We start from the raw sequence: 68782 nt of genomic DNA, 5'->3' as shown, positions 1-68782 counted from the left end.
AGAATGCTGCTGTTGAAAGTAAACATTTTTTAAAAAAACTTTGTAGGGTTTTAGGGCAGTGTACAGTCATAACAAAAAATACAATGAAACACATACAACCAATAGAATCCATTTATATCTGTTTATATGTTGCTGTAAACAGATGTTTACCTTGTGCTTGGAATGACAGCAACACTGGCACAAGGTAGCCTGCTCTGAGGAAGATGTTTCAAATTTAACAAGCCAACAGTGAAAATGATGCTTTTTAAGTACTATATATCTAAGAAAAGGAAGTACATGATGGAGAGCTTTAGTAGAAAAATAGAAGTACAAATGCTACTAAGACTTGAGATGTACATGGAAGAAATGTGGCTGACTTGATGAGCTCTAGTGCATCCCAAAACAGGATAGCACTTTCTATATTACTGTAGCTGTAACTGGATGAAAATGAAAAATGGGTCTGTTACCATCCATTGACTTGCCTGGCAATCAGAAAAAAAACATAGTTAATATAAAACAAGATGGCTAAGTAGGAAACTGGTCTTGGCAAACAATTTATATGGGAAGGTATTTTTGAAGGAAATAATAGGCTACTGTTCCCCATATATTGTACAAATACAAATTTGAGATCAACTACATTTTTTATTCTGCCTACTTTACTTAAATTTATTAAAGCATTTTTACCCTACACAGTGTTTCCATGTGCTGCTATGGTTCGCCAGAAGTGGCTTTGTCATGCTGGCCACATGACCTGGAAGCTGTATGCCGGCTCCCTTGGCCAATAACGCAAGATGAGCACCGCAACCCCAGAGTCGGTCACGACTGGATCTAATGGTCAGGGGTCCCTTTACCTTTACCCTACACCAGGGGTCCCCAGACTTAGCGGGCTTTGGGCCGGTGCCCACCGCGCCGACCGCGCGGCGGGCCAGAGGGAAGGGGAGTGCGCGCGCAGCGGGCCGGAGGGCGGGGGAGTGTGCGCCCGTGCGCATGCGCACACGCACACGGTCGGAAAAAATGTAGCTGTGCGCATGCGTATGGGCCTCCCCCGACCCAGAAGTGCATCGGAAATGACCTCTTCTGGGTCGGGAGAGTCCCACACGCATGCGCACAAAGGATTTTCGGCAATTTTTTGCCGATTTTGAAGATCGCCGCCGCGCCGTGCGCTGTAAGAGCGGGCGGTGGCAGCGGGCGGCGGGGGTCGTCGCGGGCCGGATTGGGAGGCCAATTGGGCCGCACCCGGCCCGGGGGCCGTAGTCTGGGGACCCCTGCCCTACACCTTAACTAAACACACTCCTAGATCAATTTTTTAAAAAGTCACTCTTTGGCCCCAGTTTAGCAATTCAAAAGATATACTGTATCACAAAATAAATTGCAAGGAAGAGAAGACTTGGTTCCTATGAACTGATTCCCTTGCCGCAGAGCACCTGGGTGGGAGATCTTGGGGAAAGGGACAACAAACACTGCTTAAATATTTCTGGTTCCATGTGGGAAGTATGTAATTTCTGTTCCAGTATTTGAGAACCTTTTGTAAGCTTCTTTGAGAGCTTCCTGGGACTATAAAGTGGATTATAAATTCTACAAATAGGTTCAGGAGCGAGGAGGACCCAGTAGAGATGTGGTTTATCAACATTGGATGACTTTGATGGCTCAATGTTCAGACTGAGGCAATAAGCATTGGAATATCAAGAGTCCCGTATAAATGCGGGCTGTTGTGTGTACAGTGGTACCTCAGATAATAATCTCTTCCGGTTGCCAGTCACTGTTTCGCTTTTATTAAAGCATGCTTTAATGTATTCCTCTCTAACATCCTTTTTCACAGATTTACCAAGGGTCGAGTCTTGGTTTTATGTTCATGTGACAATCGCTCGATTGAATCCCTTCAGCACATAGTGCTCATATGTCCCTTATATAGTGCTGCTCGGAAAACTATTGACTCCATTACTCCAAAAATCGTCTGGGTTCCCGACAGAGTTGCAGCTTGCCTTCCTATTGCAAGACTCAGATTCATGTATAACATTACAATTGGCAAAAAAAGTAACCTCCGTTTTGTCTTATAAGAGACGTAACGGATTGTTGTATACAATTTGAAATTGCTTTTATTCATTATATTTTTTTATTCCTAACTCATTCCTAAACCTGTATACCCTTTATGTTTTGTATTTTTTACCAATTGTTACTATTCCCGAGCATCTTGCTCGTTTTGTATGTTGTCGTATGTTTATGTTTTGTACTTTTATGAGCTTAAAGCTGAAATAAATTTGATTGCTTGTACCTCAGGTTAAGTACACAATTTGAACCGGAAGTCCGTACTTAACCTGAAGCTTACTTAACCTGAAGCGAGCTTTCCCATTGAAAGTAATGGAAAGTGGATTAATCCGTTCCAGATGATGAAAAACACCCCCTAAAACAGCAATTTAACACAAATTTTACTGTCTAACGAGACCACTGATCCATAAAATGAAGGCAATAATCTACGTACTGTACTATAAAATAAATAAGACAGTATTGTAGATTTTAAAAAATCTAATAATTACAGTGGTACCTCGGGTTAAGTAGTACTTAATTCACACCCTGAAAAGTACTTAATGCGAGCGGGAAGCACTGGCAGAGCGCTTCTGCGCGTGCGCGCGTGGCAGAATCCGGAAGTAAACACTTCTGGGTCCGCGGAGTACTTAACCTGAAAGTACTCAACCTGAAGCGTACTTAACCCGAGGTATGACTGCATTATCCCTTTACTCTGCATGTGGGCTTTCCTATGAAGTAAATATAGGGGAGCTTTCCCTCTTCGAATGTTGCTAGGCTACAACTCCCCATCCTCATCAACACTGATCGAACCATCTCAAGGTGATTGACGTATAACCTAATTAAAAAACACAAAACAACAACAACAAATACCTTTGGAACAATACCTCAAGCCCTAACAGGACAAGTCGTAACCCTGGCGAAGTCAACCCCGACCACTAAACTAGACTTGGTGGGGTTTGGTCTCCAACAATACCTGGAGGGCCACACCTTCCGTATATACGTTGATCGAAGGAAGGGCAGCTTTTTAATCCCTCGGTCTCGCTGCCCATCGTTGGAAACGGAATCCTGCACCAGACTCTCGTTGCGCAGCAAAAGCGAGGCTGCTACCTGTGGCATTCCCACCCCTTTCCCCGCCCCGCTTTTGTCGCAGGAAGGAGGAAGAGGCGGTCGCCGGGAAGAGCTTGAGGCCTCCTGGCCTGCAGGGGGCAGTAAGGCAATCTCCCCGGAGGCGGCTCCGAGGAGGTGGCGGCGCTCGCAAGAGGCCTTTGTCGGTGGAGCTCCGCACCCCCGGTCGCCGACTGATGACGTAGAGGCAAGAGGCCCTGTGGAAGAGCGCCTTCATCCCGGAGCCCTCATGGCTTCTTGCGGCGACGGCGAGGCGGTGCTGTTCAGACGCGGGGCCGGGCAGGTACTGGGGTAGGCCGGGCTTTTCATGGCCCTTCATAGGGTTTCGCTTTCCCTCCGTGGGGGCCGCTGTCGGCTGAGCGGGCGAGGCGAGGCCGCTACTCCCGCGTGAGGCGCTGCTCAGGAGGGACTCTTAGCTTCGCAGTTCAGCGGAGCGGATTCTGAGGGGAAAGGAGCTGCTTTTTTATTTTTTACTTTTACGAAGTAATAATGATAAATAAATAAGAATAAAATTGTACACCCCACCACCGAGACCATTCCATTGTAACTATCCAACCTCCCAAAACCTCTTGCGATGGTTTGACCCCTTTCCGTTTTAACAGTACAAATTCTACAAACGCCTTCCATATCTCCTCAAAATCATTTCTCCTGCATGTCCCCCGTCTTAACTTAATGGCACAGGTTAGAAAGTAACTGCTTAAGTAGGGTGAGCAAGAAGGTCGACCTGCTTCCAAAACGGAAGCAAGCAGTGGTATAGTAAGGTGAGTGGATTTAGTGGTCTCATTGGGGGTCTCTTCTTTAGATTGCACTGTGGACTAGGTTTCAGTCCACTTACCTGGTACTGTTGGGTTACATTGGGGGGAGGGCTCCTGTTCATTCTGCTGAGCGGGGTCTTGAATTTCTGCGCCAAAGGCTTGCCCTAGCAACTTCAACAAAAGCATGAGCTATGCACAAAGTATTGTAAAGCTGTCTCGGAATGCAACAAGTTTCACAACTAAGTTCTACATGCACAAGGGGATGCTTCTATTTGCACATGGCAACCAGTTATTGTAACCAGGGGAAAGCCACTTATGATGTGGCATGGCAATCAGTTATTCAAAGATGATTTAAGGAAAGGAAAGGAACCATGTGGCAGCTGCCTTTAAAATAAAAAGGAAACCTACAATTCTGTTTTGTCTCTACAGAGTGATGATTCTGATATATGGGATGATACAGCGCTCATAAAAGCATATGATAAAGCCGTTGCATCCTTCAAGGTAAAACATACTCTAGTTAATGACCCACCTGCTATGCAACATGTGAACTGCAAAACCTCAAGCTTGTATGGTGGCCACTCATTCTGATCCTGCACTGTCACCCCAAAGATAGGTGGATTGGAAGAAAGGGACAGAAGAAGATTGTTGCATTTTTCTTCTCTCAATATCCTTGTGGTTTTTAATAGCTGGGCTGAAAGCAGATAGCCCATAGGAACAGTTCTATGTTTATATGCTTGATATGTTTTGATTAATCAAATTTGGTGCAGTACATCATCATATCAAGTGATCTAGATGAAATATATGAATATTCAAGTAATAATTATTATATTACCGTGTTTCTCCAAAAATAAGACACCCTCTTTATTTTTCCTAAAAAAAAACACTATAGCTTATTTTCAGGGGATGTCTTATTTTTTTCCTCCTCCTGCTGCTGCAGCCGACATTGCTGCTGCGCCTATCACTATTATATTCGGGGTATGGCTTATATTCCTTGAATGCTTAAAAATCCTGCTACGGCTTATTTTATGGCTACGTCTTATTTTAGGAGAAACAGGGTAATACTAGTAAAAAAATAAAATACCAACAGCTGTGACATAGTTTAAGGAGTGAAGGGAGTTGGAAACCTGCAAAATAATTATTTTGTATCTTCTTTCCATCAGAATGCTTTGAAGAATGGTGACTGTTCAGAGCCTTTGGATAAAACAGAACAAAACGCTGGGACAAAAAGAAAAAATAATAAAAAGAACAAGAGTAGGAAGAAAAGTAATGCTGGACCACAGAAACAGGTGTTTTTGGGGGGAGGGGAACTGTGACAGGAGATAGTACTAAGAATGTTTTTAAAATCATGGAATTATGATCCTGTTTTTTCAAACATAAATACATGCTCCCATATACAAAAACCTAAAGTTTTTTCTTGTTGCACTTGAATTTTTACAGGGGAATAGTCTGGTTTTTGCAATGGCCTGTATTTTGCCTTTAGTTCAATTCAGGTGTTCCAGTTCTTAAAATGGGGAAATACTTTTTATTTAAGCAATAATAATGTATTTGCAATATTATGCTGCTGGAAAGTATTTTTAGGTAGTGCATCTGCAAAACTATTTAAAACAGAGGTGATAAAGGATGAAGTATAGTAGAGTGAGGAATAAATTCATAACACCACCAACTTAACTTTTTGTCCCCTTTCAATGCAGTGGAGAGTTAGTGATGCATGCAGTGCAGTTTGGTCTGAAGATGGCAACGTGTACCAAGCAACTATTAGCTCAATTAACTGGAAGAAAGGGACGTGTGTAGTTGTCTATACTGGATATGGAAATAAGGAAGAGCAAAATCTGTCAGATCTGCTACCACCAACGGATACTGAGGGAACAAATGAGAAAAGTGCTGCTGAGGTGAGGCCAAGTAGAAAATTTACACTTGACTGAAATGGGACAATTTATCATTGCTACATGTCTTTCCCCCTTCATGGATCACTGCCTTGTCGTGGCGAAGGGGCTTAAATAACTTAGAGAAGTTATGTTTTGACCAAACGTCAAAACATAGCCTGGCGTGCTATGGTCCATGGGGTCACGAAGAGTCGGACACGACTAAACGACTAAACAACAACAACAACAACACATGTCTTTCACAGCTCAGCAAAGTACAGTGTGTGAGGATTAAAGCTAAAGCAAATGAAATACAGGAATTTACCTTTTTCTGTGGGAGCTGAATTTAGTCCTGGGCCTCCTGCACATGATTTATTTCAGGGGTGGACAGCCAAGCCACATGAAACCCTCATAGCAAGTCTTTCTGCCTGTTTGCATAGCAATTTCTGATTGGGAGAAAATCTGCTGCCTGCTTTTTATAGAGCTTCTCTAAAGAGCACACAGAAAAATATTTGTAGTAAACAAACAACACAAAGGTTGGAGATGAAACTTGCTTGCAATTTCAGAATAAAAGGCAGCATTTCCACCCACCCACATTTCAGTGCTATCTCCATAGTTCTTGAGCCCAGCTGTATATTGGTCTAGTAGTAGCTTTAATCCCATTTACTTGAGCAACTGTTGTATATCCATAATACCACATGGCAAGCAGCTCAAATAGTGAGGTAAAACAAAAATTCTACTGGCTCCCTTTGCAAAAGATCGAAAGCATTTTGCTGTGTTTTCACCTTCTTGTGCTGCTTGTGGCAGGCTACTTCTGTTGCAACCAGGGAGTGGATGTGATTGTGCATATTTGAAGCATGTTAAAATGCTTCTAAGTAACGTCCAGTATTCATTTATTTTAATCCAAGCAGAGGACATAAGCAATAATCATTAAAAGGGCAGGCACGGATGAGAATATGTCAAAACGTAAGTAGAAATAGGGGAAAGATGAAAGTAGAGTTCCCAAAGGGCAGGTTCATAAAACCTTTTAACAGTTTGCATTCAAGAGGGTGTCTTTTGGAATGTCACAAAATCAGAACAGAAGAAAATGTTGTTTTTTGAGGTTTCATTAGTTATAGCTACGTATGGCTTGCAAATACTGGTTGCAAATTCCTAATTACTATTATTTTTCTAGAATGAAAATGAGACTCAGTATTCAACAGATGAAAGTGACATCTCATTCCGGTCACCTGGAAACAAATACAATCGTACTAAATCAGCACAGTGGAATTCTCACTTTCCTCCACCACCACCAGTACCAGGCCTTGGAAGGGTAGGCATAGTAGTAAATCTGAAAGACGTCCAATTACTATATGGTAGTGTTCCAGCTATTTAAAAGAGTAGTATTTTTACCTTTACAAGCAGAATTACAGGTGCCATTCTAGTCATGGATGCTTTTGTGAGATTTGGGGGTTGCTGTATCTTGCATGCTTAATTTTGCAAGCATTGGTATAATGAAGACCCTTTATTGTATTTTAAATTTCTCTTGTGTAGACTGGAATGAAATTCAGTGGACCTCCACCCTTTTTATCAGGCTGGCCTCCACCATTTCCATCAGGACCACCGGTGAGTGATGGGTAAAATGTGTGACAGTAAAGGGATACTCTTGTCACAAAAGGGAAAGTTAATAACCCAGACGCTGAATGGTACCACTTGAGCTGGGGATTTAAATAATGGAATGTCCCCCTACAATTATTATTTCCCTAGTTCAATTAAATTTGCATTAAGAATTGTTCTAAATGTTAGTAATGAACAATTGTTTCTTGTTCAATGTATTTAGAAGAAAAGGTAGTTAATCCAGTTGAGAAGTCTTTCATTTATCTTCTTAGTTGATACCACCTCCACCACCTTTCAGTCCAGATTCTCCTGATGACGACGAAGCTTTGGGAAGTATGTTAATCGCCTGGTATATGAGTGGCTATCACACTGGTTACTATCTGGTAAGAAACATACATCTTTTTCTGTACTAAAATGCAAGCAACTTGCCCAAGTCACCAATTAAGGCACTAACACTGCTTAAATAGGTTAATCTTTTGATTTGTGGCTGGTCAAAACCTGACAGATTACATAAAATAAATATTTCTGGAGCTCATTAAAGAGACATGGAACATTGTGGCTGACAGACTTGCACACATTTAATCTAGGAACAATTCTGCTGTGTGTTATCTTCCGATTATAGGGAGTGCCAGCTGATGCGCCTTCTCTTAACCAAAGACCTACTGAACTGCTTTTACCACTGTTATTAAGAATATTTAGATCATGGGTACCCTGTTTCTCATATTTTAAGACATACCCATAAAATAAGCCATAGCAGGATTTTTAAGCATTCAAGGAATGTAAGCCATACCCCGAAAATAAGACATAGTGATAGGCGCAGCAGCAATGCCGGCCGCGGCAGGAGGAGGAGGAAAAAAATAAGACATCCCTTGAAAATAAGCCATAGTGTGTTTTTTTGAGGAAAAAATAAATATAAGACGTGTCTTATAATATGAGAAACACGGTAGACAAACTAAGGCCCAGGGGCCAGATCCGGCCCAATCACCTGAATCCGGCCCGCGGACGGTCCGGGAATCAGCGTGTTTTTACATGCGTAAAATGTGTCCTTTTATTTAAAATGCATCTCTGGGTTATTTGTGGGGCATAGGAATTCGTTCTTTCCCCAAAAAAAACTATAGTCCGGTTCCCCACAAGGTCCCCTGCTCAAAAAGTTTGCTGACCCAATTTAGATAATCAGGTTGAGTGCAATATGATTTCCATCGCCAGTAATTTATAGGGCGGCAATATGAACAGGTCCTCTGTAACAACCCATTCTGTCTCCTGTATTGCACAGGGTTTAAAGCAGAGCCGCATGGAAGCTGCCTTGGGGAGACATGCCCACTCTAAGTAGCTGTTGTAAGTACTGCATTTTGTTTTAACTTTAACTTGCAATGGAGGGCAAGCTGAACTTAGTTTCATTTTGAAGGCACAAGATCAGCTTTGGGCTGGTGACTTTTTTTGCTTGTTGGGGAGATGGGGAAAGCACACCTTATGGTGTTTCTTTGGGAGCCCACAGAAAATAGGCTCCTGTAGCTAAATCAGTCCAGGGTTGCTGCAAAGGGGGGGGGGTCAAATACTAGAATGTGGCTTGTATGTGTATTTTCTCTGTAAAAGAGTGCATGTGTATGAGGGATGGATGGCTATCAGCATCAGATTTTTAAGTTTCCTCTATTTCTGATACATAGATCAGCTTTGATAGAACATAACCTTAGCATTGGCATGATATCTTCTAAAATGAATTTACTACCCCCCATGGTCTTTTTAAAACTAGGTTTAAAAAAATCCCCCATGAAGGAGGACATCCCAACTCTGTATTGGTCAGCAAAGAAGCTTTCAATGGTACCAGGATTACTGACTGGATAACTCAGAGAGGAATCTGACAGCAATGTTTTCATCATCATTAGCAAGATTTCTGAATGAATAGCCCTGTTTTTTTTTGCAAGGTGCCCGTATCTTGTTAATAATCAGGTACCTGTTCTGGACTAAGTGAACTGTTCTTCAAGTGAATCTGATTATTGGGACTTGCTTTGATTTGTAAAGCAATCTTTCAATTTGTAGAATATCTTCATTTCTAACTCTTCAGTGATGCCAAGTTGACTACACATTTAAACCTTAAACAAGGTCATCAGTTACACCATTCAACTGGTTTGTATTAGTGATCAATAAAATTATTTTTTCTCAACTTGCATTTGTATAATATGTCAATGGGTGGTGTTTATATTTAGAAAGCTTCTAGGTAATTTGTAAGTTACCAAACATCTTTTTACATTTTGTTGTGGGTGAAGATTACATCTCTGAGGGAATTGAACTTGAATTTTTATGCAATGATGTCTTTAGGTTGTTCAGCACACACCCATCTAGGTTAAAGATTTTGTTAGCAGGAAAACATAGCACTAATTTCAAAGCCAGAATGTAATAGTATTGCTAAATAAAATACCATACAAGATTATACTATTTAGGAAATACAACTACCCTTCATATCCTTAACCCTAGCTTATGAAAGTCTAGGTTACATATGGCAGTAGCTTCCCTCTCTCCTCTCCCTTGGGTCTTGAGTCTTTCAAATTTCAGTGGCACCCTGTGCAAGGCCAAAATTTGCTTTCCTCCCACCTCTCAGCTTCCATTGTGCTCAATTCACTTCGTCATTGTTGTGATCCTTTGCAGTACACCCTAGGCTTGGAGCCCATTGTGGAAGAACTGGTCATGTTGCCCTAAATCCACCTCTACAGGTAAAACTGAGAGAGATCCTTGTTGCAACCCTGGAGAGATGCTGCCAGTCAGTGCAGACAATACTGTCCTAGATGGTCTGACTCAGTGTAAGGCAACTTCTGTGAGCCTCCTGTTTTAGTTTCTGTTATTTTAAAGGGAGATTCTTATTGTTATTTTAAATTACAAATATTCGTATTTCAGAATTTGTGTACTTTGTAAACCACTTTGAAACTTACTTTTGACAATTAAACATTAATTCATTAATAACGTTTAGCTGGTAAATGTGTCCTTGTACAAGGAGGTGTGGCCTTCCTCTTTGAAGGATACAGTAGTGCAGCCACCCCTAGGGAAATAACCTAAACCCAGTGGCATTTAATAACTACCACCCAATCACAAATGCCTTCCTTTGGGACAAGGTCATGGCAGTGCAGCTGCAGTCATTCTTTAGGTAAACTGATTATCTACATCAATTCCAATTACGGTTCAGGACTTGATCAGCCTCGGTTACCCTGATGGATTACTTTGATTGGGAGAAGGGTGAGATCAATTTTGCTGTTCCTGCTCAATCTCTCATCAGCTTTTGATGCCATTGACAATGCAATCCTCCTGGACCATCCTACAGGAGATGGGTAACGGGCACCATTCTGCAATGGTTCTAGTCTTATCTCAAGACGGTTCAAGAGCATTGGGTGTTTCTCAGCCTTCTGGCTGAACTACAGGTTGTTGCAAGATGCCATACTGTCTCCTGTGCTATCTAACACCTATGTGAAGCAGCTGGGAGTGGTAATGAGATTTGGAGTGAGGTGTCACTAGTACACTGATGATAAGCAACTTGGTTTCTATGTAACCTCAGAATTGGGAATGCTTGAGAAGGTCCTGGACTGGTGTCTAGATGTAGTGGTAGGCTCAATGTAAACTTATAAGCTGAGTCTGAAACCTGGCAAGATGAGAGCTCTCTGGGAGAACGTCACAAAGCTGCCTGCTCTAAATGGGGTTGCACTTTCCCTGTAGTAGCAGGTTCAGTCTGGTGTGGCCTCTGAGATGCAGCTCTGCCACTGGAGTTGCAGGTTGTTACAAGGGGTATGGCTGAAGCCACAGGCATGTCCACTGCATATGTGAACCCAACATATACGGTACCCTGAGAGGAATGGAAACTTGAGCGGGGTCAGAACATGAGTTTATTAAAGAGGCATGTATACATGTATGTCTAATAAAGGGCCTGCCACAACATAGAAGTAAAAATGATTGGTCTATTATTCAGAAATGAAAGATGAGCAGTACAAGTGGGAAGCTTTAGAGAACAATGTTACAACTATGCAGGCAGCAAATACAATTTAATATGGTTACCCACCTTAGTTTTGAAGAGTAAAAGAGTCCCTAACTACCCAGAGCTTAGAGAGTGAGAGCAGCAGTTTGCCAGACACATACTGAAAAGAAAGGAGTATACCTAATGGAGCAAGTGGAACGCAAAAGTCAGGGATCTGACATATGAGAAAGTTAAGTTCTCCCCTTCAAAATCCCATGGCAGCAAGACAAAAGAGGTGTCAGCCATTCCTTTGGTCCATGGTCATGTGCCTGATTTCTTCTTAAAGGATGCATCTAAGATAATTTTTTAAAAATTCATTTCATAGTCCTACTGATTTAGATCAGTGTTTCTCAACCTTTTTTGGGCCACGGCACACTTGTTCCATGAAAAAAATCACGAGGCACACCACCATGAAAAAAGTTTTAAAAAATTAACTCTGTGCCGCCCTATATTGACTATATAATTATGACTGTAATTTATTCTGTATCTCTTCCTCTCCCCGCTTTTTAAATACCAGTAAATGAAGCCAAAAGAGAGACAACAGTGCTTAAATGCACAGATGTTTAAATGCACTTACTTGCAGGCATGCTAAGGTAGATTTTATTCGGAGGGAGGGGAGGAGAGGTGGAGAGAGGGAGAAGGGGAGGGAGCGCAGCCCAGAGCCGGCTCCACTCACACTCTATTGTTCCAGGCACCGAGGCGAGTGGGGGTGGGGAGAGAAAGAAAGAAGCTGCAGGGAAATAAAGCGGCAGTTGCTTACACGCACGTAAACGGGTGCCGCTTTATTTCCCTGCACGGAGGGAGGAGGGAGGCAAGCTGGAAAGCTCCGCGAGGGAGGAGGGAAGAAAGCTCCGTGAGGGAGAAAAGCCCCGTGCATCCCCTCTTCCTGCATGGAAAGCAAGCGGCAGCCGCTTACATGCGAGTACGCTGCTCCTGTTTTCTTTCCCTGCAGGGAGGAATGCCCTGTGAAAGATTGGCGGCCGCCAGGCGTCGCGGCACACCAGCCAGCGTCGGGCGGCACAGTACTGTGCCGCGGAACAGCGGTTGAGAAACGCTGATTTAGATCATAGCACTTCCCTCTACCATCTTTTCAGGTGCTTTATAGGTGCTTTATAGATGTCTTCTACTAAAGAGTGCACCCCGTAGTCGCCTTTGACTGGACTTAACTGTCCTTTACCTTTTTCTTCTTTTTTTTAACTTTGTGTGTTCTATCTCTTGCCTGCAGAAGCTGAAGTGCAATTGAACTTAAAACGACTCTTCCATCTGTAATCATTATTATAGTAAAAACAAAAGACGCAGCACACTAACACTGTTTATTGAAACGGAGATTGCCTGAAATCACTCTCAACCTTTGCCAACACAGAGAAGCAGCTCTTATGATGAGATGGTCCAGAGTGACCATCACACTAGGGATTTTGCATCCTAGATTTTAAGTCCTAATGACTTACATTAAACTTGCTTCTCCATGACTGTGCTTTGTGGCTTGTAGCCTATTGTGCTGATTATTATTTAAAATGAACGCAAGAGCCATTAATTTAGGACACATATCCATTTCAAGTTTCAGAGGTACAAACGTGCACACTATTCAGATTAGTTCAGAAGAAGAAAAAGTTTCAATAACTAGTTCCACATACAAATAGCTGTACACACATGTATATTCAAACTCGGTGTGAAAATAGTAATACAGTATTTACATAAGCATTTAGTAAGCTGCTCTTCCTCATCTTAAGCTATTTTGCTGAAGAGTCAAGTTGAATTTTTTACTCACAGAAAAGCAACCAACATTGTTGATCATTAGGTAGCATCACACACGGGGAGGGGCAGGATGCTTGTGAATGCAACCCGGACAGCAGTGCAGAGTATCATGAGCAAAAATATCACATTCTACACAAAACGCACACTGGCAGACTTTACATATATAGACCTACAAAAAAGAAAGATTTGAAATTTAAAAGGTTACATTGCAGCATATATTATTAGCATTCTTTTTTTCAACTATTGCCTCATGTACTGAACACTTAACATGGATTTATCAGCTATGATCATAATGCATATTATTTTATTTTAAGCTGCCCTTCTGTTTGTTTGTGTTTTTGTTTGTTTGGTTAGCTACTCAGAGCTTTCAGGCACGAAATAAAACACACTAAAATGTTTTATTTCATTTAATAATATGGACTACATATTGCAGCATATTGCAGCACATGCTGATGCTGGGTAGCAGGGAGAGGTGCTTCACCAACAAAATCCCTGCTTTATCCCTGCCCAAACACCAGGAACAAACCCTCAAACCCAGTTTCCAGCTTGATTGGTTTGCTGGAGAGAGCCACAGACAAACAGTTGGACAGACAGGTGTGTGATGCACAAAGGAACCCTTTCACCAATCTATGTTGGACAAAGTTGGGTCAGGTCTGGCCTGCCCAGCTTGCTCACACAGGCCTTGGAAATATATACCAGGTCAGCCACCTCAGCTATGATTAGGTCACAGATGAGGGTTGTTTTATTGAGAACTGACCTGGCGTTCATGAAAAGGAACACATGGTAGGAAGGTTTTATAGCCTTCAAAGAGGCAATCCTAAACATTATTAAATATTTCTGCTCTCTCTAATGTAAAAGTTGTGACCTTTGTTTACATTGTATGAAGTTAATTTGGGGGGGGGGGGAGAGAAGGATGTGGACAAAAAACATTACTTGCATGGAGAGCAAGCAAATATAATGTAATTTATAGGTTGAAGGCTGAAGACTTACATGCTGATCTGTAATTTCTCCTTGGCATCCTTGGCAATAGCTGTTTAAAAAGAATATTTATGAAGAGATTTTAGAGAAACTAATTAATACATACTTCATGTTAAACCTCTACTTCTCATGCCTTAACTTATGGGTGGAGAACATTTTGGGCCTCTTAGGCCATATCTTTATCTCCCCCCTACCCACCAACTTTGACAAGTGGGCAGGGACCACCCACCTGTCAATCAGCTTACACCATGATGACATAAGGCAACTGGTAGGTGGACAGTCCCACCCACCTGTCAAAGTTGATCCACAACAGTAGGGAGAGGGGTCTGCTTCATCAGCACATTCCCCCCAGGAAACACAGTGGAGAGTTAGCACCCAATACACCCCATGATGTCAGCTGATGGACACGTAGACATGCTTTGGGGCAAATGACCTGGTGAGCCAACATTCACCCAAGGGCTAGAAGTTCCACACCCCTGCCTTAAGTATATATATACAGTATAACAGAAATAATGCATATTCTTTCTCTATTTATTCCTGCCTCCACTCCACACCCTTTGTTGTCTCCCCTTTGTTGCCTTACAGAGTGTAAACCCTCTGAGGTAGGGACCTGTTCTCTGTGTTTTGTAAAGTGTCGTGTGCATGCATAGGGCCTAAATAAACAGTAACAGCACTGCTACTGTTGTGTTTATAAAGCAACTATTACTTTAATAACAGAATATAGGATCAGAACCAGTTAAATCGAATGCCAGGAATGTGTTGCAGCTATTACAGGTACATTGCACCTTATGCACATTTAACTTGCATGCAATCGGCTTTACATGCTCGGCCCCCCCAAAATATTTTCTGAAAGTGGGTGGAAAGGGGGCGGGTGGGGAAAAAAGACTTTGGTAATGCCACCTGTCATTGAACCCAATGCGTTTTGACCATAAAGCAATTTTGGCTTTATGTGTTATCCCCAGAATGCAACCCCTGCCTGTATAAGTGTTACCTTTAATAGGGGCTTACGATGCACAGAGAAATGTCCAATAATCCAGCCAAAACAAGGATAACCAAAAAAGATCCCTCATTATGTTCCTACTTTCACTTGTGTCAACACAAAAACTGCATGATTATATTAATGATATTGTGGCATAAAATATTGGACCCTGTGAAATGACAGAAGCTGTAACTGTAAAGAGCTAAAGTTCTTTATTTGAAAATATTCCAATTAGTAACGCAAATTACTGTATGAGAATATTGCCTCTCTGGTCACTCAAGAAAGAAGAACAGAAGTGTCAGTTTACAACCATACAATCACAGTCCCCAATTTGCTCATAATAATGAACACTTACTGTATATCTGAAACAAAAACCTGTTTCCAAAATGAATGATTGATGATGAGTTGATTGTCAAAAAACTGGGGAGGGGGATGGGATGTTGTATCACAATTTGTTCTTATTCCAAGCATAACATTACCCAGCCATCTTTTTAAAGGAATTAGAACAGTGGTGGGATCAACAGGAAGTAATGGCTATTTAAAAAGAAATGGTAGTCAAACCCCAAAAGGTGATAATCCTTGCTCTGTTTCAGTAGCCGCAAGCTCCAGAGCCATTCTTGGAAACAGCAGAAATGGGAATTAAGAAAAGATATTTCACCCTTTGGTTGGGGGAGGGGGGAACCCCTGCAAATGAAACATTGTTCCTATGTGATTCACCATGGTGTTGTAGTCTGTAGGCAGAGATAAAGCCATCAACCCATCACATGCTGGAAATATTAACCCCTGATATTCAGACTGGTTATACCAGACATCTTTTACACACCGTTCTCCTATATACTGTTCCAGTGGGACTTCCTGAAAGGCATCCAAAGGAAAAAGGTGATGGTAAGATCGAGCCAGATGGGGTGCAGATACTAGCGTAAGACCTACAAAAAATTATCAGCGTTTTTATAAAGGGTTACTGAAAAACAATTCTCAATTATCCTTTTTAAAACGTAGCTTTAACTTATTAACCCTCTTATTAGTATTTCAAACTTCTGCTCCCCTCATAAAACTTGTTTAACATACTGTATATAGCCTTACGGATGTAAAAAGTATGCAAATTCTGCTCTTCACCATGTAACTGTAAATGACCAAGGTTTAGATCTGGGTGTCACTTTTGAATGCTTGGAAGATATGAACAGAGTAAAGGAGTGCTTTTGGTATGTACAAATGGCACTTAATTCATGATCAAGAGACCACAACCAACCCTCTACCTGTGACTAATGTGAAGGGTTTCTAGATGAAAGGATATGACTTCTACACAGGCCTGATCTGTGGCAACATTTCGTTTAGAAATTAAACATTGGGGAAACTCACCACCTTCCACCCCAGAAAAGAAATTGCGTACCGGGAATGTCATAATTGCCTCACAGATTGAAGCTGGATAGCATGCACAATTGTGAAGTGTGTGGCTAAACCACAGTGGATGCAACAAGAGGCAAAGCTAGTGGCTTACTTTTCTGTTTTCCCAGCTGGGGGTTGGGGGGGGGAGGGGGTTGGCACACACCCCATTATAATAGACAAAGATAAATACACTTAATTACTCACCACAAACTTTGCACTCCACAGGAAGCTCACAGTATTTGGCTCTACATTGGGGGCAGAAATATCCTCCCAGGGTAAGACCTGGATCATTGCTGTTTTCTAGCTGCCTGTAAAGAATAACATTTCCACCCCCTGACAATGTTGCACAGAAGCATTTTCAACAATTCGAAAAGGATTGTTTGTAATGGTGAGAAATAGCATTAGGCCTCAAAGTTTAGGGTTAAATTCTTGGAGAAGCCAGTATGGCTAAATAAATCGCTTTGTCAAGCCCTTGAAGAAGAGTTGGATTTTCCAGCAGTGACTGGCATCAGTGCTGTTTACTGAGAGGGGGAGTGGTGAGGCCAGCATGGTTCAAGGCATGGGAAGAGCCAATCCACTCCTGCCGCTGGTGCATTTGTACCACACCATCCTCACTGCTGCCTTTCCCCTCCCCTCCCAGTAAGTCACTTGAGTCCATTATAATATCACAGAAGAAAAGGGGGCTGTTCTGCAATGGAAAGACACTGAGATCTCCTTCTACGGCAAAAGAACTCTGCATCTGTTGTGCAATAAATCCATCTGGGAAGACCCATACAGACACTGTGTCCTTAAGAGTTCTCTCTCATACAGAAAGTCGGTTCAACTGAAATTCTAGCAATAATAAAATTTACAATGAGCAAAACCTAGTTTTAGTTAAACAGAGGACCAAAATCTGGACATATGGGGAAGAACAGCTACACAGCCAAACCTGCCTTTGATGTTTCCACCAAATTATTTCTGAATGCTGAAAGAGACTATGAGCTGCTATTAAAATGATGTTTTCCCTTACACTACTGGAGCAATTGAAGCAGTAATTTCAGATAAAATGCTGGCTGCTCAATGTACTCACAAAGCAACCCATTACTTACACCATGCTAAAAGATGGCTTTGCGTCCTGATCAGTCAAAGATGCAATGGTGTGCTGAGGAAAGCCTAGGGGAAAAGAACAGTCATAGTTTTGAGTCACTTTATATGTATTGTGGTCCTCATTTAGGAGGAGAATCTTAGTGTGCATTGATTTCCATCCCAATATAAGGCACTTTACTGTGATGACACACAAATCTCTGTGTGGTCGGCCTGGACCATGCCATCACTAGGTAGGGCAAAATGTATGTTACAGATAACTGAAAATGGTAATAACCTGTAGTTAATAAACAATAATTGTCTAAAGCAGTGGTTCTCGAAAGAGTGTGGTGTTGTGCACTGGTGTGGCAGGAGAGGATGGCAATTGTGAGGGAAAGATTCAAGGATAATAAAAAAATATTTAAACATTTCAGTGTGGTATGGATATACAACTGGAAACAGTATCCACACCTCTCTTCAAGAGTATTGGCTATTCTTCTACAGTTCTCCACAACATATTGTTGTGAACAAGGATTTTCAACTCTGACAAATATGAAAGCTCAGAAAATGGAAAGGCTTCTTTGTGTTGATGAGGAGATGAGAGTTTGTCTCAAATTAGACCTAATACAGTCGTACCTTGGTTGATGAACAAACGCCTTGCGACTCGAACGTTTTGGCTCCCGAACACCACAAACCCGGAAGTGAGTGTTCCAGTTTGCGAATGTTCTTTGGACCCCGAAAGTCCAACTGCAGCTTCCAATTGGCTGCAGGATCTTCCTGCAGCCAATCGGAAGCTGCGCCTTGGTTTCTGAACGTTTTGGAAGTTGAATGGACTTCCAGAATGGGTTCCGTTCGACTTCCGAGGTACCACTGTATTATAAGGAAGTTGTGTTCTGTGTTATAAATCAAGCACTGCTAGGAGTTATTTCTTTTTGTTTTCCAATGCATTTCTTATCAATAAAAAATGCAGTGTGGCACAAGCAATTTTTTGTTCTGACAGTGCAGCCCAAAGTTTGAGAACCACAGGTCTAAAATATCTGCAGAATACTTGCAACCACAATATAATACTGAAATCCACCAGTTCAGGATAGGTGGTCTTTAGTACTATCCTTAATTGCTTGCCTCTGGATTTAGAGCAAACAATACTGTGTGTTCAATACCAGTATACCAAAATGTTAAAGGACAATTTCTTACCCATACGAATAAGTGAGCTTTCAGAACTTGAACTAGCTGGTGGTGGACTGACGTGGTGCATCAGAAGTTCCCTATAATGGCTTTCATCTAAAATGACATGATAGGTTCCTGCCACACAAAGAAACAAAATAAAAATTTAATTAACTGAGAGCAGACGTCTCAACAGTTGCTCATCTGGTTGCCAGTGGTGAGTAAGAATTGTCAACAAGTGATCAAGGAAAGGAGCCCTGCAAAACCAACTAGTTCTCTTTCCCTCCTTTTAGGCCAAACCTGACACAGGTATATGTGGGCAGATGGGTGAGTAAAAATACATGTTATCTAGCACCTTGTGGACCTAATTATGAGGCTTACTGAGAGTATGTCAGAGGAAAGGCTGCAATGGTTTAACAGCAAATGAAGATTTTGCACTAATTCCATCACAGAGCAAAGAGATAAAAAGGTTTTGAAGTGAATAGTCATTTAGATAAGCCTAGATAACACTGACTATGTAAAGAGTAACTATTTATGAAATTTTCCTTCTCTGTTAGCATCTACTTTTAGTGATTTGTCATCAAAATATGTTAGATACAAACAGTTTTTATTTTATTTAATCCAGACAGCTCTTTGGGGCAAATGCCAGTCAAAAGCAGCTAACAATCAAAACCAAAGAAATATTTTTAAAACCTGATATATTTTTTAAAAACTAAAAACTACAGTTCAAAACTACAGTCAGACCATCATCCAAATTATAAATATCACAGCTAGAAGGCCAACTGAAAATGCAGGCCTTCAGAGCTTTTTCAATTCAGTTCATGGTTCTCTCTCTCACTCACACACACATATTCAAATATATACATACCACCAGTTTCCCGGGCAAGTACAGTGCAAACTCGAACTTCAGCTGAAAGGCCAATAATAGACACTCTGATCTTAAGTGCCTTTAAACTCTTCGATACCGTATAAAAAAGAGAAAACACATGCAATAAGAGATCTAAAAAAACCTATAAAATGCACAAGGCTTTCAGGATTCTGTGACAAATATTTGTTTCAAGCATGTTAACTATCTCTGCATCATCATTCTGGATTGTTTTAATAGAAGAAGAAGAAAAGCAAAAACTTGTGTACCTTAATTAGATCATAAATATTGGAAGGATCACATGTTGTCAGACTGCTGAATATTACTAAGACTTCTCTGCTTGTATGCCCTGGCATATGCCTAGAGAGAATAAAACACTCTTTTATGTTTGTAACAAACAAAAACAAGTGCCAAAATAATCAAATGCAAGACAGAGACCCACTTCCACATAAATTATGTGAGAAGATTATTTTACACTGACAGCAATGAGACTTGTTATGAGTCAGTGCAGAGAAGATGTTGCGCGCGCACACACACACACACACAGAGTGTGAGAAGGCGCATTTATGCTCACTAAGTAGTTTGATGATTCAGCCGAGGCTGTTGAAAGCAAAGTAAGAAATAGGGGAGGGGAATCAGTGTTGGACATATGGGCTTTAAACATTTACCACTGTAACTTAGCACATACTAATCTCCAGGATAATTCTGCAGCCTGCTTTGATTTGCTGCAGCATCTTCAAATTGCAGAATGTCCAAGAACCAGGGTGGGCAATCTCTGGCTAAGTCTTTCAATCTGGACCACAGCCTGTCCTCTTCAGTGCCATGCACCATGTAATTAGTAATTAGCCTTTGGTCTTAGGAGAGAGGTCCCATTAGCACAAATGGAATCCTTCTTTTCCCTGTGATTACTTACTGCATGGGGAGGAAGCTAACATTCCCCTCCCTCTATGCACAACGCCTCCCCCAAAAAATCTAAACCTAAGTGCCACACTGAGGAGGGGCAGTAAAAGGAGGAAAAGAGGAGAGAGAGAAGGTGGAGAGATAACTTAAGTGACTGTTTATAAATGGCTGTGTGAGAATTGGGTTTGTATGAATGTGTGTGAATGGGGAGATAATTTAAATGGATAGGTACATGTGAATGGGGGGGGGGTGTAATGCAGTTTTGTTCCTGATATGCAGTACCTGGAAGTTTACCCAAGACTCTAGCAGAAAGATTCCCCAATCTTGACAAAGAGGAACAATCTAGTTCTTGAACAAATTACTGGATAAAAGAACTTCAAACAGGAAATTCTAGTACAGTATGAAACTACTTATAAAGAAATTTGATTCTATCACCTGTGGACTGAATACAGAACAGGTTCTTATCCCAATATAGGTGTTAATTAGCTAACCAATGCTGCGATGTTTACGATATCATCAACACTTCTCTGGGAATGGTCACTGTAATTATTTTACATGCATTTAAACTTTAACACAATTGTCAGACTGTTCTATTGCATTTTATTTCCTTCTAACCTAGTTCACACTCTGCCTCTCCCCAAACCATGAGTATAAACATTCCATACGTCTGATGAAGTGCATGGAAGTTTATACCATAATAAATATACTAATCTTTAAGGGGCCACAAAATGTGGCTTTTTTTGCTGAAGCAGATTAATAAATGCTGAAAAGGGATACTTGATTAATAAATGATTCTCCCTGTGATTATAGTCAGATCGATCTCCATGGTTGCTAAACAAAAAAAGCACGCTGCAGTAGCCTATATATACGGTACTTACTTTAATGTTTGTGCGGCCAAATTTAAGGCATTATATAAAGATGGCTCTCCTAGACAAGACATATCTACAGCTTTTTTCAAAGCAGCTGTGTGTTTTCTTGGATTCCCTATGAGGAAAATTACTCATTACCAAACATCAGAAAATATCTCAAGTAAAAAACAAATATTCTGACATAAAACACTGCTTTTATTAGCAGGCAGGAAGGGAAATACAAAGGAAGTAAACTGACACACATTCATGCAATATCAACCCATGGTCTGGCATTATAGCTGAACCAAGACTATACCCACAATGCTCATCAAGTCTCCAGGCACCCCAAACCCACCTTTTATTATCACATGAAAGCTCAAAACAAGTATTTTTCATGGACTCCTTCTCCTTTGTCCCAGGAGGGTCCTCTATCCATCCAATCAACTTGTCTCCCTCATTCAAGCCCTGCTTCATCTTTGTCCAGTGTCCATTATGGCTATGAAATGGGGCGTGCAACAAAATGCTGCAGTCTAGAGCAGCCTTTCTCAACCTTGGGAACCCGGATGTCGTTGGACTACAACTCCCATCATCCCTGACCACTAGTCCTTGTAGCTAGGGATAATGGGATTTGTAGTCCAACAAAATCTAGGGTCCCAAGGCTGACAAAGTCTGGTCTAGAGTGATAAAAAGTGATCCTGTTCACAGCTCCAGTCAGCCAGCAGGTCAACCACCCCCTTCTCCAGAAAACCATTTCATTTCCTCCACCCCATTCCCCCCCCAACTGATTGTCAACATTCTGGGACCGAGAATGCTTAATCTTCATTGCACCGGTTTCTTTGGGGGGGTGTACATATGTGCAACTAAAACCCTGGTTCAATGCTTTATTTAAAATTTTAGAAATTAAAAGCTTACTTTGGGGGCATGTGGCATGTGGCAGACAATCAGCACTGGGCACATATACAGTCGTACCTCGGTTTACGAACCGCTTGGATTGCGAACAGTTCGGGTTACGAACTCCGCACCCCCGGAAGTGTTTTCAGCGCGCGCGCGTCCCGCGCATGCGCAGAAGTGGCGTGTGCGCTTTGCGCAGCAGAACCGGCGCTCGGTTTGCGACCTTTTTGGGTTACGAACTGCGACCCGGAACGGATCGAGTTCGTAACCCGAGGTACTACTGTATACATTTAAGGTCAATACCACCCTGGAGAAAACTTTATTTAGACAGCACACAGTGAATGAATTTACAGAGTTGCCCTCAAGTAAAGTTTCATTTGCACATGTCTAAGGTAGAAACATTATAGGGAACATTCTCTTTAAACTTGCTACTTCCCTCCAGCAACTATCCTTAAATTTTAAAGTTCACACTGGGTCAAAGTCAGATGTCTGTATCGTGTTTATTATAGCAAGGACGGCCGAATGAGGCAGAAATATAGAAGATATTATCTGTTGTTGTTGTTTTTTTAAATGGCAAGGCCATAATAACAAATCTCTTCTCAGTATGAAAGAAATAATGTGTTCATACCTGAAAGCTCGGTAAGTTTTTCAGCTCTTTTGCCCTTAGTCACAATAATGCCAACCTGCCAGAAAGATGTCTGCTATTAATAGAGTCACAGAGTAAAGAAGTCTAGTTGAGCCCAACCATGTTTTCCAACGTACAGAGGTGGCAGCAGAGAGCCAAGAATCATTTGCAGAGCTGATACGGTAGTAATAAGAGTTACAGTACTTGAGATGTAAAGAGGGACAAGAGCCACCTAGCACTCCTGCATATTCCCATCAAAACATGTAATGAGCAACATTGCAGGGAATTCGACACGGCAGAGCTGGATAGTTTCATCTCCACCTGCCTTTGAATTATGCAAGCCATTGCTACTCCTGCTTACCCCATGACATCAACAGCTGGGACTAAGTTTGACCAAGAGCTATAAATATGAAATCTGTTGGGGGAAAATGTTTATGAAGTTTCTGGTAATCTATATAATTCGTTCTACTATATTTACAGCAGCTTTTTTCCATAATTGTGATGAAGAAACAGAGTTTGACACTGCAAATTTCAGAATCTCGAGAGCCTCTGCTTTATTATTATTATTAGCCACTTCCTAATCAGTTTCTAGCTAGCCTAGGTGGTTGCAAAGACAGGCTTGATGGGAGGTGATGCCTGGTGAAATCAAAAGCCTAGGGAGGGGAAGGACAAAAGGATCAAAGGGTCAGAGGTTTCATTGCACTGTGTCATTTCTTGCTTTTGCCCACAGATAACAGAAGCAAAACAAATTGTGCAAAATCATCAGATGCATGCTCATTTATATATGCTGCAGGACCAAACCCTATTCAGGCATTATAAATCACCTAATTATTAATCACATGGACTAGAGAGCAAAGTCCACCTACCATAGCTGCCAAGTTTTCCCTTTTCTCGCAAGGAAGCCTATTCAGCATAATGGAATTTCCCTTTAAAAAAGGGAGAACTTGGCAGCTATGCCACCTACTGGCCTGACTCCCAAGTCCCCTGCTGGTGTCCAGTCCCCACTGGCTATGCACTGGAAGATGGCCCTGTGATTTGGAAGCATGATCGCATAGAGCTCCAAATCATGGTGGCAGCCTGTGTACATAAAGCAGGCTCCCTTCTTCAGACATTCTCCGATGCACAGGCAGGGATGAAGATATTAACCCCCTCATTTAGAATGCCGAAATGCTTTGAGCTTTATTGACAGAAAATTGAATTATCTAAGTACTGTACATTTTTATTATTTAATTTTAACATAAATCGTGGCTTTTATTTTTGTCTTTAGAATGCTTTTAATTCACCAATATGCTAATAATCACACTTAAGACTGCTTTTAGCTAAACATTCAAAGAGGTGATTATTTCTAATCCGCAGCAACCATCTCCAGCACAGTGTACATACCTGACTAATCGGATTTTGGTCAAAATATTCTTCAACAAAATATTCCAGTAACTACAGAAAGAGAAATATCATTAGAGCCATTAGTTCTCAAGTGTTACTTTACATCGCACAACTTTATGAACCTCACAACAGTCATTTTATACCTAGTCATCAAAAAAAGACAAAAGCTTCTTGTTGTCTAAAAAGTATGCACGAGGACAACTAACAAAAAACAAAGTTGTGGTTACCAATGTTATTTCAAGAGTGATGTTAAGGTCCATCTAAACCTTGATTTTAGGACAGTTATTGACTTTCAGGAGGAATTTGAAAACATTCCCATTTGATGGCTGAAAGACACGGTTCCTGGAAACCCTGAGATCACCAGATGAGAAAGGGAAACAAATGAAGGATAATTTATCATATTTGTTTCCTTCCCTCCACCCTTCTTTCAAGAGGTTCTAGGTGATGTTTGCTGTATCTAACCACACCCAATTCATCCTCCAAACCACTCTGCAAGGTACATTAGGCTTAGAAATGGGACTTGGCCCATGATTATCCAGTGGGTTTCAGAGCTGAGCAAGACCTTGAATCTGAGTTGTCCCAATCTGACATTTTATCTATTTTCAGTTATTTCAGTGATCTTAGAGAAATGCAAGTTATCAAGAATAAATACCTTTAGGGTACAAGTTAGCCTGGTAGGTTTTAAATCTTGGTCTTCCATTGTTCTTGATCCATCAACCACTACATACAGGTGACGCATCTACATATGGGTAAGATATTTTTAGGGAATTAGATTCTATTTTAATAGAATATTCATAAAATAGAATATCAGGCCAATATAATACATACCTTTTCGAAAGTAATCTAGGATTCACAAATTATTCTAAATGCACACACAGGTTTTCAGGAATTGTGGGCTGATGGCCCCTTCTTTTAGAGTTACAGAAATATATCTGAAAACTGAAAATCTATGCGTATTTGCTTTTGAGTGGTCCCCATTGAATCCATGGAACTTACTTCAGGGTAAATTTACACTTCAGGCTGTTTGCTTTTCTCTTTGTGCTGGTTCTGGGTTTTTGTGTTTACTGGCAGTATTATTTGCTTTTAAGCAGCACACAGCATTGAGCCAAGGAAGCCTGTCAACCTTTATCCTACTACAGTGGTACCTCTACTTACAAATTTAATGCGTTCCAAACGCATATTTGTAAGTAGAAAAAAAATTTAAGTCGAATCCCATAGGAATGCATTGGGAGAAAAATTCTTAAGTAGAAAAAATCCTATCTAAACCGCATCCAAGATGGCGGACGGAGCTCCATTCGTAAGTAGAAACATTCGTAAGTAGAGGTACCACTGTATATACTTCTCACTTATTCCCTGAAACCCATATTTTCCACTAATCCTGCCCTTACATTCTCATAGACATCCATGGGTTGATTCAGTTCAGATACATTGCACCCAACATCCAACTTGGTCAACCACCAAAGCAGAGGACTAATGATAATTATAAAAGATACAGAGGGTTATATCCAACAAAGTTGTCCAGTGCAAGAATCTCCTCCCTCACCCCTACAAATAGGTTCTGAGATTCCCCCCCCCAACCCTGAAGCAGATGTGGGGAGGGGGTATGGAGAGAGAAGAGGTAATCCCATTCAAGTCCTTACAGCACAACATCATTGGATGCAACCCAGAGACCTTTTCATCTGTTGCTGTGCCTCTAAGGACATTAAACTGGTATAATTTTAAACCGTTGCTTCATGACCCATGCTTTTAAGATTCTTGTTAGCCATCCTGGGTCTAGGCAAGAGAAAGAGTGGGGCAGAAAAAAAAGTTTAAATCCAAGCAATTGTATGTAATCAAAATACATTTTTATTTTTATTTATCAGTAGTCCAATAACATCACAAATAAATGCTTTAATGTAAAATTTGCACACAGCCTAATAATCAAGTAGAACTTTTCTCACATCTTTATCCTAACTGAAGAATCCAGCATTTTACTATAACATCCCAAAACCAACTCTAAAAGCTGGTAAGCTACAGTCACAACCACAGTGTCTTTACTGAAAGCACTTAAGCAAAGCTAAGACTTGTTTAAACTTAATTTGCTTTAAATAGAATCCAATTTCCCTCAACCAAAAAACAACCAGAGCTGCCTTTTGCTTAGGTTGACTTCAGAATATCTCTGTGAACTTGGATGGCTAGAATATCTGCTATGCAATTTGAAGTTTATTGACCTGCTTGCTTGAAGCTCAAAGGTCATATGAACATGCCTAAATACCGGTAGTTCTAGTTACAGGTAGGTAGCCGTGTTGGTCTGCCGTAGTCGAAACAAAATTTTAAAAATCCTTCCAGTAGCACCTTAGAGACCAACTAAGTTTGTTATTGGTATGAGTTTTCATGTGCATGCAGGTATTCTTTAGGTATCTGAAGAAGTGTGCAGGCACACAAAAACTCATACCAATAACAAATTTGGTTGGTCTCTAAGGTGCTACTGGAAGGAATTTTTTTATGGCTAAATAGATGATAGTTAAATGTCACTGCAATTTTACAAGAAGGTGTGCATGGTGTAGGGAAAGTATTTCTCCCTCTCTCACAATACTAGAAGCCAGAGTTATCCAATGAATCTGAGCGGTGGGAGATTCAGAATGGACCAAAGGAAGTACTTCTTCACATAGCACATCCTCAGACTATGCAATTTGTTACCACAAGATGGCCACCAACTTGGGCAGCTTCATGGAGGACCAAGGCTCTCAATGGCTATTAGCCATAATGGCTATATAGGGCCTCCGGGATCAGTTGCTAGGGCACACAAGCAAGAGTGCTCATATCCCTCATGTGGGATATCAACACACATGAACTACTGTGAGATCAGAATGCTTTACAAGATGGACCTTTGATTTGATGCAGCAGGTCTCTTCTTGCTCTTATTACTGAATGATAGTGCAGCTGCCTGCCCAAAGCAAACTGCAATCTAAGGAAAAACAAGTGGCTGACTATGCTCTTATTAAGCATATGAATGAGACCTAGTTCATATACAACTTCACAGCAAAATAAGTTTAGAGCCAAGTAGAAAAAGAGAACTTACCATCCCAAGTCGAACTTGTCCATGATGCTCAAAGATTCTGCAAAGTAAAAAAAAAAGTCAATTGCTTATTGTTATAGCATTTATGTAGCATCGATATATACAATCTATTCTCACTTGTGAAAAACAGATTATATTCAATGAATCATATTTACGTGTGTTTTTTAAAAAACGAAGTCTAAGAGCATATTTGATACAAAATTTTAAAATTATGCTTTGAAGATGGATGTCAGAGCCACATTGTAATCTGATTGACTATAACACCATACAACCTAAGTAGAATGAAGTAAGATTTGAAGTTAAACTGGAAACTTTTCACCCTTGTCCTTGTTAAGATTGCAGCAAAATGCAATTTATTCTGAAGTGATTCATAGTGCATTCCTACATTGTGCAGCTTAGAGATTACCTTTTTCTTTTGGCCTTATAAAGAATATCCTCTATGCTGGCTTTCAATGATCCAGATTCATCTTCTTTAAGAACTTCCCTAGAAGCAACAAAAATAAAGTATAATGTACTGTATACAGATAACAGAAGGCTACAATTCTTAAACAATGGAGGGGGGGGGAGAAATATAAAAGCTTACCAAGTTCTTTCATATCCCCCTTCCCACCGTTTGGCTCTCTCTGGTTCATCATCCATTTTTCTTCCCAGCTAAGAAACTAATAAGAAAAATTATACTGTAATTTAAAACTATATTTTGATATATTATAATAGAATTTATGCCACAATAATTAATTAAATAACACACATATGTACAAATGGCTACATCTTGTCAGGTTCAAGGTTCCTGAATAGTACATAAATCAGAGCAATCAGGTGTAATTCTCAGAAGAAGCCCTTATGAAACCCCATCAGCCTTTGTGGTCTTCAAGACTGACAGAGTCCACAAAGCTCCTTCCTGTACTAAAAACTAGGAAAAGGAGAGGTATTTGATGGGAAATGATTTATAACATCCTGATTCTGCTGCATCAGCACACATCACTACTCTGGTTGATCCCAAGTTGGGGTCCCAGCCTGGGCAAATTTCTGGCTACAAGAAAATCAACTAGGTTTTTTTTTTTAAAAAAAAAGCTCGCTTCAAGCCTCTTCCCCCCCCCCTTTTCAGCTTAGGAAGTTTTGCTAATTTTAACGAGCCTTTTCCTGCAATTGACTTAAAAGGGCAGAACATACAGTAAGCATTTTTCAACCCTTACCCAAATGACTTTTTTATATAAAAAAAGGAAAGAAAATCAACATAAAAATAAAGAAAAGGATAACTAGCATAAAATGACCACCGAAAACTTAAGATCACTGCCACATATCACAACTTTAGCACCTCTAAATTCTAAAGGTACTCTAAAGGTAGACAAGTATAACTACCCTCCTCAGCTAGTGGACAAGAACAAGGTTGGGGTTGGGACAAAAGCGTCTTGTTCCCATAAAGTCTCCTGGCTCAGGAATAGGCCAACAGCTCTCGGGGAGGTGGGGGGGGGCTGTTCTTGCCACCTGCCTTTATCTTTCAGGGGGCAGAAAGGACCGAAGAGGAGGAACAGAAAGAAGCGCGCGCCCAAGAACCGAGCCGCATGCACTTCAGAGCCTCTCTAGGAAAACCATCTCTCTGGCTAAACGTTCCACACTTTAAACATTCCGGCGGCAGCGCGAATATTGAGAAGAAGAGTTCCGCCATGCAAAGAGCTTGTCGCGGAGAAAGATTAGAAGGAGAAAAGAGCAGGGTGACTGGCATAGATGGGGGGGTATGTTTCTGCTGCTATGAGTGATGCTGCCTCAGCTTCTGGCAGAAATTAAAACACGCACTTTGCTATAGTCTGCGTTGCAGCAAAACCAGCAAAGCCCTGTGGGACTTTAAAGGCTGACCAAAGACTCTTGGTCTTCAAAAGGTTTTATCATAAGGAACTTTCTCAGTTTCTTCTTTCACGGCCCTGCCCCCAATGTGGGGACTCTTGGACTCTAAATGGGCAGGACTATTTTTAAACGTTTAGAAACTATAATAATGAACGGTTCAGGTGAAATAAGACTCCTCTCTTTGCTGCCCTTTTGTCTTGGGAGGGGCGTGGAGCGTGAGGCGTGGGAATAAATTAGTGCAGCTACTATGGACAGCTTTTCCTTCCTCCAGTCCAGAGAAACGCAGGGATGCTTCTCTCTTGCTAACGCTGCGGTTTAAGCTTAGTTGTAGTGTTACAGATCATGCCTTGTGACCTGGAAAGCCTTCCTTGTCATCTAGTAGGTACTGTATTTTAGAGGCTAAAATTTAGAGGCTCGTAACTCTGGGGCGCATCTCAGGGTGGGAAAGTTCTAATCACACATGGTTCTAGTTACAGTAGGTAGCCGTGTTGGTCTGGTATAGTCGAAACAAAAAAAAATAAAAAATTCCTTCCAGCAGCACCTTAGAGAACAACTAAGTTTGTCATTGGTATGAACTTTCGTGTGCATGCACACTTCTTCAGATACACTGAAACTTCTGTTGGAGGGTCAACTGTTCCTCCCTCCTAAAAAGAAACTGGTACAAATTAAGCCTTACATTAATTAAGTATACTTAATCAAGTATGTATATATCTGCTCAGCTCCCTTCTCTACTCCAATTTATTGATAGTCTGTTTTTAAAAACTTCTATCTAGTTTTCAGAATAAATTCAAGGTGGCTAATAATAAACATCAGTTAAAATATAAAATCATTCACAATTCAACCAAATTATAAATCAAAATATTAGCATCTCCAGCTTCCATCAACTGAAATCGCAAATGTGTCTTTCCTATTTATTTTGGACTTTCCTGAAACTCATCACACCGTCAGAGACTGGGATCACCTTTTCCCAAGAAAGGTGTTGCTAGCTTTCAATTTCCCAAGGACAAGAGAGTCACTAATATCACAGGTGAACAGACGGTAACAGAGCATTGCTTTAACAAATAAGAGATTGGGAGGGTTCTCACTTTTAGCCTTTTTATTGTTAAAAAACTATCCTATTTTAAATTAATAAAACAGGATGGCTCTAAAATGGTGTATGCCTATCAACAATAAGTTGTACTTATTGTACTAGCCAAAGGCCATTACATTTCATAACCGTTTGCTGAACTACAAACAAAAAATTATACTGGTTTATATAAATGGTAATTAATTAATACATTTTCTTTCTTTTTGTCCCAATCAGTAACTGCCCCCCCCCCAAAAAAACTTTTATTATACCGATATCTGCTTTTTTCCTGCTTTGTGAGTTTTTGATTATTATCTCATTCTGGAATTCAGTGTCAAAACATATATTTGGCACAAAACATATCTGGGCACAAAATGGCTTTCCTCCATCTCCCTCTGGAGACTGCAGTTCTTTGCTGAATGACTAAATACAATGTGGACAAATATCACATCCATCACCATAAGATGTCAACCCCTCCCCCCCCCATATGTGCTCATAACTTTCAAGTAGAAACCTGCCAAGTGAGAGTGCATTTCCCAATATCTTCAGTTGCCCAACAGCTGAACACGTCTACTTCCATATCCAAACAAAATGCTTCACTACATCACATGACAGAAACCCACAATCATAATAACATGAAGATCAATAGTCATGTTCCCAAGGGAAAAATGGCTACTGACAAGCCTGTTCTAGAACAATGTAAGGAAGGAAGTAAAACCAGCTAGTTTTTAGTTCTTTTTTTTAAATGGTAATACTTCAAAAGACAGCTCTGTGACCAAATTAGAAACACTTTGGTCGTGAAAACATTTGCATCTGTGGCAATTTTAGTCTAGTTTTTATGAATGGAATAATTTTCAAAGTTCACCCAGTCAGCCCATGTTCGCGGGTTAAAAAGAGGTATATAACAGCCCAGGACCCATCAAGCAGTTCTTGATTTGTATTTTGAGAAACTTAAACTATTTTAATAATTTATGTGGTTTTATTGACTCTGAGATTTTTTGACTGCTGTTTAAATTACAGTATTATATTTCATGGAAATTTTACATTATTTACTTTTAGATCTTTAAAATAAATAAATAGCCCTCTTATATTTAAGGTTTTAGGTTTTGGGCTCTGGATAACACACACACACAAATCAGAGGCTATCGATTATAAAAAAAAATACAAAAATAGCCTAATATTGCTACAATATGGAAACACTAATTTTTTATTGTAAAACGTCAAGTTTGAAACACGTCAACCTTCACTTGATTCTTCGGTAGAAATTAGGAAATACTGTAGTTGAAAGTTTTGGGGAACTATCAACTAAGCTTGCTGCTGCTTCCATTCATTTCAACATTCACTGTGACCCATTTGAAATATCACTTGTTTTCCTTCAGAACACCTGGCTATAATCTGTTTTTCAAAAAGGGTTAGTTTTAATAGAGGACTAAGTACACACTATAAAACTCTGATCATTTAAATTACTTTCACATAAAACATTTTATTTCAACAATAATGTGCTGGGTGAAGGTATTTAAAACTAGTGCTGTGGTGTAAACCACTGAGCCTTGGGCTTGCCAATCAGAAGGTCAGTGGTTCGAATCCCTGCGACGGAGTGAGCTCCCGTTGCTCGGTCCCAGCTCCTGCCAACCTAGCAGTTCGAAAGCGCGCCAAAAAGTGCAAGTAGATAAATAGTTCCACTCTGGTGGGAAGGTAAACAACATTTCCGTGCGCTGCTCTGGTTTCACCAGAAGTGGCTTAGTCATGCTGGCCACATGACCTGGAAAAACTGTCTGCAGACAAACGTCTGCTCCCTCAGCCAGTAAAGTGAGATGAGTGCCGCAACCCCAGAGTCGTTCATGACTGGACTTAACTGTTAGGGGTCCTTTGCCTTTTTTAAAGCTTGAAAATATTTTCCCTATGTTCATTAATAGCTGAAAATTTTCATTTTCTGAACAACATTTATTTGCAAGCATGGTATTACCTTTACAGTTAATGTTATGTGCAATTAAAATGTGTGGTGTTTGTTTTAGGATTAACACCCTGCAGTTTTGTTTTGTTTTTAAATTATATCCATCTTTTCACCATCTCATTCTCAAAGCACCTTACAATGAAAAAAACACAAAATTTCCAAAATAAAAGCATAATGAAACTGCAGAAATTTAAAACCTTAGAAATTTCAATATCCAACATCTGAACAAGAAAATGGGAATGTTTTAGAACATTGGAGAAGCATCTATGATGTAAAGGCCTCCTGGAATAAGATGGTTTTAACCAGGCACCTGAAACTAGACAGAGACGGTGCCTGTCATAAATATGTTTGTTTGCATAGTTTTGATACTGAGCACTCCTTCAGATTCTGCAGATACCATAATCCTCCCTGCAAAGATGAGGAACATTTTGCATCATCATTTATTATGACACAATTGGAACTGACGTGTGTTAAATAAAAACTGATGAAATATTTCAGGGCAATTCCTGACTCCACACCCTTACCTTCCTTCTCTTGATTCAGCCTGAAACTGGGTGAGGGCTGCATGTGTTACCTCTTTTCTCCTTATTGAAATGCTTCTCACAGGAGAGGCCAGACCAAATATTCTTAGTACAATTTGTAACACAAAATGCCTTTAAGTAAAGATGTAAAGAAGTAAATGAAGGTCACAAAATGCCTTTAAGTAAAGATTATAAATGAAGGTGATCATATAAGAGCTTTAAAAAGTGTATTATCATAATTGTTCCCTCTTAGGCACAAAGGAAGCTGCTTGATACCAAATAAAGTCCAACGGTCATCTAGTTCAGTATTGTCTGAGCTAGACAACACTGAAAGACAATGTTAAACAATGGGGAAAGGTGCCCCCAGGGAAGGTTTGCAGCCAGCTCCCAGAGAAGGGTTGCTGCCAATTGAAGGAAGCAGTCAGGAACAGAGAGGGTTAATTGCCATGCAGGATTAGCCTGGCTAGTGCCAACTCTCCCGCTGATAAGGGAATAGTGGAAAGCAAGCTAGAACACAGTCAAAGCTCACTGGAAGCACAAATAGGCGGGGAAGAGTTAAAAGACAGCCTCTCAGAGAATGGGGAAGAGGAGGGAGCTGACCCCCTCAGTCCGAGGTCTCCATGAATGGGAGGGCTGCAATATAGGAAGCGAAACAAAAGACGTACGAAGCGAAAGCTCAGTTGCTTCTGGTCTTGCTGGAAGCAGTTTTCAGAAGGGTCATCATGATTGATGGTGCTGGAGGTTGTGTTAGAGCCGTCCAGTTATCTGTTTGTTTTGACAGTAGATCATCCTTTTTAATTAACAATGCTCACTGTGTTATCAAGCAGAGGACTGGACTCCTGACAAAGGGTTGCATACCCTCCAACATGTCTCCAATGAAAATAGGGACATCCTGTTCCATATGTTGTGATGATGTCTAAACATTTGAATTGATGGAGCAGCAGCACAATCATTAATGAAGCCGAAGTGCAGTAATAATAAACAGTTTTTGCTGTTTCTTCATTGAACATCCACATTACGAAATGTCCAGTGTCTTTTGGGTCAAAGATAATTAATGCTGATTAAGAGAATGTAGGCTTTGCCTCTATTTTCTCTCACCACCCTCTTTTAGTATCTTGAACCTCTTTGTCTAAGGAGGAAATGTGGCTGTGCTTCATGTCATGTTTGATATATGGGACATCCAAGGATGCCAGGCCATCCTCTCTCAACTAGGCCATCCTTTCTAAAGTCTGTTATGAAAGAGCTTGTACTCAGCTTCTCCACCTCTTTAGGAAAACACACACCTGACTCCACGGGTCTGTTTTCTGGGCAGTTGGCAGGATGCTGTGTGGGCTGAAATCAGCAATAATGGAAGCCCATATAAAACCGCCCTGCCAAGAGTCAGACTGGTTTAGTGCAACAAATGCTTCAGGGATGCCTACAGGCTTGTCCGTTCTTCAGCAACTGGCAGAAATACATTTCCCCTGAACTTGGAGGGTCAACTAAGCTATCATGGTCAATTACCCTTCATAGACCTGTCCTCTGGGTTAACTGAATCCCATTTTAGAGAAAGCTTTAAGGAGGGTTAACTGCTCCCGAAAAGCCTCTCAACATTCAAGAAATAGCTGCAAAGCCTCAGTAACCACTCCCATATTGACACTACAAAAAGGCCGGGCCTCAGCTATCATAAAAACATACAAGAGGATCATAAAAACATACAAGAACAAAACAACTATATAAAACATAGTAGAGCAGTAAAAACAAACATATATATAAAAGCTATCAGAAAGCGATAAACACGAAGCAGATTAAAACCAGCTACTCAACATGCTGGAAAGTCTGGGGCCTCTGGGCAAATAAAAGTCTTCACCCGATGCTGAAAAAGACACAGAGTTTATTTTACTCCAGAGAATATTTTCCATAAGAGCTGCCACCACTGTGAAGGTGCCTTCTCTGCCTTCAGTGGAGAAAAATGTAAAATAATGATTTCAAATGGTGAATTCAACTCAGGTAGGCTCACGTGGAAGAAGGCAGTTCTTCATAAGACTCAAGCTGTTCAAGGTTAGTTCCAATGGCCTGTGGAGTTGTTCAGAGTGACAAGATATAGCTTGTTTCGGTTAGAACGTAACAGCTGTTTTGGACTAATTAAAGTACAGTATCTGACAACACAGTCCCCTGTAGAATGCATTGCAGTACGTATAATCTGGAGGTTAGCAGAGCATGAATCACTAGGACCAGACTCTTCTCATGAGGGGGGCACAGCTGGCAAACCATCTGAAGTTGTTGAAAGGTGCTTCATACCAACCACAGAAGGCACTCAAGTCTCCGTTGACAATGCTGGATCTTGCAGCAGCCACAAATTTCACAGCTGATCCGTCAGAAGTGATACCCCCAACCAGAATGGTTTGGATACCTCTGTCTTATCAGAACTGTGCTTCAATGTATCAATCCTCATCCACTCAATTTAAAATCCAAAACACTGGTCCAGCAAGGCTACAGCTGAATGAGATGAAAAGAAATGGGAGCTGGATGGCACAAACATACTGATAGCTCAAAATCTTCAGACCACCTCATTCAACAGCTTAACTGAGATACAAGTATAAAACCTGTTCGAAAGGCTGATGGAATTTCAAAGTTTGATTTTGCTAATGCTTTCTTCAAAGGAATGCTGAGACATGTTTCTTTTGACCAACCACGGATGCTGTGAGCCTATCAACTTGATACAGATACATATTGGGAATTGTAGGTTTGTTTGCAATCTTGCCCGAGACATGTATTTTTTTTTAAGCAAGAAGTTGTTTCCTGTTATGAACAGAGCAGAGGGGACTAGGTTAATCCCATTTATGCAAACTGTTCAGGGTGATTATAAAACTTTATTGCAGTTGTGACGAATTTGAAACTGTTATGTCATGTTTTTGTTTCACAACCAACCTATCGAAGGGTTAACCCAGACTCCTGGTTAACTGACAGCAACATTCCATGGGAGGCGTGGCCTGCATGGGGGTTTTGAAATGGAAAGGGGAACAGTTATGTCAGTTGGCGGTTGGGGTTTTTTTGTGTGGGAGCTTGGGTGGTTGTGGAGAAGGTAGAATTTAGAGTAGATGAAGTAGTGGATAGGTATTCTGTTATTTGATTACCAAGAACATTATCTGTGAAATTAAGTTTGTACCAATGTTACCAGAAAGCAACCATTAAGATTCAAGCCAATAAATATCCATCTTTAAAGTGTCACATTAGTAATCGTCTATTTCATTTTCCAGCTAAGGTACCCAGGAACCCAGGTGGTGGGGAACTCTTTTAAACTGTCAAAACTGCCTTTTAGAGGAGAAAGGTTAGTTTGTGGCTGAGAGTGCACCAAGAAAGGGGGGGGCTAAAGGAGGAGACAGGTTCTGAGTGATAATAAAGTTACCTCAGGAAGGAGGCTAGCTTTACAGTAAGGGAGGTTCTAGTGAAGGGAAACCCTTATCTGAGCGCACATAGGAACAGTCTTATTTATAGCCCCAAGTCTATATAGGTACCTGGTCACGTTTAGGCTGGAAGAGGACTCTCTTTTATTTTTGAAAACCCACAAGTGCTAGAGGGTTTAAAGAAAGGCTAGAGGGATAAGTGGGAGGTTTGATTTACCTCAGAAATCTCTGCTAGTGCTTTTAATGATTGAGAGGTCAGAGTTATAAGACGGAAAGTGAGAGGGACTTTCATCGCAGCAGTCAATACTGTGGTGATGGTAGGATGTACTCTTTCTATGAAGTCTGTCTGCTGTGGAATCCTTACCAGCAAGACTGGTGCACTCTGTACATGCTTGCGCCATTTATTTCTGAAGCATTCACAGCAGATAGCCACATAGTGCAATGGTGTACATATGCATCAAGGAGCAATCCTCATTAAATTAAGTGTAGTTTACTTCTGAGTAATGTGGTTATTGTTGCATGAACCCACACTAGAAACTGATAGCATAAATTTCTTCAGAACAAAGGTAGCATATACCTAAGTATTTATACAACTGCAGTGTTTTAAGTGCCTACTGTTTCTTTGCAAAAGGGGGAAATCAGAACAGGTGGAGGGCACATTTTTTCCTCTCAAGAAAAAAGCGATTGTGGCAGCAGGGGCCCCTTCTGAACCAAAGACAAGACAAAATTGGCTTCATTAGGTGCGAAGTATTTGTATAACTGCAATGCTTAAGTGTCCAGTATCTTTGCAAAGAGGAGGACAGAAAGAAAACCTGAACAACATGACCTCTGGTTGTCAAGCAGCCCCACCAGGTCCAATATTCAACAACCAGAACTAAGACAGGGTATTTTCAGTATGTCTAATATTGTGAAAATAATATTATTGTCTGGGTGGTACTTGACCTCCCCGCTCCCACACATGAGAGTACAGATCAGGGCTTACATTGGAAGGGCTGTAGTAGTATTTTCATATGTGGCAGAGATTTCATAATGTAGGATATTCTGTTGTTGAAAGGCTCCTGTGACACCTTTAGACTAACACAGCTATTTGTAGCACAAGCTTTTGTGGATTAATAGTCCACTTCATCATGTGCATCCAGTGACATACTTTGCTCCATGAAAGCTTAAGCTACAATAGATCTGTTAGTCTTAAGGAAGCACATACTGTACCTCTTTTTAATTTAATTTTTGCCACAATAGATTAACACAGCTGCCACTCTGGAAGTTCATACATAGTTCATGAAACCCCTCCCCCCCCCAAAAACCCCTTAGCAATGGAGCATGCAATAAAGGAAATGTCCAAGCACTCCCATCTCAATCACTAGTGAATTCGTATTAAGCACATTATTTTATTGACACCATATAACAAAAATACAAATCAGCCAGTATGTACACAGTTATGATGTTCCAATTAAGACAAATTAAAAGCACACTTTCCATTCTTTTGCTAAATTCAAGGAATTTGTTTTTCTTTATTCAGTCCATTAAAATCCTTGTGAACATTGTCTGTTATCTATAGAGTCTTGGGTTCAGGCAAATATACTTTCCCCCAAAGCAGTGCAAGCCAGAGCTGCAGAATGGCCGACTACAACTGTGGCCTTTTCTGAACAAAAAACTGCCATTTTTAATTACCATGGAATGCATGAAGATTAGACAGCATCTATATTCCACTAACAGACATGGATAATATTGTGCTGTGATTGACAATGCAGCTACAGTAGACTCGCAAGTTGCTCAGGGGTTACATTTATAAAGCCAAAACAACATATAGTCAGAACAATCCCTGAACCACCCCCAGCATGACCACCCCTCCCCTTCTTCTGAAGCTGGTATGCCGAGTGGGCCTTTTAAGCCTCACAAAAGTCCCAACAAGATCTTGAGGAGGCCTCCAGAACACATGATAGTCTTCCAAAGCCCAGTAAGCAAATCTGAGAACGTAACAGCTCTCTGCCTTGTGTGCATTTAATTTGTGTGATGTCAGCTGACCGGCTGCCAGGCACATAAAGCTGTATTCACACAAGTTAAATGCATGCAGGGTGTGAGTCTGTTGTGTTTAAAACTGAGCTACAGTAACTGTAGCAAAGAAATAAGTAAATAAGTCTGCCCACAAGAAAAATGCAAAAATTTGTATTATTCGTTATTGTCAAAAGTGTCACAAAATAGGAAGCTTACACACCTTTTTGTTGTATTTTGGTTTGACTAAAAAAGGGATTACCTTGGCATGAACATATCAAAATAATGTGTGAAATATGACTTTGAAAAAAACCTAAGTTGTTAAACTTTAGCCTTAATATGCTAATGTAGATTAGTAGCTTAATCTCATGGAACCAGTTTCCTGGTTCAGATGTCAAGCTAAACCATAGTTTAATGAGAACTTATGCAGCAAAGTCTTCATCTCAAATGCCGCCACTCCCAGTCACCAGCACACGTGTGAAGTGGAGCTGGGAGACTTAGCCACAGCTTGTTATGTTATCTAAACTGACAAGGTGCAGTTAATGTCAACAATGGCTTGTTTGCAACTTCAGGTGTTGTTTCGTTTTGGGAAAGGGGGACAATACAATTCTTGGAGAACTAATGGCTATTGCATTAGCGCTACAACATGCGTGGAGTGTGCCAAGAACTGACCTAAGAGAGCACTGGATCTCAGTAAGTATACGCTTCATTCGGATTTTCACTGGGTTCCCCTAAGCAACTGTGCTTTTGTTAAACACAACATTCAAAAAGGAGCACCCACATGTTTATAAAATGATCAGATTATACTTTGGTTTCCATTCTTATTTGGCTATGGCAAAACTGTTTTACTGTACTGTAGAGTGGTCCGGGCTTTGGCAACTTAGAAGAACCAGTCTAGTTGTAGTTGATCCTTTTTTACATACTCAGATACAACTCAAAAGTCAATCCACAGAAGATATTAAGAGTCAAAACATTGCTACTCAAAGCTACATTTGTACAATGGAAACATTCCCTACAATACAAGTGGTTATTTTAAAAAAAATAATAGATATATTTACATTTAGTTTCACATTGACATTGATGATACCATACAGAATGATCAACATCTAAAACATACAATTCTTAATATTTTGACATTTACAAGGAAAATCGGTTGCTATGTTTCGAAAACAAAATAATGAAGAAACATACCTTTCGGAAGAAGCACCCAGACCACACTATGAATGGCATTTAGAAGGATACAATGTGGCAATAAATCTTTAAGAAAGGGACTGGGGTTTTTTTGGGGGGGGGAGCAAGAAGATCATTTGGGGGGGGGGGACATTTCTCAACTGCTTTTAAAAATAAGATGTGACATACAGAGGTGAATGGAGTATGAGTCATCGCAGACAAAGGACAGGAAGATGCCCACTACATGTTAAAACGGATGAACCTGATGTGATGAGTGGTGAAATTCCTTGACTCAGTGAAACAATAAGAGGTCTCATATACTGAGTGCTCAATTTCATACTTCATAGTAAACATGGCACAAGTGTTGTATTGGTGAAATCATTACCTGTGGTCCAACACAATCATGTCCCACCTTTATGAAAATTAACATATTTAAGCAACCAGGCTGTCTGTCTGTCTTCTTGTTATGACTTCCGTCTGTCATAATCGCTGACCATCCTCTTGATGTGTGCCAGTTTGCTCTTTAGTACCTTGCAGTGAGCTTTGCGGTTCTTATAGTCTGTTGACTAAAACACAGAATGAAAACTGTTAATAAATGAAATAAATCATATTTCATCTTAAAAATGCTAGAATAATATACAGTAGTACCTCTACTTACAAATAACTCTACTTACAAATTTTTCTACTTACAAATGGAGCTCCGTCCGCCATCTTGGATGCGGTTTAGATAGGATTTTTTCTACTTACGAATTTTTAGATAGGGTTGCTTCGACTTACGAATTTTTTCTCCCAATGCATTCCTATGGGATTCGACTTACAAATTTTTTCGACTTACAAATGTGTGTTCGGAACACATTAAATTCGTAAGTAGAGGTACCACTGTACTGTCCTACTCATTCAAAGTGATCACTGTCAGAAGAGACAAATGAGCCTATTCTGAAACTCTCAATAGTTTTATGAAGCCCTTAAAACAATGAATAAGCAGAATAGGCACCAAGGGATATGACCTCATGAACACATGAGTTTGAATTTTGAATGTGTAAATGTCTAAAGACAATGCATAAAACAAGCACCCTTGGATGCAGAGCTAGATAAAGAGTTCAATGGTTATTGCTTTTGTTTAAAAACCAATGAAAATTTCTTAAAAAGAAAAAAAGTAAACAGAAGGAACATGTATGGCAGTCCAATAGCTGTGCTTCAGTTTTAAAAGAGACAGGACACACCCAACATTAGATTCTGTCCAATATTGGTGCAGGGAGGGAAGCACCCCAAACAGCTAGAGTCTGAACATACTTTGGCTCTGTATTTGACAGGGACAGATGCAAGCCCAACCTCGGCCTTCCCTTGCTCTGCCTCTACAACCTGAAAAGTGGTCTGAATTTTGGAATACCCATCAGGTCAGAGCCAAAGTTTTAAGAGCTGGAGCTGGGAGGCAGAGGCTTGCTATGGCTATGAGCTTGTACCTGGACAGTATAAAGCCAAAACAGATCTTAGCCTTCTGCCAAACTCTGGGGTGTGATTTGTCCTCTCTCTTAATAATAATAATAATAATAATAATAATAAATTTTCAGTCAGAACCGGGCTCAGGACGGCTCACACCAATAAAATTACAATAAAACATAAAAAGCAATTAATTAAAATACAGATTAAAATACAGTATTAAAATTTAAAATGCAGCCTCATTTTGAGTAGTCAAATTCAAGCCATGAGGGAGGAAAAACACAGGGGTCAGACTAAGTCCACCCCAAAGGCCAGGCGGAACAGCTCTTTCTTGCAGGCCCTGTGGAAAGATGACAAATCCCGCAGGGCCCTGGTCTCCTGTGAAAGAGCGTTCCACCAAGTTGGGGCCAATACTGAAAAAACCCTGGCCCTAGTAGAGGCCAATCTAGCCACCTTATGGCTCGGGATCTCCAGAATATTGTTGTTTGTGGAATACTGCAGTGACTAGTGTTTTTGAATAAACACCACAAGCTTTTTAGAAGACAACAACAATTGCAACAGGTTTCAGGAAGCAGCCACTTCAAGTCTGCAAAAATTGACAATCCAGCCGTACTTCTTTCAAAGTGGGTTACACAGCCTGCTGCAACAGGAGATATCTTGGTTTTCGCAGGGATTACTTAAGTAAACTACTTACTGCCTTTATATCCTTCAGTCGGTTGTATTCTTCAGCAGCAGACTACAAGTAAAAATAACTCAAATCAGATAACACAAACACTAGCAAAAATCAAAAGCAGAATGGAGGCAGGCTTCGTTATGATGCATGTATAAATATTTAACTATTAAACCAATATCTTTGTTGGTGACAAGAACAGCTGCAGGAACATAAGGAGAGTCCGCCTGGATCAGGCCAAAGGCCCATCTGGGCCACCATTCCTTTCTCAAACAGATCCCTATGGAAAGCTTGCAAGCAGGACTGTTTATCTCAAGGAGTTCCCATCTCCTCTGATCCTTCACAAATATGGACTGGAGTGGAGACCACACACTATTTGGGAGTGGGGGAGGAGAGGCATAGTTCAGTGATAACCTACGGGCTTTGCATGCAGAATGTCCCAGGTTCAATTCCCAACATCTCCAAGTAAAGCTTGCAAAGACTCGTGTCTGAAGCCCAGGAATGGCAATACTCAAATAGACAGACAAATGGTCTGACTCTTTTTAAGGCAGCTTCCTTGACTCCTATAACCCCCCATAAGCCACCACCAATCAAAGATGACAACATTGGGATGGATGGAGTAATGGTTTAATTCAGCCTAAATAAGGAGCGTTTTCCAGGAAGCTAGCTGATAGGTTATTTGGGGGGGGGGTCAGAGATAGCCACTGTAGGAGTCTAGAGTGATTGACCGCAGACAAGGGCCAGAGTCTCTATCTTTGCTAAAGAGGCTAGAAAAGGGGATTGAGCAACAAGCAGCAGGAAAGGAGACAGAGAAAAATATCCCATTATTTATCAGTGTATTCACTCAAAAGCTGACTCAGATCATTCAGAAAGAAAAAGGAAGCAGCAAACATTGTGCAGTCAGGCCCATAAGTCTTCCTCAGAGGTCACCAACATTAAATACTTTCCACGTTGCCAACTCCCACAACACTTGGGATTCTTGTTGGATGAAGTAGGTTAGAAAGTTGGTTTATCAAGCATGTTACTTCCTCTAAAGCTACAGGCATTTGAGTCCCAGTCAGTATTAGTATTAAGGACTGCTTTCTACATTACAGTAAATTATATATCTGTCTTTTCAGGTCAAAGAGCAACATCCTTTCTTCGGAAAGGGAAAACTGCTTACAGCCACCTAAGCCCAGGCATAGGCAACCTTGGCTCTCCAGATGTTTTGGAACTACAACTCCCATGATCCCTGACCACTGGCCCTGTTAGCTAGGGATCATGGGAGTTGTACCGGTAGTTCCAAAACATCTGGAGAGCCAAGGTTGCCTATGCCTGATAGCCTAAGGGAAGCCTAAGGTTAGAGTTGGTTTCAACAAACACTGCATTGATTATTATGAGTTTCTTTCCTGGTTCCTTTTTAATTACAGTACCACAGGCTTTAATAGCCTGTGATTTTTTAAGGGGAAAGCATACGGGACTAATAATAGTTGTCCATAGGCTTCTTATATTGTGCTCAACATCAAAAGCCACATTTCAAAAAAACAACGAAGATCCATAAAAAAATACAAATTTGCCTTCACCAGAACACCACTGAGTCACTTCACCAAACTTTTGCTCTTTTCAGTGACTCTTCAAGGCAGAGCTCTTTCCTTGACCTATTGCTTAAGAATGTTTTAAGTGGAGATGCCAAGGATGGAACCTGGGTCCTTCTGCATGACAAATATGATGTCCAATGCAATGCCCATCATCCATGCTGGGTGGGGTTGATGGGAGTTGGAATCTGACAACATCTGGAGGGATATCCCACCCTGCACAGCCTTAGCTGGACTGTAGTTCTGGGAGATGGGATGCAAGCAAATTTAGTGCATATTACAGCACATGTGCAGATGCAGACATAATTCTAATGTCCAAAATTCTCTCAAGAAGCAAAAGGTGTATGTACCACTAAAGCAACACTCTTATATCATAATATATTTCAATGAATGAAATTACCCTATATTCTTCACTGTCTTCAGGGTAGTCATCCAATTCTTTATCAAGACGAGAAATTTCTCTGCTGATTTCATCAAGCTCTGCTTGCAACCGCTTGTATTCTTGTAGACCTGCATCGAAATCTCGCTTGTATGCTTGCCTTTGTTGATCCGATGATACAGGTGGATATTCCCTGGATGAATAATGATTCAAATGGCATTGTTTGTAGAAATGGAGTGGGCAGTTGCAGAGAGACTTGCTGATTTAGCATTTGTTTATATAGAAAGTTACTTCATGTCAACGGTTTCTGCAGAATATTGCAACACTTGTCTTAAAAATGTAATTTAACAAACAATATCACAGCATATTTTTGAAATGAACTTTACAATCTATATAACTTGATTTGATCAAATGGACTACACAAGTATTTCACTGAACACTTCCTATTTTTTGCAGTCATGAAATGAAGGAGAACCAGACAGGCAACGTACCAACGTGCTTATGGTATGCATATTGTTATACAGTAGTTTTTATACTGAGTAACAACCCTATATAAAGTAATGATGGTAGACCATTTGCAACTCTCCTTCAGCAAGACTTCAGTTCCTAGAAATTACCACCACTATTTTGGGCTCCATCTTCTTTCCATGTACATATAGTTATCCAAGAAAATCTCTCTCTCCCACACACGCACAATATGTATTCCACATACTATGTTTTTTTGCACGTTGATTGGGCACATGCATGGAAAGGCCACTGTTTACTTAACAAGCAATGCAAGCTTTCCTTCATACTTCATTATCTTGGCTGACCGCATGAGTTGCCATAGTTACGCATAACACACTTGAGTTTCTATCTCAGGTTACATAAAGAGTAGCTAGAGTGCATTTCATTTGTACCTCTTGTATTTTGAAAATCGGTTACTTTAAGTTTTACTTACAAAAAGGACCATTAATCAAGAATTTCACTAACTTTGTTACTAATCTGATTAGCGTGCGGTATATTTATTTAATCACTGGTCAGTTTCACCTATTTAAACAGTGATCCAAGAACTTTTAACCAACTGAATCATATCACTGAAACACAGGAAGAGCCATTTCTGAAATCTTACATTCTTGTGACCAGATTCTAAAAACAGAGACCTTCCAAGTATGCATACAAGCAGCAGCTCAGGATGAGTCAGTTTCAGCAGACAGTTTTCAGAGGCTAATAATGTTCCAAAATATGACATCTGCCTAAACCTCCCTTCATTTCCCTGCTCTGCCCTAACATACAAAATTGACACCTTAATAGGTAGGTAACACACAGAAGCTACAGCAACTAATTTTTCAATCCCATCACATTTATGTAAAATACTTGTATTCAAGCACAGACAGTGATACTTCCATCAGTAGTAGGAAAGGCACTGCACTTATATTTTACCTGCTAAAATACTAGCTTTTCACTAACAAGTAGGTTACTTCTGAATTTCATATCGAGTTTCCATTTATGCGAGTGGAAACCTAGAAAGTGTGTTGGTAGAAGACTGTGTCCCAGTGTCCTTCATAACATACACAACCTGTTAAACCAGGGGTCAGCAAGGTTCCTCTTGCCTGAGCGGGATCGGTCCCGCGGAGATCCCTCCATGGGCTGGATCATGCACACGATTGGGCGCGCCCACAATTTCTGGTGTCTGCGCATGCGCAGATGAGATTTCCAGCATCAGCACAGGTGTGATTTCCAGTGCCATGGAAGCGAGTCCTGCGCCGCACTGGTTTAGCACAGCACGCGAGCAGGCAGCTCAGTTCGGGGGGCGGCTCGGGGGCCAGTCAAACGACCTCCACGGGCTGATTCCAGCCCATGGGCCTTAGGTTGGTGACCCCTGTGTTAAACCTTCATTGTAACCTGCATCAATCTGAGTTAGAATAAGTGGGGTCCTCTGTACTGATGCTCTACAACCAGGCTGCCATTAACATGGTACCAATGCCCAAGTTTTATGGAAATGTCCATACCTGTCCCAGTCCTCCTCCAGTTCATCACAAGACTCTCCTCCAGTGGTATAATCTGCATCATAGTTCTCGGTGTAGGTTCTCTTTGCTCTTCCTGCTCTTCCTTTTTGTGCTGGCTCCTTAGCTGACCCATTGTAACTGCTAGTGTTGGCATACTGAGGTGGCACTGGGCTCTTTGTTAAATTCACTTCAGGTATCCTGTTACAAAACAAGAGCAATTCATTTCCAGTTTCATGCCAAAGCAGATATTAAGAGAGACAAAATAAAGACTGCTGGTTGTCAATGCTAGGCTCCTTTCTTTGAAGTATACCTTTCCCAATGTTAAGATTATTTTCTTCATCACACAAAATGACATTATTATATAAGAGCTGTTGCATTAAGTCAGATCGACTAATGCAGCAGGTAACAAAGTCAGCAAAGTCATGCCAGATACTTTCTGTTCAGTAGCATAAGCTGGTACCCTTTTCTTAAAATGTTAAATCAGAGCAACCCCTGTAATTCTAAGGGCTCAGAGGTACTGTTCAGCTTTAGTAAACTAATGATTAAAATGGGAACAAAAGGGACCCACACACTGAACTTAATGAAATAAAATGTTGCACACATTTGCTTGACCGTTCCTTAACTTTAAGTATGCTGTCAACCATCAGAGTAATCAAAATCCCAACCTTTTACAAGTTGTACACATTTAATCCCCCTGGCATTTACAGAAAATAGTTGACTTCAAGAATCTAAGGTTTAGAAACAGACAAAATGGTATTAATTATTGTTTCCTTTGGCACACACACAACAGTCCTCAGATCCTTCTGTAAGCAAACCTCAGTCTGTGCAAGTAAAACCACCAGACATAAATCCTGCCTTAGTTTCCCTCATCATCTTCTGTGTTTCGTCATGTCTTTAAAATTAAATTTTACTATGAGTATGGTTCTGACCCTCCCTGCTATAGCCGCACTTTGGGGGCAGGTTTGGGGAGGGTCATACCAATATTCATAACAAAATTATGTAAACCACCCTAAGACGTGTGAAGGTGGTTTACATTTAACTTAGTCTTTAAGTGACAAAACAAGAGTGGCACAACTTGGGTGAGGCACATTTTGGCTGGCCCTGATAGCCAAAATGGTGTGGTTTCTAGGACCTTGCCTTTTGCTTTCAGTGCAATCCTGGGTATATTTATTTGAAAATCAGTCTCGTTGCATTCATTGGGTCTTACTCCTAGGTTAACAGGCATAGAGTTGCAGCTGTAGTAATTGACCTTATGCTGTGTCTTGATTCGTGATATTGCGTGTGCTGAAGCTGGTCTGTGACCGTATTAATAAATTCATTCATTCATTCATTCATATCTTATGCTGTGTCTCCATGGGAAGTCAGGCACAATTTCCAGCTCTATTTTTGGGGAACTGGGGTAAGAGAACAGGAGTTGGTTTTAGCAGGGACTAGTTGAGGTGGCTTGAGCACCAGTCAAACAGCTGCCCCAAACCTTCCTCTCTAGCTGGTTTGCCTGCCATGCCATGATGAGTGTTTTAGCAACATAGCCTTCCTTTCTAGCTTGAAGGTGGTGGGGAACACATCTTCTCCTATCTGCGCAAGGGTGATCCCTGCCCACTTCTAAGCTACAAAAAAACTTGACTGGGCTGGTAGAACACTTTCCAATGCATGGCGATAAAAATATTGGCCCCCCGCCCTGGTCAATTTATTTTCTGAAATTAGACCCCAGATGACCGAGGGACTTACATACGTATTCTAGGTTAAGACATGGTTGTGAAACTTCTGAATGCTACTACTGTAATGTGACAAGCCGCCCCACCCACCCCCGCCCAATGAATGCAGTGTTTTTATTTCATTCAATATAGAGACTGAGAACATTATGAAATCTTCACTTGTGAGCTAAATCTGCAAGCAAGGTGATGTTGCTGCACCTCTCAAAATATGGCCATCAACCTTTGACAACCTTTCATTACAGCACTATTTCATGTAATATGTATGCAAGGACTGTCCTTATTCCATTATGTTTATTTATAAACACAATAACTAACAAGTTCAACTATGGCTATCTGCCAGACAAAACATAAGTTACAAAGGCAAGCTGGATGAATGACATATTTTCTGATCACCAGTTCCTCTTGAACCCAATTAAAAGGTGATACATGGGGGCAAAGTTATGATAAACCACCAATACATCACCTAGGGCAGTGGTAGCCAATATGATGCCCTCCAGATGTTATGGACTGCAATTCCCATTAATTCCTGCCGTTGGTCATGCTTGCTAGCCTTGATGGGAGTTCTAGTCCAAAACATCTGGAGGGCATATTACCTGATGTAAGGAACACTTGATGAGCAAGTGGGCAATGGAAGCAAGTCAGTTTTCCAAACAATGCAGCCAGAGAATATTACAAGAGGAGCAACCTCTTCAAGCAACCTCTACAAGCCCAGAGGATAACATGATTCTTTCAAATCACTATGCTTAACGCTCTCCCAACACACCCCTAAGTTGATATTGGCTCTTGATTAAAAGCTTTTTAAAAATTTCCACACACCCAAGAACTTGGGAGTCAATCAGCAAGAATCTTTAAAAAAAAAAAAGCTGTTCAGTATTTACAAGATGCATGAAGGAAGACAGGATAGTACTGCTCATTCTTTAAAAATCCCTAGAGTTAGGATTCTTAGTGCTGCTTTAATGTTTCTAGGTGTTGGCTTTATGTTATTGTTTTCATCATAAATTCCCTTACAAAATGCTATGAAATGCAGGGTGCAACAGTGAAAGAACAATACACCCAAGGGACTAAGTCTGTAATCCTATGCCTTTATCTGACAAGAAGTCCCACAGAACTCAGCAAGACTTGCTTGCAGAGGACTGTAAGTGTATGTTTACTTCCTAGGTTATCAAAATGCGGATTAGTTATCCTTATCCAAATACTTATTAAACAGTGGAGGACACACATGAAAAGTAAACAGCAGTGTAACCATGAAACTACGCTCCTAAAATCACAAGGCCTTTGCCTGTTCTCTCAGGATGTGTGAGTGTGAATGTGCACATTCTACACTTCATAAAATATTTGCACTTTTATTGTTAGGTCTGCATACCTTGGAATGTATACCCACTCAGGCATCAAGCCTTGCTTTTACCTCAGAATAAACACTGAAAAGAAAAAAGCTATGCACATCCCTGTTAAACACTAACAAATACAGGTGAAACTCAGAAAATTAGAATATCGTCATTAAGTGCATTTATTTCAGTAATGCAACTTAAAAGTTGAAACCAAAATATGAGATAGATGCATGACATGCAAAGCAAGATATGTCAAGTCTTTATTTGTTGTAATTGTAATTATTTGTTGTTAGGCAGATCAATTATAAATGGAATGTAATTAATGAAATGCAATAGCAATGTTTATTTTTGTTTTATTGTAACTATTTGTTTTATTACTGTGGAATTTCCAAAAGAAAGCATTTGTAAAAATTCAAAGAAAGATAAGAAATAAGCTGCATTACTGAAATAAATGCAGCTTTCGACAATATTCTAATTTTCCGAGTTTCCCCTGTAAATCCTGCATATGACAAAGTGATAAGTAGCTACGAGATGAGGATCAACAGTATCCTTTTTTCTTTTTTCAAACACCCTTGTCTCTTAACTCTCTGGACAGGTCAGATCCAAGAGTTATTTATTTATTGAAGTTTTCCTATCCCCTCTAATCTAGAGCACTTCACATAAGAAAATCACCTAGCACATACAATAACCATAAAAACATTACGTTTAAATACAACAGAGCAGCAGTGATACATTTCTTTATCCCCCTCTTCTGGAGAATTAACCCTTCACCCCATCCTCAACATAGCTACACCTATCTGCCAGCTGTTCACGTAAACTAACTCATGATCCAAACAAAGTTGTAATTCAGATCCTGGGATTACCGCCAGTGTCAGAATTTGGGCTTTCAAATTTCAGTGGCACCCTGTGTAATGCCAAAATTTGGTACCCAGTGCAGGTGAACCAGTTACACTCCCCTAAATCTGCCACTGTTACTGCCCCCCCACCCCTTTCCACTGCAGGTCAGTGTTAGTGTTTTGTCAACAGGAATCTTAGTAACTGGTTAATGTTCCGAAGGGGGGTGGGAATGATATCACAACCTGCTTTGAATTGCTTAATATTGATCCTGTGTGGTCTTTCTATTGCATTGTGTCCATTCAAGCAGTAAAAAACAGGAACATTTATACTTACGGAGTAGCTCTGTAGCTATTGTCATTATATATCTGTTGTACAGGAACCTCAGAAACCGAGTAACCCACAGAACTTGCAACTCGATCTGTATAGTCAGCTACAGGCGAAGGTACTGCTGGCTCCGGATTTATGTTCTTCACCTGGAAGGACGTACATGTGTTAAGATAAACACATAATACTGAACAGGATACCATCATCCCAGAGCAAGCAGAATACTTCCCTCAGCTTTTAATTGACTGCATTTCAGATTCTTAAATGGCACAAAATGTCAGGGGGAAAAACATTATCCCTTTGGGTATTTAAAGAAAGGATTAGACACCACAGTAGAGAGCTGAGCCCACAATGCACAACTAAAGAACAGGTTGCCTGCCAGCTCTCTCTGCCCAAAGGGGTTATAATAAGCAACTACACTCAAGGGAGAATTATGCTGTTTTTCAAATGCCAAAATTTTGCACCAAACTAAGGCTGCCTCAAATGTGCATGTTGAGAATAGGGCTTTGTACAGATTCACTCTGGCTCCAGTGCGCTCCCATTGCTGGTGTTTGAAACTGTGCACGCATGACGTTAGCCACTATCAATATATATCCTGTAGGGGTTTGAGAAATACTGCTGTTTAATGCCTCATACAAGCTTCCATCCAATTTACAAATTTAAACCACAGTTAAACAGCCATTGTGCGTGTGCAGATTACAGCTTCCTGAATAAGGGTTTGGGGAGTTGCTGGGGTGGGGAAACCTAACAGGCAATGCACATTCCTGTCCCTTCTTTGGTGCATACAGCAATGTGCAAATGAGACTTGAAATGCAGCAGAAGAAACAACCTTGCTATGATTTAAGCCGCTAATGCATATGTCACTTCGGAGTCTCTGCCATTCAGCCATCACATGGGTGTTTTTGTTTGTTGCAGAATGGGATGCACAGTGATCATGTATTCTTAGTCTGACGCACAGGTAAAGAGATCCGAGATGAGACACCTTTCTAGAGAAGTCATTCTCAAGAGCCCCTCACACACGGGACTACAACTGGAACAAATGCTGAACTTGAATTCAACATCTCACTATTATGTCTGCTCGTCAGCACAAGCATTCCTGCTTACTAGAACAAATGATATTCCCTTCCCCTTGTGTACTGTTCTGAGGTTCTCCCAGAGCTGTTTGGGGGTGCCCAGGGTGCTCAGGGGTAGGAGACCGGGGGAGGGGGAGACCCATTGTTCTAGCAGGACTTGTTGTACTGGTTCCTGCTACCACAACTGTTTACTTGAATTGGACCTATTGCAGTGACTTTTATATGCCTGTTGATGGAGCCTGAGAATTCCCAGTATCCCACACCAAGAACACCAAGAGCTTCCCACTGGGGAATCCTCTTTCTTGACTCATCAGGAAAATACAGGCATTTAGTCACCTTCTCTGCTGTAGAACAACAGCAGGTGATGAAATGCACACATTAAGGTTCATTTTAAAAAAATCAATATAAACAACTATCGCACTAAAATGAAAAACAAACAAACCAACCCAGTAGTCCAGGAATAACTCAGACATCAAAACATAACTGGCTAATTAAAAGCTTAAGCAAGCTTAAACACACAAACCAAGTCAGCCAGTAGGAAAAGCTTTCAACCAGAGCCACAATTTCACCTCTCAGCAACAAGCTATCACCAAGGGAGCCAGGGAGCCCACTCTGGGAAATGCATTCCACAGAAAAGGCTCAGCTCTCTGCACCCTCGCTGACCTCACCCAAAGCAGACTGCCCAGAGCAGAATCCAAGTGCCTCTCCCTTGAGTGAGTGGCTCTCTTATCAGCCAACTTCTCAGTTCAAAGAGCTTCCCATGATGCAGCTCTGACCCCCAGGCATGCTGGCTGAAGGCAAGACCCAGAATATCAATCCAGAGCGATCCAGGTCAGTTTCCAGGCTGATGCATGAACAAATGAAATCACCCAGTCTCAGGAATGTTCAGCCCAAGGTGGCAGAATTTGTAATAACAATTCCAACTATAAGATACCATGTCATAAAAACAGTGTGGGTGGGGGCAGCCACCCTGGCTGTGACATCTTGCTAAATAATTCTAGTCATGCCATTCTGAGGTGGGGCAGGAGTTACATATGGAGTGTACCACTCATATCAAGAGACACAGAACACACGTAGTTCTCTTTTAAGGCATAAAACACCCACTAGGCAGAAATTTCTCTGCATGAATTGGAGCAGCTCTGACCACGAGAGATTGATGGCTAAGTATTGGCAGGGAGCCTTCTTCAGCTCAACAGCTGCTTTTCCTGTTGTCTGTGGGGAGGGCTGCATGCCAAAAGTGGGGCATGGCTACCCCACCCCCTGCTCACACATGCTTTTTAAAAAGATTTTGAAGTGGGTAAAAACAAACAAACCCCAAACCGCTAACAACAATTAGGATGGAAAGAAACCTTAGCCTACCTGCAAGCAGGGATTTTCTGGGATCACAGTTGGGGACCGAAGGGTTAACTCTCCTCCCAAGCTCTGCCTGGGGGGGGGGGAGAGTAGAAAGCCCCTCCCCTACATCACAATTAGGCTTCTGTTGTTTGGAAGTCTTTCAAGCCTAATTGCAGCACAGGGGGTCCTGGCTGGGGAAGGAATTGTTTACAACCCAGGGGACAACTGTATATAATTGAAGGCTTTTTTTCCAAGCTTGATAGCTGGAGGGCAGGGGTGCAGCAAGAAGGGGATGCTTATGATGCAGATGAGGAAGACCCAGGGGCTACATCTGGCACACAGGCTGATGTTTTCCACCCCTGAGTTATAGGGCTGTATCAAATTTGTTCTGGCTTCAAAGCTGCACAGGACTGCAGTGATTTGCAGTTTAACCAATGGGGCAAAATATTCCCTGCCGGTATCTGGATACCACACTAGAAAGCACCATGGTTCTAATTTCAGCATTTTGTGAAACCGTGTGTATGGACAATTGTTCTGTGAGTATACTGTCTAAACCTCCGCTGACTTGGCAGAAGAAAAGGCAAAGAAGTAAACCCTATAGAAATTCAGACTGGAGTCGCTAAGTTGGTGCCTTGTAAGTGTTCTTGAACCTACCAACATGAGTCCGACCAAACTGTGGGAGGCAGTGGAAGACAGGAGTGCCTGGCGTGCTCTGGTCCATGGGGTCACAAAGAGTCGGACACGACTAAACAACAACAACAATGCCTCCTTCCAGTGACTCCTGCAGCCAAGCTGGTGCCAAATACATAGGGAAGTATATGTCTGATGTTACTATGCTTTTATATTTGTTGGAATCTGCCCAGAATGGCTATGGCAACCCAGTCAGATGGGTGAAGTACAAATAATAAAACTTGTTGTTGCTGCTGCTGCTGCTGCTGCTGTTGCTGCTTCACTTTCCTTTGGACCACATCAGAGGCAGAGAGGTCTTGTCATCTGGGCAGCCCAAGACCTCCATAAATACTACCCAGGCTTGCACCTCAGGAAGGTCACTTCCATGCTACTAACACAGCAGTTTTCCTTCACCCCTGGAGGCACAATCCATTGTCTCCAGACAGCGGGATGCCAGCAACAACCCCATCCAAGAGGCTGGGTGTAACTACTTTTACAAAGGGACTATGTGTCTTCACCTAACGTTCTCTTTTGGGCAGAGGGAGCAGGGAGGGAAAGAGCAGTTTGGCTGGTTTTTCAAACTTTACATGGATATTTTTTAAAGTGCTTTTAAGGGGAAAGGTATTCCCCCCCCCCCCCAAAAAAATGGCATTCTTCCACAGTTTGCTCTATGTTTTTAAAGGCATATACAATAACAAAGCCAAAACAATGGCAATGCATAATGCAAGACACCAGAGGAAAGGAAAACAAAAACCAAGCTGGAAAAGGTGGTCTGCCTACAGTGGAAAGCCAATAGAGCAGGGGTCCCCAAACTTACGTCGCCGAGGGCCAGTGCCGCCAGCACCAATTGCGCTGTGGGCCGAAGCACGTGGGAGCGTGCACCCATACGTGTGTGCACTCACGATTTCCAGCACACTTCCAGGTCACTGGAACACCAGAAATAGCTTGTGCGCATGCACATGGGCCTCCTCCGGCCCAGAAGTGCGCCGGAAATGACGCTTGTGCATGCGCACAAGCTATTTCCGACGCTCCAGCAACCTGGAAGTGGGCAGCCACACTGTTAAGAGCAGGCGGCAGCAGTGGGTGGCGGGGCCGCATAAAAGAGCCTCGCGGGCCGCATCCGGCCCCCGGGCCTTAGTTTGGGGAAGCCTGCAATAGAGTAAGGACTAAGAGGATTATGCAGAGCAAGGAATTCCCTATTTTGGCCATCATGACCAAGTACGGTAGACTAAGTGTGCTGGACAAAATCTGTTCCTTATCTCCCCTTGTGGGGCAAATCAGAGAGATGGGTAGAGTCACTCATTGGTCAATCACCTGACATCACAATGATGCCAGGCGATGACTCTTGGGACCTCCTATGCAGGGCTTGCAAAGAGCCTTCTGCAGTCTTTTGAAACTTTACATTACTACCATCAGTTGATCTTCCTGCATGACTGAGTTCCCCATGAGGAAGAGGAAGCTGCATTCTACTGAGTCAAGACTACTGGTCCATCTAGCTCCATATTGTCTACACTGGCTGGCAGCAACTCTCCAGGGTTTCCAGGAGGGTTCTCCCAGCCCTACCTGGAAATACCAGGGATTAAACCTGAGACCCTCTGAATGTAAGATGGGTGCCTCCACCATGGACCTACAGCTCTTCCTTTGCTAATGTTTCTAGGAAAGCAGCGTTTTCACTTATGTACCCAGTCATTGTATTCTTTTCAAACTTAATCTACTTTCCACACACCACAAATGAAAGATAGCTGTCCAATTAACACAACAACCCTTTTTAAAGGAATACCTCCAATAACCATTTAACCCTGAGAACTGGATTGGCACAAAGTTTGTCCTATTGACTTAAAGTCAAAGGAACTCACTTATTTAGTTTAGCTGGTTTGTTGACCCAGCGTGTAAAGAATCAGTACTACATGAGAACCAAATGATTTTCCCTATGGCGGAGGCTAGAAAATTTTCAACTGCCTGAATTTACCAAAAGTGATTGCACGTATCAGCATGTTAGCTGGAAGCAGGATTCTTGTGGTGACTATGGCATAGAAGAAAAGAGAACATGCAAATCATGGTAAAAAAGACAATTTCCCTAAGTTATAAGAGCTGGAGCAAGTCATCCTCTTGTTTGGCATAACTGGAATCCATGCATGACCTCTAGTTTTAAAGAGTGATGCAGAACAGGCAGAGACCAGAGTATGGTGGTTGACATTATTATATTTAAAAGGGCACACCTAAAGTATGAAGTCTGAATGCAAACACATGTATCATCCATGATTGGATGCAACTCCCAGTTGAGTATATGCTTGGTTGCAAACCTAAGTTTGTCTATTTACTGTGTAAAGCAGGCATCCCCAAACTGTGGCCCTCCAGATGTTTTGGCCTACAACTCCCATGATCCCTAGCTAACAGGACCAGTGGTTGGGGAAGATGGGAATTGTAGTCCAAAACGTCTGGAGGGCCAAAGTTTGGGGGTGCCTGGTGTAAAGTAAGCCTGAGGACATAAAACGGCTTTGGTAAGACACCAAGGCACTGAATAAGCAACTCCAGAAGTCGTCGTGCTGATCCCCTCAATTCAATTAATATACTGTACAAGACAAACTATGGTTTAGCGATGCAGGAATGAAGCCTGTATTTACACATATGCTCACACCTCTCCCTGACACTTCCTGAGTTATGGCAAATATAGTTTGCTGTTAAATATGCAAAAGCAAATCATGATTGGCTGCAATCCTGAATAACTTATTAAATGGAACATGAAAAAGGGAGGGTGCATGCAAGCCTGAGGCTTGCTCATGCAATGCAAAACCATGGTTTGTCATTACAGAAACTGGCCCAGCATTGGTGGAGTTACTGTACATGGTACACATCCTACACAGAGGAATGTTATGCAAGTCCCGGGAAGCTTCGTATCCTCATTTCCCCTGCACATCTAGTTTATAATTACTGCCAAAACTAGGCCAAAATCAAAGTAAAAGGAAGATTCTCCATTTCCTGCCATGTGGATGTATCAAACACTCATCCATGTATCTCAGAAACCTAATCATGTATTTTATTTTAGGTTGATATATTGTACAGTGGTACCTTGGATCCCAAAAGCCCTGGAACTTTTTAAATGCCGTAAACCCGGAAGTGATTGTTCCAGTTTGTGAATGTTCTTTTGGAACCCAAACATCCGGCAGGGCTTCCACAGCTTCTGATTGGCTGCAGGAGCTTCCTGCAGCCAATTAGAAGCCGCGATTTGGTTTTTGAATGTTTTGGAAGTCGGACGGACCTCCGGAACAGATTCTGTTTGACTTCCAAGGTACAACTACATTACAAAGTGTTTTTAAATATGCCCCCCCCCCCGCCACAAAATGAGAGAATGCTACAACTGTCTGTAATTACCATATGAACTATGGTGATATAAGAGTGTTTTTATGTGCACTCTAAAAGCTGTGAACAGCCCACCTAACCTGGCTTTACAACTTGGATATACAGAGTGCTAGATAAGCCATTGAATATACTACTCAACAACAGTAACTACCGTATGACAGATTTTTATAGTTTTTGGAGATGGCTAACCTGTTGTCTCCAGATGTTGCTGAACTCCCCTCATTCCTTGTCACTTGTAATTATGACTGTGGCTGATGGGAGTTTTACTTGAGCAAAAACCTGGAGGACCACAAATCAGCCACACCGGGTTAAGCATGAATGAGCAGTGTTGCTAATGTGCTATTCTCTTAAGTCATAGTTGACCTTGACCATTTCCAGGACATCCAAAAGGCAATATACAGCCAATCCCACTACTTTTTGCTTGATCTATTAATAACTCTGGTCAACCACAGTCCTAGGCTGTAGCAAGTTGCAGAACTTGGAACATGCAGTATAAAAGGCTCCATTAGTATTTAGTACTTTATCTGGATAATTCTAAATTGGTCGTTGTGGGTTTTCTGGGTGCACCTGAACAAAGTGTCATTAAAAAAAAATCAATTACATATAAATGAACCTCAGAACTCCCCTGGCATTAAAACAGAAGAGATTTCCTCTAAAATGTTAATGTAGTTCTTCACACAAAGCCACCTCAAGTATCAGAAGTTAGCCATAATTTTCTACTTGGGATATCTGATCTCTGGTAAAGACTAAAAGCTACAGGTACTGTATAGTTATTCACTGGGATTTGTTATTTGGCTCAGGGTGGTTTTTTTTACTCGCACTTCCCCTGCCAGAGTGAAACATGAGTAAACAGGTTCATTAGCTTGTAAAGAACACGCCCCGAAACTGTCTCACCGAAACGTTTGCTTCATATCATGTAAGGCACTATATGAAGCAGTCAGTCCCTTTACACTGGCCTGATGGATAAAGGACAAACGAAGTCCGTGTCATGTGCAAGTCATAAAATATCAAAGTGCACAGTAAATACTGTACTCATAAAAAAGCAAGCATTAAACTGAGTCACTTTCCTAGTTAATTAAGCAGCTCCAGCATAAGGAGGTGGGCTGCTTTTTATATTTCAGTGCAGGTATTTCAAGGGCTCAGCCTTACATTTATAACATCTGCATCATGATCTCAAATGTTGTACTATTACCTCTCAAATTACCTGAAGTTACATTGAAAATTCTTAGTATTTATATTTCAAAAGAGCATTTAGACTTTGTAAACAGCACCAGCAAAACATAATCAAGGGCCAATTCTGCACTGTATATGACTTGAGATATTTTTCTCTGCCCACACCCGTAGTGAACAACTCATTTACCACATGTCTATGTGTGTATAATCTTTAATGCAGGCTTACAATTATTGAAGACAAAAATTTCAAAAGAAAATATTAAAACATAACTTACCCATTCTTCTACATTGGGAGTCTCTTCATAAGTTTTTATGTGGTCCCACAGGATATTCACTTTGCCATAGTGATTCATTTTACTTCGGGTTCTTGCTGCAAAGAATATTATTATGGCAAAAGCTACAACAAGGAGGAAGGCCAATACAATGGCAATAGCCTAAGAAAGGAACAGATCAATAGGATTTTAAAAATGCAACAAGTCAGAACAAAGATAGTCTTAAATTTGACTATCTATCCCTTTCTCAAAACTACAAGTAACAATGCAACAAACACATTGGTCTTAAGCAGGCATCCCCAAACGTTGGCCCTCCAGATGTTTTGGACTACAATTCCCATCATCCCTGACCACTGGTCCTGTTAGCTAGGATCATGGGAGTTGCAGGCCAAAACATCTGGAGGGCCGCAGTTAGGGGATGCCTGGTCTTAAGCAACTTATTCTTTTAGCCATGCTTACTTAACTGCACTTAACAGAATATTTAAAATGGTGGCCCACCTCACAAGATTGTTGCAAAAACTGATTATGACAGGACTTGGTATGCGAAACGCACCATAAATTACTTGGCATCTCAATGCAGGTAGAAATTTCTTACACTTCTTTAGGCAAGCCATTCCTCAGACTTGATACACTCTATATCCAGAAACTCAGGCTTTCGTAGGATTAAGAAAGGAATAATGAACGGTAAAGGATAATTTAGAGATACCTGCCTTCCTAACAGTAATTTTTTTATAAATAAATGCTTAGCTCAATTAGGTGAACCTAGTGCTTAAAAATAAAGGTGTCCTAGGGCAATCTCATTAACTGAGAAGTATGAATCCGCACCTGCCTGAGCTTTACTGGCAGAATCCACAGTATGTGTATACTGTACATGCAATCTTCTTTTTTAAAAGTCATTTTGGGCTCCGCAACAGGTTCCCAATTATCAACAGCAATGCAAGAAACCAGTTGCAGATGGCACGGTGGAGCAGTGGCGCTCACCCTGTTTCTCAGGAGAACAGTGGGAGGGGCAAGGTGGCAGCACCAGTGGAACTACGGAAGTGCTCCTGCTGGTGTGTTTGCACCGTGCTAACATCGCTGCTGCCTTGCCCCTCCCAATTCTTCCTCCTGGTAAGCAGCAGCGACTTGTCTGCTATTGCAAGAAACAATTCTCAAATATTTGGGGGGGGGGAGGTCATCTGACATAAGCTCATACTTTGATTGGTTGGCTCCTGTTCTGTCAGTTCTGGACTAGCTCCTCATGATAGGGGCCCATCTTTATTTCAGCCTTCAGGCTACTTTTGTGTGTCATAGGGCAGAAAAGAAACAAAGAGCCATTTCCTTCACATTCACTTCTGCAAAATTTTCTTAATTGGAAGGCAAGGCTGAGCAGAACTTTCTTGTGAGAAAAAATGTTTTAGGATCAGGCTGTAGCTGGGGCAGGGGAGGGATTTGAGCATAATTTTTCATGCTTTAACTTCCTTGGCCAGAAGCAAACAATTGCATTCTTGTAATCAAAAAATATGATTGCAGCTATTTAGCATCCCCATACTTTCATTTCAAATTGTTTTTATTAATCCTCTTGAGATTTTTGCAAAAATCCTAGGTGGTGACTGATAGATTTTTTTAAACAAACAAAAAAATGGAGAACTGAAACTTGTCCAGGACCATTCAATATGTCTACAGAGTTACTGTCCATGAACATAATTGCCCAAGACAGCTAGCACAGGTTATTCAATTAAGGACAAACATAGACAAACCCATAAAAGGAACAGCTAAAAGGATTAGCAGGGTTTGTAGGTTCCAGCTGCTTCCTAGCAAGTGTTTCAATAATTCAAGTAGAGCTTAAACCAGGATACATAGATCTGAACTCAAGATTTAGAGGTGCAATGCGACTCTAGTAAATAAAACCAGTCAAGCCATGTTGAAACCCTGAATCTACATAGGATAACCCCTACTGACGAGGTCTAGGCCTCCAATTAATCATCTGGATCCTCTCTAGAGCAGTATAGACAGTATTAAAAAAGAGAGAACAATCACATTCTTGCAAAAGCTGTCCAAGGTTAGCTAAATAGCTACTACCGTAGTATAAACTAATCAATAATAGCTCAGTTACAAAAAATAGTTTTAGCATCATTATTCAGCACACCATTTGATTCAGGACTGAAATACAACTAGCATTTTGCATTTTGAATTTCTTAATTATCGCGTCTACATACCTCCTGAGGTTCCACCACACAGTAGTGATACAAGTACTGATTCACAAAGACTCCAGTGGTTGTAGGAGAGTAAAAGGAGCTGCACAGGGCATAAATCTGATTGTAGTACATCGATCCAGAAGCTTGTGCAGTTGGGTTAACTGCTAGTGTATATACAATGGCCGCAATAAATACCAAAAAGAGGAAGATGGAGCTTCCTATTATCAGGAGGAGGTAATACATCCTTGACCTGGCTATGCTAGTCTTGGTAACGCCCGTTACAAAAACCACTAATCCAGCAATAAAGCAAAAAGCTGCCATTGCAATGATGAAGCCTTTTGCTCCTCGGGGATCGATATAATTTCCTCCATAGCCATAGCCATAAGAACTTCCAAAGCCACCAAAGGAGCTACCGCCATAGCCATAGCCAGTTCCCATACCATAGCCATAGCCAGTTCCCAGACCAGTTCCCAGACCAGTTCCCAAACCAGTTCCATACATATCCATGTCCCAAGCCAACGTGGATGCAACACATGCAAAGATGCCAATGGACATCACTATTATAAGAACCGACATGATCTTGATTATTCCTGGAGGGGAGGACCATCTGTAGAAGTGTTGAACTTCCTCTTCTGGATAGTAGGAATATGCAGGCTGAGAGTACATTGGCTGAGAATGGAATTCACCACCATACGCATTATTGCTTGGTACATAATGTGAAGGTTTGCTGCAAAAATCCAAAAAAAAACAAAAACAAAAAAACCTTGTTATGAACCCCTATTAAAACATGAAATATTAATTTCCCTACCGGTAGATACCTCTGAAAACAATTTAATTACTGTCTTTTATATAACAGCATATAGCATTACTACTACTACTACTACTACTATGGGTGGCTTTAAGTTCCAACACACATAAGTAATAATAAAACATCAAACATTAATAGTAACAATCAGGTCCTATATACAAAGTTACAATAACTTTAAAATAAACAACTTATACCAAATAAAATAGTACGCAATAATGCATTAGAATCCAATAGTAAACACTAAAATTAAACATCAGCAAGCAATAATTAAACGGCTTACACTTATCAATTACAATAAAGAACTACATCTGCCATGTTTGAAATACACATTATATGTTATGCATGTATTCTGTACCGTGTTTCACAAACTTTGGCTGGCCTCAGTAGTCAACCCAAAAATTTGTTGCCAGAATCCTACCCTTGGAAGACAGGGTCTTTGTCTGACACTACACTCAATTCTGAGAAGCAAGAGCCTGCACAAGGGTTGGCACCCATCTCCCATTCCAGCTGCATGTTCAAAGCACTCTGCCCCACTTTCTAAAACCTTACATAACTTAGTTGTGTTCAGCCATAAGCTGCTGCTGCTGCCTGGGTAGCCAAAACTGACTGGGAAGGGGTGGGGGTTGTGTGTGTGTACACTCACATGCACCTTGCAGTAAACAGTGGTGGTGGCTCCTTGCATACTGAGCACTTTCTAAATGTTGGGAAAGGAGCAGGATGAGATGAACATCTCTGATGGGGCACAACTCCATTCAGATCACCCCCTACCATCCTTCTGAGCTTATGGGGAGTGGGCCCCTGCTGCACCTTCATCTCCTCTCCACCTACACAGCCCTGTAGCTTTCATTTCAATAACCTCTCCCACCTCTTGGAATCAAGCTTCCTCCTCCCTCTCCAGCACAGTTCTTGGTGCTTGAGCCTCTGCTGCTGTCTGTTCCACAGAACAGATGCTCACCATCTCTCTATAAGTGGCATAGGCTGGAGGGCAACAGGAGTTCCCATGGTTGGGCACTCCATAGTGCTGCGAAGTGGGACACTTGCACACTCAGCCCTGATTAGTGCTGAGCAGAAGGAGTTGGGAGCACACAGCTGGACAGCTGCTTGCAGAAGGGTAGAGTCCTCCACACGTCAAGGATGACTGCCTGTTGGTTTTACATTTGAGTACATGTAACTGAATACAAAGTATGACAAGTGGCATTTTTCTGCCCATAATAAGACTACAAGTGGGGTTGCAGGACAGAGGAAAGAGATTCTCCCCCCCACACACACACACATTTATGAACACAGGTATGGGTGCAATGAACTCTCTCAGGTAAGCCAGATTTATTGCATATTGTATGTGTGATTGAGTTAAAAAACCCAAAATGTATTTTATTTCATACAAGTTACTGTATATACCACTTGAATGCAAAATGCCTCAAAGTGGTTCGGAAATGAGAAAGCACTGTCCCTTTTTAAATACATGAACAGGTGATTACCCTATCCTACTGTATTTTAAAAATGAAAGCAACCTCTAAAACGCCACAAGACAATTTTACAATTGACATGGCGTGAGTTTTATATCTTGTGACAACGTTCACCTACATTAGCTTTAAAAAAATCTGAAAAGCCATTTATACTGAATTTTCTAACATCTCCTGTTCTTTAGCATTATTGCAGAGAGAGAGAAACAACCACGAAAAGCACCTTCTAACAAAAATATGGCAAAAGACCTTTCAATAGTGAGGATTATATATTGTGCAAGAATATGATTGTAATGTAGCAGTTTCTAAGAAAATTACAATCTTTCAGAATTTTATAAAACCCTGTTATAAAAAAATCTCTGTCCCACAGATCATCCCATTGTCATCTCTGTAGCAAGTGAAAATTAATTACCATATTTGCTCAAATGTAACACACACCTTTTTTGGTCAAATTACGTTGCAAAAATTAGGGTGCACATTAGATTCAATGGTGCATTAGAATGATTCACATAAATACGGTAATAGGTAGGGTGGTATATGGGAGGGAAGCAGAATGCTTTCTAAAACAAGCCATAATACCAATGTGAGGTTCATTCTGTATTTAAGTTTATGGAGAGGCAAAGCCCACAGATTGGACTGACCTGTAGGAACAAGCATGCCCATAGGAATGCCATCATAGGCTTAATGACGTCATTGCACTGGCTTGAGAAAACATCACATTACCAAACTATAGTAGCACCAAACTAATCCTGTCCACTAACATAGAACCAGGATTTTATTAATCTTCCCAGTCACTCACGCGGGCAAGAAAACAAAGGCCCCAGTAAACACTCAAGGTTCCTCAGATTGTAGGAGGCTGACACAAGGTATCACAATTGGCACAGATAAACCATCTTTCCCCCATGAACCTCCTCTATGTCAGTAAGTAAACTGTACTTTTGCCAGCCATTTCCAGTGCAACATTCCAGTCAGTAGGAAAGTACAGTCAAATCTTCAGCTCACAAGGCTGCACATTCTTTGCACATTATTAAATATTCAGTTATTCAGTAATTATCTCCTGCCAGAAAACATACATGTTTTTAAACACAAAAAGTGCAGGTGTTGAAACCTTCACCAGTCACAATATGCAGAAACAGCAAAGATCAACAGTACTGTTATCACATTAAGCAATGACTCCTTGACCTTAAGCACCTTACATGGAGACAAGTCTTAACAGATTTAAACACAGGATTTATTTACACCTCATGGTCACAGGGCCATCTTAAACATACCTGGCGCCCTGGCATGACAGATCCCTCCGGCACCCCCGCTCCGCCCCGTTTCCCAGCGTGGCGGGCGGGCCAGAGCCCTGCACAACCCAGCCTGGCCTGGCCATAGGGCTGGTCCCGGGCCAGGGGGCACTGCCCGCCCCATTGCGACGCCCCTTCAAGCAGCGGAGGCGGCCCCAAGCCTGCACGCCTTCGGAGAGCGGCTTGAAGCCGCTGAACAGCTGAGAGGTGCGCCTGGGGCGGCCTCCACCGCGCCTCTCAGCGGGCGCAGTGGCGCCCCTGGTAGCCTGGCGCCCCGCGCCACCAGACCCGGGCCTAGAGAAGGCCCTGCATGGTCACAATTCCTAGGTACTGTAGCTAACAGATCTGCACAGATTATATTTTGCATTCCAGCAGCCTTCTACCAAACTTAAGCAGTGTTTTAAGAAGAGGGATGATTGGATAAGCCAATCTAAAGTGGATGGGGTAGATGCATTCTGTAGCTAGTGTACTGGGTTGTTGTTGTTGTTGTTGTTGTTGTTTTTTAAAAAAGCAACTCAGCTGCATGACACAATGGTTAGAATGTTGAACTATGACCTGGGAGACCAGGGTTCAAATCCCCATTCAGCCATGCAGCTCACTGGGTGACCTTGGGCCAGTTATCATCTCTTAGCCTAACCTACCTCACAGGGTTGTTGTGAGGAGGAAATGGAAAGGAAGAGAACCATGCACACCACCTTGAGTTCCTTGGAAGAAAAAAGGTGGTATGTAAATGTGATAAATAAAATAATGGACTCAGTTTCAGCAAGACCTTAGTTTGCTATGAAACCCACAAACCTGCTTGCTAACCTCTCCCACCATTGTATTGTCACAACCATTTTGAAATCTTTCCATATATACAGTGGATTTAACAATGTTCTCTCTACTCTAAGGCTGTACAATTTATAGCAGGGGCAGGATAGTCTACCCCCCTTATGCCCTTGATTCTCAAAAGTATGTGTATGTCCACACACACAGAGTACCTAGGTTGAGCTTTAAAATGGTGTCTGCTTTATGGTTACAACCATTACATAATTTCATTTTCAAAATATGTATTGTTTTAGTGACAAAGTAGCTAGCATAAACTGCATCTACTGTTTATACAATTAATGTTGTGAGCTGCCAGGATTCTTATCTTTAACAGTGTACACTAGTTATCAACAATAATTTGAACTAGCATGAAGAAAAGAAAAAAAGATATTTACAATTCATCGGGTCGATAAGGCGGAGGACTTTCAAATGGCCTCGATGACATAATGGAAGCTCTGGACTGTTTAGCTGCAAGAATTTAAATCTATAAGAAGAAAAGGGAGGAAAAGAAACTCAACTTAGAATATTAAGTCAACCATAACCAAACCATCAATAGTTATACACACCAATATATGGAGTGGTAAGTTTCTAAGTTACAATAACGGCACAACTCTTTCCAGCAAAGTAGATGTAGACATCAGAGACTGAATGATTCATGTTCTATAAGGGGTCACCACATTTTTTGGCCCGCAGGCACAATTACAAATTGGTGAAACAATCACAGGCACACAAACACACCCCATAACAAACCATGCTCTGCAACCAATTGTATCAGCTACAATAAGATGCTTCTTTAAAGCCTAATTTCAGCAGTGGGAGGGGACTATGTACGCCCATGCAAGTACCATCCCTGTTTACCATGTATGACACAGGAGCAATTATTTATGTTCCATCTAAATTTACAGGAAATCCCAAGTGTGTTTACGAGGAAGTATGTTTTACTGTACTTGGTACAATGGGTCTTGCACCTATATAAGTATGCACAGGACTGTAGCTTATGGATACAATATACTGTAAATTGAGGCACCCCCCTCCAATTCTCATAATCTGCTTCCTCGTTCATTCCTTTTAATATAATGAAATTGATTCCATCTATTGAAAATAGATTTGGTCAATGCTCTTCAATCCAGACTTTTATAGATACATCCTTTTATCTTGCTCCTACAAAGCAGCTCCCTTGTTCATTTTAGGTGAGATGGCAGATCTACACATACCTCTGGCAGTGTTTTCATGTACTGTAATGTTAAGCTATGGTGCATGGTTAGTTTAATCCATACTGTTCATGAGTTGCAGGCTTGTCCATACAGATTATTATGCACTTCCATTTCACAACCCACTCTGGCCAGCTGGGACAACAAACCACAAGCTTTGGCTTACCGTGAAGTTTGAACCAGAGATTCTTGTTTGCTTCTCTCTAAATTCACCATGATGTTATCATGGTTTGTTTGGGAAAAACAACCAACAGAGTACTGGTTCAGACGTCATGCTAGCCGAAGGCTTGTGGTTTGTAACTTGTTGCTCCTGTCTGGACAAAGAGGGGAATGTAAAGAGAGCACTCAAGTTGTGGGCACTTCCAAGCTGTTTGCATATTATGGTTAATAAACAAACCACACACCTTATATGTTTTATGTGATGGATCGGGGCATTTCAAGTAGGGGAATTTATGTTCTCAATATAATGCCACACAGCACACCAGTATATCTTTTCACCATTCCACATTGCTAAATTATAAATGTAGGACCGAGCTCACCTCCGGTTTTTAAACATGAACATGTGCAAACATGATTTACGCTCAGATCATTCCTACATTTCATGATTTACGCTACAATCCAAAACACACTTCCCAGGGAGTAGGCTCCATTGAACTAAATGGGATTAACTTCTGAACAAACCTATTCTAGGACACTGGAAAGTCCAACAAACACAAAATCACATTTGGCTTAACAAACATACATACAAAGCAAGGGAAGCAGATCCACCTGCTGTGTGTTCTAGCTATTGGTTTATGCAACTTGAAAAATGTGATATAGATACATATTGCTATAATATTCCACCTAATTGCAGTCCCACACTCTGAAGCAATTGCCCTCTTAATTTAACAATGTACTGGAAACCAACATGCAAGAATGAGAATACCCCCTTTTAAAAATATAACGTATCCATTTTATTAAATAAAACTGTGTATCATATCTTTGCAAGAAGTACAACACACAAAGTTAGAAAAACTTCAACCAGATCGCAACACTGATAATGCTTACAATTTCAACCCATCCTACCAGCCCGCACTTACACGTGCTATTTAATTATGTGACAAATCTATGTCACCAGTTTCCACGCTTTTGACTGATCAGAGTCCACCCTTGGCCAAGACGTCAAACTTCTCCAACCTCCCACTGCATTGTTCAGAACGTGCAATGCTTGATGACGCACTTGCAGGAGTCCTCTAACTCACCAGAGCATCCTAGTTCTCTGCTTGGCATACAGAACCAGTAAGCCTTTAACATGAACGCATCTATAGTGAAAACCAATTAAAGCATGTTCTTCAACATAAGAAACTCGGAACACAACCCTACAGACATTTGCAAAGAAACAAGACCCACTGGAAAGCCTTAGGAAATGACAGAGCAGAAAAGTCAAACAATTGACGAAAATGTTTTATGCCCTCAGGCCATCTATTTAAAAAGATGCCCTCCCTGCGGAGATAAAACTGAGTTGGAGCAGAGAACAAGGAAATAGCAGGGAGGGAAGAGTGGATTTTAACGTGCTTTAGCTAGTGTGAACAAGAAATTTGAAGTAAAATTCCATATAAATTCCTGCAAATTAACAGTAATCCTAACCATGTCTACTCAGAAATCCTATTGAAATCAACAGGTAAATTACTCCCACGTAAGTGAGATTAGGCTTTGAGTTAAGAATACAGTATAAAAGTTTGGCACCTAGGACTCTAAAAACCTGCCAGACTCATTGAACATTTGATGTCCTCCAAGGATAGTATCCAGGACTACAGGAGCCTTGTTTACAACCACACTTTCAAGAAACACGGCTCAGAGTGAAAGAAAGCTAATTCCTAAATGATAGACAAAAGAACAAATAATAAATCGTAAGGATCAGGGAGGCTTAAGCACCTGGTCGATGAGCAGTGTTCATTTAAACTGGACGTGTCTTTGTGTGACTCATATTAGACCGACAACATTCACGCCACTTAACCAAAATAAAGTTCAGGGTCAATAATTTAATATATCTCGATAACGACCGCAGACTTTGCATGAGAACGACGAAGAGGCAGCTGTGGCAAGAAATTAAACCTCAGTTATATATGGAGGATAATTAAATCTCAGCCACCTGGAGGAAAGAATCGCAAATGAGTGTCCTGTAAAGTTTTTTAAGTTTCGGATACGCGTACTGTAAAGTTTTAAGGGGAAGCGGGGGGGGGGACTAGAGAAGCATGGCTGTCTTCCTCCTTTCTTCCCCACCCACCACAAAATAAAGCCAGGCGGACCCTACAAGGCTCACTCGCAACAGCCAACTCAGGTAACCTGAACGAGCTGGCTCCATCCAGAGCGATTCGGGTTAACCTCACAATCTCAGCCCACGCAGCATGGCTGAACTGCTTAAACCCTGGCTTGGGACTCGCAAGCATAAACGAGATATCCCACCTGAAATCACTACTGACCCTGAGCAAAGTCATTCAAAGTATCGTCTCCCCCTCCCCCTCCCCACCCCCACCTTTCACGTTTTTGACTCACCGACACAGCTCCCCGCCAAAGAAAAGCGCACCTTGGCTCACCGATAAACTGCAACCTGCTGCGCGCCTCGCTCTCGCCTCAAGAACTTGCATCTCTTCCTCCAACTCCTCCTTCTCCCCCGCAGCCAAGAGCGAGCGGGGGGGGGGGAGCGCCACACCCGAGCGGAGCATGCGCACTGCCGGCACACCTGGGGGGTTGAAAGGGAGGGGGCGGGGTGAGGAGTTCCCCGCTCCCTCGAAACCAGCCAAGCTCGCTGGGACTGAGAGGCTCGGAATGCGCGCACGGCGCAATCCCATTGGGTCGAGCGCCTTCCCTCTCCTAGCCCGGGGGCGGGGCCCGGAATGGGGCCCCGGAATGGCCAAGGGAGGAGTAGAGCGGGAATGCTGCGCGGGGATGTGCGCGCGAGTGACCTCTTCACCTGATACTCACCCGCCGGCGGCAAACAGGTTGTTCCTGCAAGCGCTTCTTGGAGAGAGCGAGAGCGAGAGAGAGCGCATTTAAAGGGACAAGGCTCCTTCGGGAGGAAGAGGAGCTCTGCTCTCGCCCTGTTGTTCGGGATACCGGGACGAGAGTGGCACACAAAAAGTGCCTCGACGCGCTTACCCAGGTGGGGTGAACTTCGCCGAGACTGCCGCGTCATCCTGGCGTCCTTGAAACCAGGTGTTCTTGCGAGGAATCGCTCACATACCTGAGAGGGGGTGGGGGGGACAGAGGGAGGGAGGCGGTTCTTTCCCTCACTCAGGTGTTGGGTAATTGTCCTGACTCTTTTAAATTCGGAGTTGTTACACGATGGTCAAATAAAAACATGTCCACGAAACACCAGACAAAACATGTCCACAAAAAAGACCATTTAAACAACTGGCATTTTAAAAAAACCTAAGACGTTTAGAACAATAGGGGCCAACTTGTAGGGGCCCAGGGTCCTTCACCCACCCATAAAATTTTTTAGGGGGGTCTGTAACCCCTCCCCCCAGTTAATGAGCATTGTCATTCAAATAGTGTGCATGTGCGCATCTTGTGATTGATTATGCGAGATGCGAGACAGGGTTTACCTGCCCCCCCAATATTTTATTCAAGTTTATTCAACACAGTCTCCACTGTCCCTCAGTCCAAGGAAACCAAACCCAAGTGGCTGTGGAAATAAATAATAAATTATTATTTATACCCCGCCCATCCGGCTGGGTTTCCCCAGCC

The 68782-nt window shown here is 41.4% G+C and overlaps 3 protein-coding genes across 13 annotated transcripts; 1 reads left to right on the top strand and 2 right to left on the bottom strand.

Annotated features, from left to right (window-relative positions):
* Positions 1 to 3304: 3304 nt before the first annotated feature.
* On the top strand, positions 3305 to 9503 carry LOC118076919 (survival of motor neuron protein). Of its 2 annotated transcripts, XM_035100127.3 has the most exons (9): positions 3305 to 3412; positions 4314 to 4385; positions 5045 to 5170; positions 5576 to 5773; positions 6921 to 7058; positions 7280 to 7351; positions 7615 to 7725; positions 8616 to 8677; positions 9093 to 9503. In XM_035100127.3, the coding sequence occupies exons 1-8, from the start codon at positions 3359 to 3361 to the stop codon at positions 8670 to 8672; spliced, it is 828 nt and encodes a 275-aa protein (XP_034956018.2). In that variant the 5' UTR covers positions 3305 to 3358; the 3' UTR covers positions 8673 to 8677; positions 9093 to 9503. The 2 variants fall into 2 exon arrangements, with proteins under 2 accessions (XP_034956018.2, XP_088509419.1); XM_088653293.1 differs by lacking the exon at positions 4314 to 4385.
* A 1687-nt stretch (positions 9504 to 11190) lies between these two features.
* Positions 11191 to 28833, bottom strand: GTF2H2 (general transcription factor IIH subunit 2). Of its 6 annotated transcripts, none has more exons than XM_088653290.1 (17): positions 28720 to 28831; positions 27814 to 27889; positions 27637 to 27714; positions 27234 to 27270; positions 24825 to 24911; positions 24173 to 24223; positions 22793 to 22847; positions 21304 to 21409; positions 19795 to 19885; positions 19529 to 19616; positions 18691 to 18798; positions 17523 to 17586; positions 16639 to 16742; positions 15872 to 15974; positions 14082 to 14121; positions 13105 to 13260; positions 11191 to 11629 (listed from the first exon to the last, which is right to left on the bottom strand). In XM_088653290.1, exons 2-16 carry the CDS (start codon positions 27867 to 27869, stop codon positions 13141 to 13143), a joined length of 1188 nt encoding a protein of 395 aa, XP_088509416.1. In that variant the 5' UTR covers positions 27870 to 27889; positions 28720 to 28831; the 3' UTR covers positions 11191 to 11629; positions 13105 to 13140. The 6 variants fall into 6 exon arrangements, with proteins under 6 accessions (XP_088509416.1, XP_034955994.1, XP_034955995.1 ...); XM_088653289.1 differs by having other exon boundaries at positions 11498 to 11629; positions 28590 to 28821; XM_035100103.3 differs by having other exon boundaries at positions 11191 to 13260; positions 28720 to 28833.
* An 8534-nt stretch (positions 28834 to 37367) lies between these two features.
* On the bottom strand, positions 37368 to 68140 carry OCLN (occludin). Of its 5 annotated transcripts, none has more exons than XM_035099561.3 (9): positions 68018 to 68140; positions 64238 to 64326; positions 59497 to 60202; positions 57302 to 57460; positions 49426 to 49565; positions 45216 to 45410; positions 43246 to 43417; positions 41296 to 41337; positions 37368 to 39727 (listed from the first exon to the last, which is right to left on the bottom strand). In XM_035099561.3, the coding sequence occupies exons 2-9, from the start codon at positions 64285 to 64287 to the stop codon at positions 39626 to 39628; spliced, it is 1566 nt and encodes a 521-aa protein (XP_034955452.2). In that variant the 5' UTR covers positions 64288 to 64326; positions 68018 to 68140; the 3' UTR covers positions 37368 to 39625. The 5 variants fall into 5 exon arrangements, with proteins under 5 accessions (XP_034955452.2, XP_034955448.2, XP_034955450.2 ...); XM_035099557.3 differs by lacking the exon at positions 68018 to 68140 and adding an exon at positions 67589 to 67833; XM_035099559.3 differs by lacking the exon at positions 68018 to 68140 and adding an exon at positions 67630 to 67742.
* Positions 68141 to 68782: the final 642 nt, after the last annotated feature.

The sequence above is a fragment of the Zootoca vivipara genome, chromosome 10 (assembly GCF_965207765.1).
Source record: "Zootoca vivipara chromosome 10, rZooViv2.hap1.1, whole genome shotgun sequence".
Taxonomy (NCBI): domain Eukaryota; kingdom Metazoa; phylum Chordata; class Lepidosauria; order Squamata; family Lacertidae; genus Zootoca; species Zootoca vivipara.
The sequence above is the reverse complement of the archived record's forward strand: the minus strand, read 5'-3'. Positions and strand labels throughout refer to the sequence as shown.

Coding starts and splice junctions, on each gene's coding strand:
- LOC118076919 (XM_035100127.3), top strand. CDS start 3,359: ATGGCTTCTTGCGGCGACGGCGAGGCGGTGCTGTTCAGACGCGGGGCC. Junction 5,171..5,575: donor ATGCTGGACCACAGAAACAG/GTGTTTTTGGGG, acceptor CTTTCAATGCAG/TGGAGAGTTAGTGATGCATG. Junction 7,059..7,279: donor CAGTACCAGGCCTTGGAAGG/GTAGGCATAGTA, acceptor TCTCTTGTGTAG/ACTGGAATGAAATTCAGTGG.
- GTF2H2 (XM_035100103.3), bottom strand. CDS start 27,869: ATGGATGATGAACCAGAGAGAGCCAAACGGTGGGAAGGGGGATATGAA. Junction 27,715..27,813: donor GGGGGATATGAAAGAACTTG/GTAAGCTTTTAT, acceptor TGTTGCTTCTAG/GGAAGTTCTTAAAGAAGATG. Junction 19,617..19,794: donor ATATTTATGATCTAATTAAG/GTACACAAGTTT, acceptor ACGGTATCGAAG/AGTTTAAAGGCACTTAAGAT.
- OCLN (XM_035099561.3), bottom strand. CDS start 64,287: ATGTCATCGAGGCCATTTGAAAGTCCTCCGCCTTATCGACCCGATGAA. Junction 60,203..64,237: donor CCTTATCGACCCGATGAATT/GTAAATATCTTT, acceptor GGATTTTTGCAG/CAAACCTTCACATTATGTAC. Junction 45,411..49,425: donor AATAGCTACAGAGCTACTCC/GTAAGTATAAAT, acceptor GTTTTGTAACAG/GATACCTGAAGTGAATTTAA.